Source organism: Pituophis catenifer, unplaced genomic scaffold (genome assembly GCF_029215685.1).
Source record: "Pituophis catenifer annectens isolate HBS135680 unplaced genomic scaffold, rPitCat1.0.hap2 SCAF_2, whole genome shotgun sequence".
Lineage (NCBI taxonomy): Eukaryota > Metazoa > Chordata > Lepidosauria > Squamata > Colubridae > Pituophis > Pituophis catenifer.
The window spans coordinates 29044604-29116692 of NW_027256882.1; the positions used below are offsets into that span (position 1 = coordinate 29044604).

A 72089-nucleotide genomic window follows, 5' to 3' on the forward strand; every position below is an offset into this window, starting at 1 on the left:
TCATGCTGAGAATGAACTAACACTTGCAACAAATGTCAAAAATAATTTTAAAGCATTTATAAAACAAGAAAAAAGTCAAAGAAACAATCAGTCCATTAATGGGAGACAATGGCAAGGAAGTGACGGGCAGTAGAGACACAGCAGAGCTACTTAATTCATTATCTGCATCTATCTTCAGGCAAAAAGAAAAAATAGCCAAACCTACCAAAAACAGAACTGTAAAAGGCAACTAGGAATACAAATTAAAACAGGCAAGAAAATGATAGGAAAACATCTGTCCATTCTGGACAAGTTCTAACCACCAGAACTACATTGATTACATCCCAAAGTTCTGAAGGAGCCAGCAGAAGTGATCTAAGAACCATTGAACCATAGATTCCAAAGATCTTCACACACCAAGGAACTACCGGTGGACTGGAAAAGAGCTGATGTAGTTAGGGGGGGAAAAGATGCATCTTATACTCCGAAAAATATGGTAGTTCCCATCTTCAAAAAAGGATCATAAAACTACAGGCCAATTAGCCTGACATCACTACCTGGGAAGATCCTGGAAAAGATAATGAAACAAGAGATCTGCAAACACCTAGAAGCAAGCAAATACTGTATATAACCAGAAGTCAACATGGGTTTGTCAAAAAGAGATCATTCCAAACAAATGTTATTTCATTCTTACACAAAGTGACTAAATTAGTGGACCAATGCAATACGTAGTATGATTAGATTTCAGTAATGCAGTTGACAAAGTAGACTATAACTTACTTCTTGGTAAATTAGAAAAATGTGGGATAGGTACATCCATCCACACAGATGGATTCTTAACTGGCTGACAAACCACCCTCAAAGTGTATTCCTTAATGGAACTATATCTATATGGAGGGAAGTAAGCAGTGGGTACCCCAAGATCCTGTTTTAGTACTCTTTAATATCTTTGTAAATGCCTTAGATGAGGGAATCGAACGGGAACGCATCAAATTTGCAAATGACACCAAGATACCAGGAATAGCCAATACCTCAGAAGATAGGCTCAAGATAGAGAATCGCGATAGATTTGAACACTGGGCCCTACCTAACAAAATGAAATTCGATGGATGAAAAAAAATAAGGTTTTACACTTATGCAGGAAAAACCAAATGTACTGTTACAGAACAGGTAGAACCTGACTCAAGCAGGAACAGAACAGAACAGAACAGAACAGAACAGAATAGAATAGAATAGAATAGAGTAGAATTTTTTATTGGCCAAGTGTGATTGGACACACAAGGAATTTGTCTAGGTGCATATGCTCTCAGTGTATATAAAAGAAAAGATACGTTCATCAAGAATCAGAGGGACCTTTAAGTCATACTGGGCAATCATTTAGATATGAGCCAGCAATGTATTGCAGCAGCAAAAAAAAGCTAATTCAATACTAGGCTGCATTAACAGAGAGAGAGAAACATGGTCATGTGAAGTACTAGTGCCACTTTATAAAGAGTAAGACCACACTTAGAAAATTGCATACAGGTTTGGTACCGTATCATAAAAAAGATGTTGAAACTCTGGAAAGAATGCAGAAAAGAGCAACAAAGATGATTAGGGGGCTGGAGCGCAAGCATAGGAAGAAAAGTTGCAGGAATTGGGAATGTCTAGTTTAGTGAAAGGAAGGACTAGGGGAGACATGATAGTCTTCCAATACTTGAGGACTTGCCACAAAGAAGAAGGGGTCAATCTATTCTCCAAAGCCCCTGAAGGCAGGACTAGAAACTGGATGGAAACTAAGCAAGGAGAGAAGCAACCTAGAACTAAGGAGAAACTTCTGACGCTGAGAACAGTTAACCAGGGGAAGGATTTGCCTTCAGAAGTTGTGGGAGACCCATCACTGGAGGCTTTTAAACAGAGACAGGACAGCCATTTGTCTGAAATGATATTGGGTCTCCTGCTTGATCAGGAGATTGGACTAGAAGACCTGCAAGGTCCCTTCCAGCCCTGTTACAAACCCTCCAGTGACGGAGCAGCCACAACCTCTGGAGGGAAGCCATTCCCAAAGAACCAACCTCCACTTGAAAGAGGCTTTTTCAAGCTTCCCACCCGCAGAAATTGCAGCCCCCAGTTTCCCAGCCTGCAGCACCAGTGGGCTTCCATTTGGGGAGGGAAGGAACCTGCAGCAGCCGCAGCTGAGAGGCTTCAGCCCAGTTGCTTCTCCGCTTCCAGCCCAAGTTGCTCCCGGACTCTCCTCCCACCTGCTGCCCTCCACTCACCTGCCAGCTGCTGCTTCGACCATGGAAACAGCACAAAAGCCGCTCTGCACACACCAACTTCCTCCCATCAGTCATCCGGAAGAGGAAGTTCGACTGTCCCAAAGGTGCTTTTTCAAAAGGAAACTCGACTGCCTTCTACTCTTCCCTCGCCTTCCAACCTTTCTAGCAATAAAGTACTCTATGGTTTTAACTCCTTTAAGCTCTAGGCACAGGTGTTGCCTGTTTGACCACCATCTCCTACCAGGAGGCAGAAAAACATGCTTCTCCAGCCTCTGTCTAAGGCCTTTGCAACATGTTTCCACTGATTAAATGCTATCAAGTCGTTTTTGTCTTCTGAGCCTAGTGAAATGTGATGCTGCTTATCTTACAAAGATTAGCTATGTGTTCAGCGGTAAAAGTTCATGAAGGTTTTATAAAATTACACAATCAGCTTTCTTAGGGGTGACGCTCAGTGGAGATCAAAACCTCTCTAATACCCCAAAATCTGATTTCCTGTGGCTCCCAGGATTTTGGACACTGCAGGGGAGCCAGCTTCACTCCTGCTGGCCAGGGCTGCGTCCAAGAGCATCAACCACCAAGCTTCATTTCTGAAGGAGGAAATGTTATATCTCCTAAATGCCATGTATAAATTCTGTAAATTTGCTTGCACTGAAGTCTCCATTAGGTCACAGAAAAAATATGCAGCAGGGCCTAGAAAATGGAGCCTAAGTTAGAGGGCCTGATTGCCTATATATGGTAGAAGAAATGTTTCCCCCCAAAAAACTTGTTTAAAAAAAGGACAAAAATAGAATAGCCCATCAAACCACATGGCTAAGTGATCACCAGGCTAATCTTTTTAGAAAGGTATGGTCAACTTTTTTAAAAAAAAGCATTTAAAGTATTTTTTCGGCTGAACAGGTTGTAGAAAAAATGCTTTTAAAAGTAAAAAAAAAAAGCCTCTGATATCGCGCAGCTCAGGTGGGCATGCGGGGTGTGCACGGATTTTTGCTACCGGTTCTTCAAACCACCCGCCGCCATCGCTACCGGATCAGGCGATCCAGTCCGAACCGGGAGCATTTCACCCCTGGTTTGGTGCCTTCAAGTCAGTCAAGCGGTTTCCCCCTTTCTTTCTTAGGCCTAGACCTGATAGGACTGCCCAAAGCTGCACAGATGGCTTCACACTTTAGGCGGACTGCAACTGAGTATTTCCCAGTCTCTAACCTGTAGTTTTCACCACTACACCAACCTGGATCATCTTCTTCCCCACAAATCTACCCATTGAGCTCTTCCTGCTGCTTCAACAGCAAATTGAAAGCTACACCTTTCAAAATTCAGTTTACTCTGTAACCGGCTCGTCCTTACTCTCCAGATAACAGATCTTTTTCATCTTTCGATCTGAGTTAGTTTCATACTTTTCTTCTGAGAAAACGGAGGGTTCCTCTGATTGGACAGTGGCTTCTGCCTGGCCCTGTGACTAGCTCCTCTGGTGTTTGTTTCGGGCTGCCTTTTAATTTGCTCAATTTTGTTAGATATATAGTGTTAGTAAGTTTGGGAGGGGTGCCTAATTTATCTTTTTATTGTAGAGGGTTGTTGTATTTTTTTTATATTCTGCTATTCCCCTCATGCTAGTTTTAATGTGTCTTAGAGAAACGCAACGTTCAGTTTCAGCCTTCTGCATCCTGAATGTCTTCCAGATTTTGAGGCCAGAATTTCTTAGCCAGCATATCCTTTGCACAAACTATCTGTGAATCATAAGCAGAGTTTCTGAGTGGTCCCAGTAAGCTGCTGAAGCTTCTAAAAAAATTACATGGTAAAAAAATATGCACAGGGGTTGTAGCTTGAGAAGTAAAAGCATTGTGGTTTTGAGTGCAGGGTTCTTAGGTTCATAAACTCCTCTTGCTATGATTTTGTAGTCTTGGAGGTGCCGGCTTGTTACCCCGGTGGTAGCAGCGCCAAGATGCTGACAAATTTGTTGCAACTGCCTTGGTGTTGGAGCTTTGAAAAAGAAATTATATGATGGAAAATGTTGCTTTTCTAAAAAAAAATGCATTAATTAGCTTTTAAGAATGAAAAAACAGATATTGTCTGCATTGCTGTGAAAGAGGTTTTTTTGGTTGGATATTCTGTAGTAAAAAAAAGCTACCAGTTGGTCTGAACTGGTATATCAGACGATCAGCTGTGCCACGTGATATATATTCGCTAGAAAGCAGGAAATCTTGCTTTCTAGCGAATCTGTACTGCGTGACACAGCTGTTACCCCCCTCCATGTTGTACTTACCGTCAAATGGCTTGTTTCTCTGTGCAAATGATGCATTTGATGTGCGTGTGCATTTTGCGTCTGTGGGCACACATCATGCATCTTGCAGACACCGTGCATGTGCAAGCAGGCGAACCGCTAGTGACCCATGGAGGATTTCACCCCTGTAATTGATCTTACCCTATTATCTATTGCCAATCATTGATTGTCGCCCAGTCGCCATCTATAACCCAGCAGGTTCCAGTGGGTCTGTTCCACAGGCCATCCAAACCGCATTACCAATAGACCAGTGGTATAGTGAAAATCGCTCTGTCCTTACACTTAGGGATGGCTTTGTTTGGAAGGGGTCAAAGCTGTATGTTCCCCCAGATGTGCAGTTAAAGGTACTACAGTGCTGTCATGACGATCGACCTGCTGGACACTTTGGGTATTTAAAGACATTGCACCTCATCAATCGCCAGTTCTGGTGGCCCTCTATGAAAAAAGATGTAGCGGAATATGTACGGAGCTGTGTGGTGTGCACTACCATGAAAACCCCACCAGGCAAACCATTAGGCTTATTGCAAACAATAGCAGACCCCACACATCCCTGGGAACAGATAGCCATGGACTTTATCGTGGAGCTACCAGAGAGTCAAGGAAATACAGTCATCTGGACTGTGATAGACATGTTCTCTAAACAAGCCCATTTTATACCCTGTCCTGGTCTCCCTTCTGCCAGGTGGTTAGCTAAGTTGTTTATAGTTCATGTCTATCACCTCCACAGGGTACCCCAGTAAATAATATCAGACAGAGGGGTGCTGTTTACCGCCAGATTTGGGCAGGAATTCCTGACAAGAATTGGTTCATCGCAGGGTTTCAGTTCAGCGTTCCATCCTGCTACCAATAGGGCAGCCGAAAGAGCCAATGCCATGGTGGAAAGTTACCTGAGATGCTATATCAAACATCAGCAAATGGACTGGGCAGACCTACTGCCATATGCTGAAGTAGCATATAATAATGCTGTACATAGCAGTACAGGGTTTACTCCATTCCATTTCAGTGTCGGGAAGAGAGTTCATGCCGATACCAGAGTGCCCTAGTATAGATCCAGCCAATATAGGAGTCAAAGAATGGTCAGACCGAATGAGGAACGTATGGGGAAGTGTCAAGAAAGCCCTAAACCACATGGCTACAGGTTACAAAAAGCCGGGGGACAAAAAGAGCCCCACCCACGTTCAGGGTGGGTCAACCAGTGTACCTTTCTACCAAGTATCCGAAACTACCCATATCCCTGCAAGAAACTAGGCCCTAGGTTTATAGGGTCCTTCCCAATAATACGAGTCATTAATCCGGTAAGCGTGCAACTCCGTCTTCCCCGATTACTAGGGAAAACCCATCCGGTATTCCATTGTAGCCTACTCTGACCAGTCGATATAACTCCCCTGAGGGGCCCCAGGATTGCCCCTTCACCTCCTACCATGGTAGGAAGGGAACAACACTATGAGGTAGAGGACATACTAGATACCTGCTGGCACAGAAAGAAACTCCAGTATTTGATAATGTTGAAAGGGTATCTGCTGTCAGAGGCATCCTGGGTCCCGATGGAGGACGTCAAGGCCCCGAGACTGACCACTAGATTCCACAGGAAGAATCCAGACAAACCCAGGGCCCCTGACCCGTGCTACCACTCACTGTAATCTTTATATTCCAGGCGTGGTCCTCATGGTAGGGGTCCACATGTGATCCCCGGCGCAGCTAGCGCTGCCACAGCCCACCGAGCTAACCTTGATCCTACTGTCTCCAGGAGGCCACCAGCCACTGCTACAGCCTACTCTCATTCCTCAAGGGAAGAATGACGTCATAAGGCAGCCTGCAGCCTTCTCCGCGGTTGAATTGCAAGCATCTCCGAGCGATGGGAGGCTCCCAGAGGGAAGGAGTAAGCCTATCAGCCCTGGACATGCTGGCCTAAACTGGGAGCTGAAACTGCTGGCAAGACTGAGGCTGAAAGAGCTGAAAGTGCTGGCAGAACTGGGGCTAATTAGGGCTGATTGTGGCTTACTGACATTCCCTGCAGTAGGAAGTAGGTAGGAATGAGGTGGGTATGACCAGTGTGTGGGTGGCTAGCCCTTGGATTAGGAGGGTGGGTAGAAGATTGGGGCTGCTTTAATGCCCTGCTTAGGCACAAGACTTTATAAGGTGGTGGGGAGCACAGAGCAATAACTCCAACAATATTTCCTTTCATTATTTATGGATGTCAGTCTGTACCGATAAAGCATCTTCTAACCATCATCATCAAGATTTGCAGTCTTTTATTTCGGAACCTGACACCCATTCAGTTATGAAATTTATTTGTTGACTTGGGTCAATCGTGAGTTCATAGAATTCCATATACATACTCGTTTCCCTGAAAATAAGACCTAATTTTATTTTCTTTTGGGGCTCAAAATGAGCACCACTTCTTAGTTTTGGAGGATTTCTTAGCCGCTTACTTTAGGACCATCGCAGCCAGGGCAAGCACACCCCGACACTTGTTGCACAGCCATCTGACGTCTTCTGCGGCCGTGAGTGGCCATATACTACATAGCTTGTTGTGCAGCCCATGCAAGCTGCCGTTTGGGGCAGGATGTAGTGTGGCGTGTTGCACCATTACCACAGTTCACAGCAGGGATGAATCCAGGGTCCACTGAAAATGGTGGCTACTTCCAGGACAAAATCATGAGGCCCAAGGATGCATGTCCTTCCCTCTGTCCCCACCATGAGGTTCAGAGATATTCAAAAGGTAAGAAGGAGGAGGGTGTGAGGTTGGGTGGGGTGGGAGTCAGGTGTAAGGGGACGCTGGGAGGGAGTGAAGGGCCCAGGGGACACAAGGATTAGGATACAGAGTACAAGGATGTCTTGGAGGGAGAGGGGGCCTAGAGATGCCTATGGCACGCAAGCCTGGCCATGCACTAGATCTCCAAGAGTTTTCCCCAGCTCTGAGTAGACAATGTTCAGCATAGCGACTCACATATTTGATTAATGGCTGCCTCAGGGAGAGCAGAGGGATTTGGGTAGTTAAGGAAAGCAATTTCACTTAACAGCCATTGCAACATGCACCCATAATTCAAGGTCCATAATAGTCATATCTTGAGGACTACTTTTATGCCGACTGCGGAATTCTGGGGCTCAGAATCTGGGTGGAAACCAAGGTAGAAGATTGAAACTACACATGTGGGAATTCCATAATCAAAATACAAAAGCTCCACCCAAAAATCCTTTTTGAGGAATTCAACTACTTCTGGAAAAGGAAATATCCAGAAGCTTCTGCTAATAACCAGAAACTAGTTAACCATTTCCCATTTTCCTTTTCTCTCCACCTACGAATTTAATCCTGAAAAATGTTTGAGCAAAATGAATCAGGCCAAAATTCAAACAATCAATTTCTCATCTAAACTTTCAATGGGAGATCACAAATGAAATTCCAGCATTCTCTAAACTCATCTACTATTCCTCATATAGATTACCTTGTGTGCAATAAGGGATGATTTATGCTTGAAGTAATGTCTACAGACTAGTCATTTCAAAGATTTCTTCATGGTGTGAGTCCTCTGGTGTCTCACAAGACTGGAATTATAACAAAAACGTTTCCTACAGATAGGACATACAAAGGCTTTATCTTCTGTGTGAGTCTTCTGGTGTGTCACCAGCGTGTAATTGCGACTGAAACATCTCCCACAATCAGGACATTCATAGGGTTTCTCTCCTGTGTGACTCCTCTGGTGTCTCAGAAGATTGTAATTATCACAATAGCTTTTCCCACAGAGAGGGCATTCAAAAGGTTTCTCTTCTGTGTGAGTCCACTGGTGTAATAGCATCTGGATATTCTGACTGTAACGTTTCCCACAGATAGGACATTCAAAGGGTTTCTCTCCTGTGTGAGTCCTCTGGTGTGTCACCAGATTGGAATTATTACTAAAGCTTTTCCCACAGATAGGACATTCAAAGGGTTTCTCTCCTGTGTGAGTTCTCTGGTGTGCTACCAGGTGGGAATTTTGACTGTAACGTTTCCCACAGTCAGGACATTCAAAGGGTTTCTCTCCTGTGTGAGTCCTCTGGTGTCTCAGAAGTTTGTAATTATCACAATAGCTTTTCCCACAGAGAGGGCATTCAAAAGGTTTCTCTTCTGTGTGAGTCCACTGGTGTAATAGCATCTGGATATTCTGACTGTAACGTTTCCCACAGATAGGACATTCAAAGGGTTTCTCTCCTGTGTGAGTCCTCTGGTGTGTCACCAGATTGGAATTATTACTAAAGCTTTTCCCACAGATAGGACATTCAAAGGGTTTCTCTCCTGTGTGAGTTCTCTGGTGTGCTACCAGGTGGGAATTTTGACTGTAACGTTTCCCACAGTCAGGACATTCAAAGGGTTTCTCTCCTGTGTGAGTCCTCTGGTGTGTCACCAGATTGGAATTATTACTAAAGCTTTTCCCACAGATAGGACATTCAAAGGGTTTCTCTCCTGTGTGAGTCCTCTGGTGTATTACCAGGTGAGATTTCTGACTGTAACGTTTCCCACAGTCAAGACATTCAAAGGGTTTCTCTCCTGTGTGAGTCCTCTGGTGTGTCACCAGACTGGAATTATCACTAAAGCTTTTCCCACAGTCTGGACATTCAAAGGGTTTCTCTCCTGTGTGAGTCCTCTGGTGAATCACCAGGTGAGAATTCTGACTGTAACGTTTCCCACAATCAGGACATTCAAAGGGTTTCTCTCCTGTGTGAGTCCTCTGGTGTGTCAGCAGATTGGAATTACTACTAAAGCTTTTCCCACAGTCAGGACATTCAAAGGGTTTCTCTTCTGTGTGCGTGATCCTGTGTCTCAGGAGGTTGGAATTTCTAATGAAACCTTTCCCACAATCTTGACACTCATAAGGTTTCTCCATGGAGTAAGGCAGGAATTATGACTGAAACTTCTCCCACAATCCGGCCATTGAACGGGTTTTTCTCCTTTATGATTCCTCTGGTCTATCACCAAGTTGGAATTATAACTGAAAGTTTCCCAACAATCAGAACATTCAAAGCATTTCTCTCCTATGTGAATCTTCTGGTTTAATCCTAGGCAGGAATTGTGAGTTTCCCATAATCAGGACATTTGCAATTTGTGCTTTTCCCACAATAGGCAAATCTATGGAGCTTTTCTACAGCCAGTATTCTTGAGGAGGTAAACAAATATGGACAATGCCTTGTTTAGTGGTGCTATCATTCAAGCCGTTTTCTTCTTCACAGGGAGAAGCCTGTATTCCTGTCTGTTCTACGTGACTTTACTATTGACAGTTTCCTCCTCACGGACTTCCAGATATTTCCCTCTTTTTCTGAATGATAAATAATCTCTCTTCACTTTTCATGTAATGTATCCTTCAATTCTGCATAATCTGCTTATTCTTTTTTGATTTTCTCTCTTTTGTCTAACAGCTGCTGGAGGAAGAGCATCATTGTATGATTTTCTGAAGGAAATGGAACATATTTTGATTTCTGGCTTGATTTTCTTCCCTTTTTAACTTTGCTTGTTATTTACAGTTGCCCAGAGTGCTCTTATTGCCATCCTCTTTGTCTGTAAGATTCAAGGAAAAGTGTAAATTTGTTTATAAAATGATTAGAGATGATGTGAGAAAAGAAAAAAGTATATATTACGATGAAAAAACAAACATGCCCCAATACTAGAATAATCACTTACATTATTGATGATTCATATGACACATGGAGTACTATTGAGATCCATGTTCAAATATCCATTCAATCAGATTCAGTTATTTAGTTGGGTCAATCATAAATTCTTAGCAATGCAAAGAGTTATCATCAAATATATCTTGAAGTGTTGGGGATAGGTTATATCATTGCAGATATATGCATAGAGAGAAATAAAGATACACCCACCTACACATGTATACAGGGAGAAAATCTATGTCTTTCAAGCCTGACAAAATGTCCCAATTTGGTTACAGTCATACCTTTGGAGCTAAATTTAGAGATGTGGGGGCTTTAGCTGATGAAATGATGCCGAAAGCCTCTGCAAGCTTTGAAGCACCACTTTTGCTCATGGAAGTCCTCAGCTGCAAATAAGAGCAGAAAATACTGTCTACAACCCCTCTGGTGAAATTCCAATTCAAGTAGTCTTCACTTAACCTACCACAATTGGAACTGAGCATCACTAATCATTAAGCATGATGTCACATGACAGTGCCAACTTACATCTGTTTCTCTGTAGTTGTTAAGCAAATTACTGTGGGTTGTTAAAGGCAATTTCATATGACCGTGACTTGCAAATTCCTGCCAGTATATCCACTGATTTTGCTGGTCAGAATCTATCTGGGAAGGCTACAAATTGGGATCGTGAGTGTGGGATGCTGCAGCCATCATGAATGTGAAACTATTGACAGAACCCGAATTGCTGTGATTTCTTTTCCTGCACCTTCAAAATCACAGTCACTGCTGACGTGCGGTCACTGAACAACTGCTAGGATTACCACAAATTTTGTGGACTAGGTGCACGTCTGCTTCTACTGTGCCATAGTAACTTGAAGTCTCAGGGAAGAAGTGGTAAGTGAGGACTACCTGTGCAACCAAATATGTCAAAAGATCCTCAATAGCTATTTCTTAGAAGTGCTGGATTAAGCACAATTGAACCTGGTTAATACATGGATGGTGGGACAGGAAATACCATACTTATTGGCAAGACATGGAAGTAAAAAAACCTTGTAAATTTTATTCATCTGTCATTTTCAATACACATGTAGATTACAAACTATATCAAGAGGGCAACATCAAGTTCTAACGGGAGACTTTTACTGTCCTGATATAAACTGGGAGACAAACTCTACAGCAAGTAGGTGACTGAACAGATTCCTAACCAATTTAGGGGACAACTTTGCCATCCAAAAGGTAGAGGAGGGAACTAGAGAAAAAACTATACTCGACTTAATTCTTACTAATAGAGAAGTGATAGAAGGAGTTGAAGTTGTCGGAACCTTGGGTGAGTGACCACGTCTTAATGGAATTCAGTTTAATGCAAATACAAGCAATAGAATATAATCCAACAAGTGTCTTAAACTTCAGAAGAGCTAATTTTAACAAATTCGGAGCCTAAACAAAATTTCTTGCATAAAAATCCTGAAGGAGAAAACAACGCAAGGAGCATGGGAAACACTGGAAAATATGATCATATAAGCCCAATCCAACACAATATCACTAAAAAGGAAACACAAGAAATCCAAGAAGAAGCCGGCATGGTTGCAGAAAGATCTCTCTGATAAACTGAAAGACAAAAAGGATAAGTATAAAAAATTGAAAGAGAGACATAAACTAAGGCAGAATACCAGCATATAGCCCGAATCTGCGATGATGAAATGAAGCTCATGCTGAGAATGAACTAACACTTGCAACAAATTTCAAAAATAATTTTAAAGCATGTATAAAACAAGAAAAAAGGCAAGGAAACAATCAGTCCATTAATGGGATCGATGGCAAGGAAGTGACGGGCAGTAGAGACACAGCAGAGCTACTTAATTCATTATCTGCATCTATCTTCAGGCAAAAAGAAAAAATAGCCAAACCTACCAAAAACAGAACTGTAAAAGGCAGACTAGGAATACAAATTAAAACAGGCAAGAAAATGATAGGAAAACATCTGTCCATTCTGGACAAGTTCTAACCACCAGGACTACATTGATTACATCCCAAAGTTCTGAAGGAGCCAGCAGAGGTGATCTAAGAACCATTGAACCATAGATTCCAAAGATCTTCACACACCAAGGAACTACCGGTGGACTGGAAAAGAGCTGATGTAGTTAGGGGGGGAAAAGGTGCATCTTATACTCTGAAAAATATGGTAGTTCCCATCTTCAAAAAAGGATCATAAAACTACAGGCCAATTAGCCTGTCATCACTACCTGGGAAGATCCTGGAAAAGATAATGAAACAATAATGAAGCAAACACCTAGATGCAAGCAAATACTGTATATAACCAGAAGTCAACATGGGTTTGTCAAAAACAGATCATTCCAAACAAATGTTATTTCATTCTTACACAAAGTGACTAAATTAGTGGACCAATGAAATACATAGTATAATTGGATTTCAGTAATGCAGTTGACAGAGTAGACTATAACTTACTTCTTGGTAAATTAGAAAAATGTGGGATAGGTACATCCATCCACACAGAGGGATTCGTAACTGGCTGACAAACCACCCTCAAAGTGTATTCCTTAATGGGACTATATCTATATGGAGGGAAGTAAGCAGTGGGTACCCCAAGGCCCTGTTTTAGTACTCTTTAATATCTTTGTAAATGCCTTAGATGAGGGAATCGAACGGGAATGCATCAAATTTGCAAATGACACCAAGTTGGCAGGAATAGCCAGTACCTCAGAAGATAGGCTCAAGATAGAGAATCTCGATAGATTTGAACACTGGGCCCTACCTAACAAAATGAAATTCGATGGATGAAAAAAAATAAGGTTTTACACTTATGCAGGAAAAACCAAATGTACTGCTACAGAACAGGTAGAACCTGACTCAAGCAGGAACAGAACAGAACAGAATAGAACAGAGTAGAATTTTTTATTGGCCAAGTGTGATTGGACACACAAGGAATTTGTCTAGGTGCATATGCTCTCAGTGTATATAAAAGAAAAGATACGTTCATCAAGAATCAGAGGGACTTTTAAGTCATACTGGGCAATCATTTAGATATGAGCCAGCAATGTATTGCAGCAGCAAAAAAAAGCTAATTCAATACTAGGCTGCATTAACAGGGAGATAGAATCAATCTTTATAAAGAGTAAGACCACACTTAGAAAATTGCATACAGGTTTGGTACCGTATCATAAAAAAGATGTTGAAACTCTGGAAAGAATGCAGAAAAGAGCAACAAAGATGATTAGGGGGCTGGAGCGCAAGCATAGGAAGAAAAGTTGCAGGAATTGGGAATGTCTAGTCTAGTGAAAGGAAGGACTAGGGGAGACATGATAGTCTTCCAATACTTGAGGAGTTGCCACAAAGCGGGAGGGGTCAATCTATTCTCCAAAGCCCCTGAAGGCAGGACTAGAAACTGGATGGAAACTAAGCAAGGAGAGAAGCAACCTAGAACTAAGGAGAAACTTCTGACGCTGAGAACAGTTAACCAGGGGAAGGATTTGCCTTCAGAAGTTGTGGGAGACCCATCACTGGTGGCTTTTAAACAGAGACAGGACAGCCATTTGTCTGAAATGATATTGGGTCTCCTGCTTGATCAGGAGGTTGGAATAGAAGACCTGCAAGGTCCCTTCCAGCCCTGTTACAAACCCTCCAGTGACGGAGCAGCCACAACCTCTGGAGGGAAGCCAGCCCCAAAGAACCAACCTCCACTTGAAAGAGGCTTTTTCAAGCTTCCCACCAGCAGAAATTGCAGCCCCCAGTTTCCCAGCCTGCAGCACCAGTGGGCTTCCATTTGGGGAGGGAAGGAACCTGCAGCAGCCGCAGCTGAGAGGCTTCAGCCCAGTTGCTTCTCCGCTTCCAGCCCAAGTTGCTCCCGGACTCTCCTCCCACCTGCAGCCCTCAACTCACCTGCCAGCTGCTGCTTCCACCATGGAAACAGCAGGAAAGCCACTCTGCACACCAACTTCCTCCCATCAGTCATCCGGAAGAGGAAGTTCGGCTGTCCCAAAGGTGCTTTTTCAAAAGGAAACTCGACTGCCTTCTACTCTTCCCTCACCTTCCAACCTTTCTAGCAATGAAGTACTCTATGGTTTTAACTCCTTTAAGGTCAACCACAGATGATATCCGCTTTCTAGGCACAGGTGTTGCCTGTTTGACCACCATCTCCTACCAGGAGGCAGAAAAACATGCTTCTCCAGCCTCTGTCTAAGGCCTTTGCAACATGTTTCCACTAATTAAATGCTATCAAGTCGTTTTTGACTTCTGAGCCTAGTGAAATGTGATGCTGCTTATCTTACAAAGATTAGCTATGTGTTCAGCGGTAAAAGTTCATGAAGGTTTTATAGAATTACACAATCAGCTTTCTTAGGGGTGACTCTCAGTGGAGATCAAAACCTCTCTAATACCCCAAAATCTGATTTCCTGTGGCTCCCAGGATTTTGGACATGGCAGCGCCATCAGGCCAGACACTGCAGGGGAGCCAGCTTCACTCCTGCTGGCCAGGGCTGCGTCCAAGATCATCAACCACCAAGCTTCATTTCTGAAGGAGGAAATTTTATATCTCCTAAATGCCGTGTATAGATTCTGTAAATTTGCTTGCACTGAAGTCTCCATTAGGTCACAGAAAAAATATGCAGCAGTGCCTAGAAAATGGAGCCTAAGAAAGAGGGCGCGATTGCCTATATATGGTAGAAGAAATGTTTCCCCCCCAAAAAATTGTTTAAAAAAAGGACAAAAATAGAATAGCCCATCAAACCACATGGCTAAGTGATCACCAGGCTAATCTTTTTAGAAAGGTATGGTCAACTTTTTTTAAAAAAAGCATTTAAAGTATTTTTTCGGCTGAACAGGTTGTAGAAAAAATGCTTTTAAAAGTAAAAAGAAAAAGCCTCTGATATCGCGCAGCTCAGGTGGGCATGCGGGGTGTGCACGGATTTTTGCTACCGGTTCTTCAAACCACCCGCCGCCATCGCTACCGGATCAGGCGATCCAGTCCGAACCGGGAGCATTTCACCCCTGGTTTGGTGCCTTCAAGTCAGTCAAGCGGTTTCCCCCTTTCTTTCTTAGGCCTAGATCTGATAGGACTGCCCAAAGCTGCACAGATGGCTTCACACTTTAGGCGGACTGCAACTGAGTATTTCCCAGTCTCTAACCTGTAGCTTTCACCACTACACCAACCTGGATCATCTTCTTCCCCACAAATCTACCCATTGAGCTCTTCCTGCTGCTTCAACAGCAAATTGAAAGCTACAACTTTCAAAATTCAGTTTACTCTGTAACCGGCTCGTCCTTACTCTCCAGATAACAGATCTTTTTCATCTTTCGATCTGAGTTAGTTTCATACTTTTCTTCTGAGAAAACGGAGGGTTCCTCTGATTGGACAGTGGCTTCTGCCTGGCCCTGTGACTAGCTCCTCTGGTGTTTGTTTCGGGCTGCCTTTTAATTTGCTCAATTTTGTTAGATATATAGTGTTAGTAAGTTTGGGAGGGGTGCCTAATTTATCTTTTTATTGTAGAGGGTTGTTGTATTTTTTTTATATTCTGCTATTCCCCTCATGCTAGTTTTAATGTGTCTTAGAGAAACGCAACGTTCAGTTTCAGCCTTCTGCATCCTGAATGTCTTCCAGATTTTGAGGCCAGAATTTCTTAGCCAGCATATCCTTTGCACAAACTATCTGTGAATCATAAGCAGAGTTTCTGAGTGGTCCCAGTAAGCTGCTGAAGCTTCTAAAAAAATTACATGGTAAAAAAATATGCACAGGGGTTGTAGCTTGAGAAGTAAAAGCATTGTGGTTTTGAGTGCAGGGTTCTTAGGTTCATAAACTCCTCTTGCTATGATTTTGTAGTCTTGGATGTGCCGGCTTGTTACCCCGGTGGTAGCAGCGCCAAGATGCTGACAAATTTGTTGCAACTGCCTTGGTGTTGGAGCTTTGAAAAAGAAATTATATGATGGAAAATGTTGCTTTTCTAAAAAAAAATGCATTAAATAGCTTTTAAGAATGAAAAAACAGATATTGTCTGCATTGCTGTGAAAGAGGTTTTTTTGGTTGGATATTCTGTAGTAAAAAAAAGCTACCAGTTGGTCTGAACTGGTATATCAGACGATCAGCTGTGCCGCGTGATATATATTCGCTAGAAAGCAGGAAATCTTGCTTTCTAGCGAATCTGTACTGCGTGACACACCTGTTACCCCCCTCCATGTTGTACTTACCGTCAAATGGCTTGTTTCTCTGTGCAAATGATGCATTTGATGTGCGTGTGCATTTTGCGTCTGTGGGCACACATCATGCATCTTGCAAACACTGTGCATGTGCAAGCAGGCGAACCGCTAGTGACCCATGGAGGATTTCACCCCTGTAATTGATCTTACCCTATTATCTATTGCCAATCATTGATTGTCGCCCAGTCGCCATCTATAACCCAGCAGGTTCCAGTGGGGCTGTTCCACAGGCCATCCAAACCGCATTACCAAGAGACCAGTGGTATAGTGAAAATCGCTCTGTCCTTACACTTAGGGATGGCTTTGTTTGGAAGGGGTCAAAGCTGTATGTTCCCCCAGATGTGCAGTTAAAGGTACTACAGTGCTGTCATGAAGATCGACCTGCTGGACACTTTGGGTATTTAAAGACATTGCACCTCATCAATCGCCAGTTCTGGTGGCCCTCTATGAAAAAAGATGTAGCTGAATATGTACGGAGCTGTGTGGTGTGCACTACCATGAAAACCCCACCAGGCAAACCATTAGGCTTATTGCAAACAATAGCAGACCCCACACATCCCTGGGAACAGATAGCCATGGACTTTATCGTGGAGCTACCAGAGAGTCAAGGAAATACAGTCATCTGGACTGTGATAGACATGTTCTCTAAACAAGCCCATTTTATACCCTGTCCTGGTCTCCCTTCTGCCAGGTGGTTAGCTAAGTTGTTTATAGTTCATGTCTATCACCTCCACGGGGTACCCCAGTAAATAATATCAGAGGGGTGCTGTTTACCGCCAGATTTGGGCAGGAATTCCTGACAAGAATTGGTTCATCGCAGGGTTTCAGTTCAGCGTTCCATCCTGCTACCAATAGGGCAGCTGAAAGAGCCAATGCCATGGTGGAAAGTTACCTGAGATGCTATATCAAACATCAGCAAATGGACTGGGCAGACCTACTGCCATATGCTGAAGTAGCATATAATAATGCTGTACATAGCAGTACAGGGTTTACTCCATTCCATTTCAGTGTCGGGAAGAGAGTTCATGCCGATACCAGAGTGCCCTAGTATAGATCCAGCCAATATAGGAGTCAAAGAATGGTCAGACCGAATGAGGAACGTATGGGGAAGTGTCAAGAAAGCCCTAAACCACATGGCTACAGGTTACAAAAAGCCGGGGGACAAAAAGAGCCCCACCCACGTTCAGGGTGGGTCAACCAGTGTACCTTTCTACCAAGTATCCGAAACTACCCATATCCCTGCAAGAAACTAGGCCCTAGGTTTATAGGGTCCTTCCCAATAATACGAGTCATTAATCCGGTAAGCGTGCAACTCCGTCTTCCCCGATTACTAGGGAAAACCCATCTGGTATTCCATTGTAGCCTACTCTGACCAGTCCATATAACTCCCCTGAGGGGCCCCAGGATTGCCCCTTCACCTCCTACCATGGTAGGAAGGGAACAACACTATGAGGTAGAGGACATACTAGATACCTGCTGGCACAGAAAGAAACTCCAGTATTTGATAATGTTGAAAGGGTATCTGCTGTCAGAGGCATCCTGGGTCCCGATGGAGGACGTCAAGGCCCCGAGACTGACCACTAGATTCCACAGGAAGAATCCAGACAAACCCAGGGCCCCTGACCCGTGCTACCACTCACTGTAATCTTTATATTCCAGGCGTGGTCCTCATGGTAGGGGTCCACATGTGATCCCCGGCGCAGCTAGCGCTGCCACAGCCCACCGAGCTAACCTTGATCCTACTGTCTCCAGGAGGCCACCAGCCACTGCTACAGCCTACTCTCATTCCTCAAGGGAAGAATGACGTCATAAGGCAGCCTGCAGCCTTCTCCGCGGTTGAATTGCAAGCATCTCCGAGCGATGGGAGGCTCCCAGAGGGAAGGAGTAAGCCTATCAGCCCTGGACATGCTGGCCTAAACTGGGAGCTGAAACTGCTGGCAAGACTGAGGCTGAAAGAGCTGAAAGTGCTGGCAGAACTGGGGCTAATTAGGGCTGATTGTGGCTTACTGACATTCCCTGCAGTAGGAAGTAGGTAGGAATGAGGTGGGTATGACCAGTGTGTGGGTGGCTAGCCCTTGGATTAGGAGGGTGGGTAGAAGATTGGGGCTGCTTTAATGCCCTGCTTAGGCACAAGACTTTATAAGGTGGTGGGGAGCACAGAGCAATAACTCCAACAATATTTCCTTTCATTATTTATGGATGTCAGTCTGTACCGATAAAGCATCTTCTAACCATCATCATCAAGATTTGCAGTCTTTTATTTCGGAAACTGACACCCATTCAGTTATGAAATTTATTTGTTGACTTGGGTCAATCGTGAGTTCATAGAATTCCATATACATACTCGTTTCCCTGAAAATAAGACCTAATTTTATTTTCTTTTGGGGCTCAAAATGAGCACCACTTCTTAGTTTTGGAGGATTTCTTAGCCGCTTACTTTAGGACCATCGCAGCCAGGGCAAGCACACCCCGACACTTGTTGCACAGCCATCTGACGTCTTCTGCGGCCGTGAGTGGCCATATACTACATAGCTTGTTGTGCAGCCCATGCAAGCTGCCGTTTGGGGCAGGATGTAGTGTGGCGTGTTGCACCATTACCACAGTTCACAGCAGGGATGAATCCAGGGTCCACTGAAAATGGTGGCTACTTCCAGGACAAAATCATGAGGCCCAAGGATGCATGTCCTTCCCTCTGTCCCCACCATGAGGTTCAGAGATATTCAAAAGGTAAGAAGGAGGAGGGTGTGAGGTTGGGTGGGGTGGGAGTCAGGTGTAAGGGGACGCTGGGAGGGAGTGAAGGGCCCAGGGGACACAAGGGTTAGGATACAGAGTACAAGGATGTCTTGGAGGGAGAGGGGGCCTAGAGATGCCTATGGCACGCAAGCCTGGCCATGCACTAGATCTCCAAGAGTTTTCCCCAGCTCTGAGTAGACAATGTTCAGCATAGCGACTCACATATTTGATTAATGGCTGCCTCAGGGAGAGCAGAGGGATTTGGGTAGTTAAGGAAAGCAATTTCACTTAACAGCCATTGCAACATGCACCCATAATTCAAGGTCCATAATAGTCATATCTTGAGGACTACTTTTATGCCGACTGCGGAATTCTGGGGCTCAGAATCTGGGTGGAAACCAAGGTAGAAGATTGAAACTACACATGTGGGAATTCCATAATCAAAATACAAAAGCTCCACCCAAAAATCCTTTTTGAGGAATTCAACTACTTCTGGAAAAGGAAATATCCAGAAGCTTCTGCTAATAACCAGAAACTAGTTAACCATTTCCCATTTTCCTCTTCTCTCCACCTACGAATTTAATCCTGAAAAATGTTTGAGCAAAATGAATCAGGCCAAAATTCAAACAATCAATTTCTCATCTAAACTTTCAATGGGAGATCACAAATGAAATTCCAGCATTCTCTAAACTCATCTACTATTCCTCATATAGATTACCTTGTGTGCAATAAGGGATGATTTATGCTTGAAGTAATGTCTACAGACTAGTCATTTCAAAGATTTCTTCATGGTGTGAGTCCTCTGGTGTCTCACAAGACTGGAATTATAACAAAAACGTTTCCTACAGATAGGACATACAAAGGCTTTATGTTCTGTGTGAGTCTTCTGGTGTGTCACCAGCGTGTAATTGCGACTGAAACATCTCCCACAATCAGGACATTCATAGGGTTTCTCTCCTGTGTGACTCCTCTGGTGTCTCAGAAGATTGTAATTATCACAATAGCTTTTCCCACAGAGAGGGCATTCAAAAGGTTTCTCTTCTGTGTGAGTCCACTGGTGTAATAGCATCTGGATATTCTGACTGTAACGTTTCCCACAGATAGGACATTCAAAGGGTTTCTCTCCTGTGTGAGTCCTCTGGTGTGTCACCAGATTGGAATTATTACTAAAGCTTTTCCCACAGATAGGACATTCAAAGGGTTTCTCTCCTGTGTGAGTTCTCTGGTGTGCTACCAGGTGGGAATTTTGACTGTAACATTTCCCACAGTCAGGACATTCAAAGGGTTTCTCTCCTGTGTGAGTCCTCTGGTGTCTCAGAAGTTTGTAATTATCACAATAGCTTTTCCCACAGAGAGGGCATTCAAAAGGTTTCTCTTCTGTGTGAGTCCACTGGTGTAATAGCATCTGGATATTCTGACTGTAACGTTTCCCACAGATAGGACATTCAAAGGGTTTCTCTCCTGTGTGAGTCCTCTGGTGTGTCACCAGATTGGAATTATTACTAAAGCTTTTCCCACAGATAGGACATTCAAAGGGTTTCTCTCCTGTGTGAGTTCTCTGGTGTGCTACCAGGTGGGAATTTTGACTGTAACGTTTCCCACAGTCAGGACATTCAAAGGGTTTCTCTCCTGTGTGAGTCCTCTGGTGTGTCACCAGATTGGAATTATTACTAAAGCTTTTCCCACAGATAGGACATTCAAAGGGTTTCTCTCCTGTGTGAGTCCTCTGGTGTATTACCAGGTGAGATTTCTGACTGTAACGTTTCCCACAGTCAAGACATTCAAAGGGTTTCTCTCCTGTGTGAGTCCTCTGGTGTGTCACCAGACTGGAATTATCACTAAAGCTTTTCCCACAGTCTGGACATTCAAAGGGTTTCTCTCCTGTGTGAGTCCTCTGGTGAATCACCAGGTGAGAATTCTGACTGTAACGTTTCCCACAATCAGGACATTCAAAGGGTTTCTCTCCTGTGTGAGTCCTCTGGTGTGTCAGCAGATTGGAATTACTACTAAAGCTTTTCCCACAGTCAGGACATTCAAAGGGTTTCTCTTCTGTGTGCGTGATCCTGTGTCTCAGGAGGTTGGAATTTCTAATGAAACCTTTCCCACAATCTTGACACTCATAAGGTTTCTCCATGGAGTAAGGCAGGAATTATGACTGAAACTTCTCCCACAATCCGGCCATTGAACGGGTTTTTCTCCTTTATGATTCCTCTGGTCTATCACCAAATTGGAATTATAACTGAAAGTTTCCCAACAATCAGAACATTCAAAGCATTTCTCTCCTATGTGAATCTTCTGGTTTAATCCTAGGCAGGAATTGTGAGTTTCCCATAATCAGGACATTTGCAATTTGTGCTTTTCCCACAATAGGCAAATCTATGGAGCTTTTCTACAGCCAGTATTCTTGAGGAGGTAAACAAATATGGACAATGCCTTGTTTAGTGGTGCTATCATTCAAGCCGTTTTCTTCTTCACAGGGAGAAGCCTGTATTCCTGTCTGTTCTACGTGACTTTACTATTGACAGTTTCCTCCTCACGGACTTCCAGATATTTCCCTCTTTTTCTGAATGATAAATAATCTCTCTTCACTTTTCATGTAATGTATCCTTCAGTTCTGCATAATCTGCTTATTCTTTTTTGATTTTCTCTCTTTTGTCTAACAGCTGCTGGAGGAAGAGCATCATTGTATGATTTTCTGAAGGAAATGGAACATATTTTGATTTCTGGCTTGATTTTCTTCCCTTTTTAACTTTGCTTGTTATTTACAGTTGTCCAGAGTGCTCTTATTGCCATCCTCTTTGTCTGTAAGATTCAAAAAAAAGTTTAACTTTGTTTATAAAATGATTAGAGATGATGTGAGAAAAGAAAAAAGTATATATTACAATGAAAAAACAAACATGCCCCAATACTAGAATAATCACTTACATTATTGATGATTCATATGACACATGGAGTACTATTGAGATCCATGTTCAAATATCCATTCAATCAGATTCAGTTATTTAGTTGGGTCAATCATAAATTCTTAGCAATGCAAAGTATTATCATCAAATATATCTTGAAGTGTTGGGGATAGGTTATATCATTGCAGATATATGCATAGAGAGAAATAAAGATACACCCACCTACACATGTATACAGGGAGAAAATCTATGTCTTTCAAGCCTGACAAAATGTCCCAATTTGGTTACAGTCATACCTTTGGAGCTAAATTTAGAGATGTGGGGGCTTTAGCTGATGAAATGATGCCGAAAGCCTCTGCAAGCTTTGAAGCACCACTTTTGCTCATGGAAGTCCTCAGCTGCAAATAAGAGCAGAAAATACTGTCTACAACCCCTCTGGTGAAATTCGAATTCAAGTAGTCTTCACTTAACCTACCACAATTGGAACTGAGCATCACTAATCATTAAGCATGATGTCACATGACAGTGCCAACTTACATCTGTTTCTCTGTAGTTGTTAAGCAAATTACTGTGGGTTGTTAAAGGCAGTTTCATATGACTGTGACTTGCAAATTCCTGCCAGTATATCCACTGATTTTGCTGGTCAGAACCTATCTGGGAAGGCTCCAAATTGGAATCGTGAGTGTGGGATGCTGCAGCCATCATGAATGTGAAACTATTGACAGAACCCGAATTGCTGTGATTTCTTTTCCTGCACCTTCAAAATCACAGTCACGGCTGACGTGCGGTCACTGAACAACTGCTAGGATTACCACAAATTTTGTGGACTAGGTGCACGTCTGCTTCTACTGTGCCATAGTAACTTGAAGTCTCAGGGAAGAAGTGGTAAGTGAGGACTACCTGTGCAACCAAATATGTCAAAAGATCCTCAATAGCTATTTCTTAGAAGTGCTGGATTAAGCACAATTGAACCTGGTTAATACATGGATGGTGGGACAGGAAATACCATACTTATTGGCAAGACATGGAAGTAAAAAAAACTTGTAAATTTTATTCATCTGTCATTTTCAATACACATGTAGATTACAAACTATATCAAGAGGGCAACATCAAGTTCTAACAGGAGACTTTTACTGTCGTGATATAAACTGGGAGACAAACTCTACAGCAAGTAGGTGACTGAACAGATTCCTAACCAACTTAGGTAACAACTTTGCCATCCAAAAGGTAGAGGAGGGAACTAGAGAAAAAACTATACTCGACTTAATTCTTACTAATAGAGAAGTGATAGAAGGAGTTGAAGTTGTCGGAACCTTGGGTGAGTGACCACGTCTTAATGGAATTCAGTATAATGCAAATACAAGTAATAGAATATAATCCAACAAGTGTCTTAAACTTCAGAAGAGCTAATTTTAACAAATTCGGAGCCTAAGCAAAATTTCTTGCATAAAAATCCTGAAGGAGAAAACAACGCAAGGAGCATGGGAAACACTGGAAAATATGATCATAAAAGCCCAGTCCAACACAATATCACTAAAAAGGAAACACAAGAAATCCAAGAAGAAGCCGGCATGGTTGCAGAAAGATCTCTCTGATAAACTGAAAGACAAAAAGGATAAGTATAAAAAATTGAAAGAGAGACATAAACTAAGGCAGAATACCAGCATATAGCCCGAATCTGCAATGCTGAAATGAAGCTCATGCTGAGAATGAACTAACACTTGCAACAAATGTCAAAAATAATTTTAAAGCATGTATAAAACAAGAAAAAAGGCAAGGAAACAATCAGTCCATTAATGGGAGACAATGGCAAGGAAGTGACGGGCAGTAGAGACACAGCAGAGCTACTTAATTCATTATCTGCATCTATCTTCAGGCAAAAAGAAAAAATAGCCAAACCTACCAAAAACAGAACTGTAAAAGGCAGACTAGGAATACAAATTAAAACAGGCAAGAAAATGATAGGAAAACATCTGTCCATTCTGGACAAGTTCTAACCACCAGGACTACATTGATTACATCCCAAAGTTCTGAAGGAGCCAGCAGAGGTGATCTAAGAACCATTGAACCATAGATTTCAAAGATCTTCACACACCAAGGAACTACCGGTGGACTGGAAAAGAGCTGATGTAGTTAGGGGGGGAAAAGGTGCATCTTATACTCCGAAAAATATGGTAGTTCCCCTCTTCAAAAAAGGATCATAAAACTACAGGCCAATTAGCCTGTCATCACTACCTGGGAAGATCCTGGAAAAGATAATGAAACAATAATGAAGCAAACACCTAGAAGCAAGCAAATACTGTATATAACCAGAAGTCAACATGGGTTTGTCAAAAACAGATCATTCCAAACAAATGTTATTTCATTCTTACACAAAGTGACTAAATTAGTGGACCAATGAAATACGTAGTATAATTGGATTTCAGCAATGCAGTTGACAAAGTAGATCATAGCCGCCTTCTTGGTATGTTAGAAAAATGTGGGATAGGTACATCCATCCACACAGATGGATTCGTAACTGGCTGACAAACCATCCTCAAAGTGTATTCCTTAATGGGACTATATCTGTATGGAGGGAAGTAAGCAGTCGGTACCCCAAGATCCTGTTTTAGTACTCTTTAATATCTTTGTAAATGCCTTAGATGAGGGAATCGAACGGGAACGCATCAAATTTGCAAATGACACCAAGATAGCAGGAATAGCCAATACCTCAGAAGATAGGCTCAAGATAGAGAATCTCGATAGATTTGAACACTGGGCCCTACCTAACAAAATGAAATTCGATGGATGAAAAAAAATAAGGTTTTACACTTATGCAGGAAAAACCAAATGTACTGTTACAGAACAGGTAGAACCTGACTCAAGCAGGAACAGAACAGAACAGAATAGAACAGAGTAGAATTTTTTATTGGCCAAGTGTGATTGGACACACAAGGAATTTGTCTAGGTGCATATGCTCTCAGTGTATATAAAAGAAAAGATACGTTCATCAAGAATCAGAGGGACCTTTAAGTCATACTGGGCAATCATTTAGATATGAGCCAGCAATGTATTGCAGCAGCAAAAAAAAGCTAATTCAATACTAGGCTGCATTAACAGAGAGAGAGAAACATGGTCATGTGAAGTACTAGTGCCACTTTATAAAGAGTAAGACCACACTTAGAAAATTGCATACAGGTTTGGTACCGTATCATAAAAAAGATGTTGAAACTCTGGAAAGAATGCAGAAAAGAGCAACAAAGATGATTAGGGGGCTGGAGCGCAAGCATAGGAAGAAAAGTTGCAGGAATTGGGAATGTCTAGTCTAGTGAAAGGAAGGACTAGGGGAGACATGATAGTCTTCCAATACTTGAGGAGTTGCCACAAAGCGGGAGGGGTCAATCTATTCTCCAAAGCCCCTGAAGGCAGGACTAGAAACTGGATGGAAACTAAGCAAGGAGAGAAGCAACCTAGAACTAAGGAGAAACTTCTGACGCTGAGAACAGTTAACCAGGGGAAGGATTTGCCTTCAGAAGTTGTGGGAGACCCATCACTGGTGGCTTTTAAACAGAGACAGGACAGCCATTTGTCTGAAATGATACTGGGTCTCCTGCTTGATCAGGAGGTTGGAATAGAAGACCTGCAAGGTCCCTTCCAGCCCTGTTACAAACCCTCCAGGGACGGAGCAGCCACAACCTCTGGAGGGAAGCCATTCCCAAAGAACCAACCTCCACTTGAAAGAGGCTTTTTCAATCTTCCCACCCGCAGAAATTGCAGCCCCCAGTTTCCCAGCCTGCAGCACCAGTGGGCTTCCATTTGGGGAGGGAGGGAACCTGCAGCAGCAGCAGCTGAGAGGCTTCAGCCCAGTTGCTTCTTCGCTTCCAGGCCGTGGAGGGAACCGAACAGCCCGACTTGCTCCCGGACTCTCCTCCCACCTGCAGCCCTCAACTCACCTGCCAGCTGCTGCTCCGACCATGGAAACAGCACAAAAGCCGCTCTGCACACCAACTTCCTCCCATCAATCATCCGGAAGAGGAAGTTCGGCTGTCCCAAAGATGCTTTTTCAAAAGGAAACTCGACTGCCTTCTACTCTTCCCTCGCCTTCCAACCTTTCTAGCAATAAAGTACTCTATGGTTTTAACTCCTTTAAGCTCTAGGCACAGGTGTTGCCTGTTTGACCACCATCTCCTACCAGGAGGCAGAAAAACATGCTTCTCCAGCCTCTGTCTAAGGCCTTTGCAACATGTTTCCACTAATTAAATGCTATCAAGTCGTTTTTGTCTTCTGAGCCTAGTGAAATGTGATGCTGCTTATCTTACAAAGATTAGCTATGTGTTCAGCGGTAAAAGTTCATGAAGGTTTTATAAAATTACACAATCAGCTTTCTTAGGGGTGACTCTCAGTGGAGATCAAAACCTCTCTAATACCCCAAAATCTGATTTCCTGTGGCTCCCAGGATTTTGGACACTGCACGGGAGCCAGCTTCACTCCTGCTGGCCAGGGCTGCGTCCAAGAGCATCAACCACCAAGCTTCATTTCTGAAGGAGGAAATGTTATATCTCCTAAATGCCATGTATAAATTCTGTAAATTTGCTTGCACTGAAGTCTCCATTAGGTCACAGAAAAAATATGCAGCAGGGCCTAGAAAATGGAGCCTAAGTTAGAGGGCCTGATTGCCTATATATGGTAGAAGAAATGTTTCCCCCCAAAAAACTTGTTTAAAAAAAAGGACAAAAATAGAATAGCCCATCAAACCACATGGCTAAGTGATCACCAGGCTAATCTTTTTAGAAAGGTATGGTCAACTTTTTTTTAAAAAAGCATTTAAAGTATTTTTTCGGCTGAACAGGTTGTAGAAAAAATGCTTTTAAAAGTAAAAAGAAAAAGCCTCTGATATCGCGCAGCTCAGGTGGGCATGCGGGGTGTGCACGGATTTTTGCTACCGGTTCTTCAAACCACCCGCCGCCATCGCTACCGGATCAGGCGATCCAGTCCGAACCGGGAGCATTTCACCCCTGGTTTGGTGCCTTCAAGTCAGTCAAGCGGTTTCCCCCTTTCTTTCTTAGGCCTAGACCTGATAGGACTGCCCAAAGCTGCACAGATGGCTTCACACTTTAGGCGGACTGCAACTGAGTATTTCCCAGTCTCTAACCTGTAGCTTTCACCACTACACCAACCTGGATCATCTTCTTCCCCACAAATCTACCCATTGAGCTCTTCCTGCGGCTTCAACAGCAAATTCAACGCTACAACTTTCAAAATTCAGTTTACTCTGTAACCGGCTCGTCCTTACTCTCCAGATAACAGATCTTTTTCATCTTTCAATCTGAGTTAGTTTCATACTTTTCTTCTGAGAAAACGGAGGGTTCCTCTGATTGGACAGTGGCTTCTGCCTGGCCCTGTGACTAGCTCCTCTGGTGTTTGTTTCGGGCTGCCTTTTAATTTGCCCAATTTTGTTAGATATATAGTGTTAGTAAGTTTGGGAGGGGTGCCTAATTTATCTTTTTATTGTAGAGGGTTGTTGTATTTTTTTTATATTCTGCTATTCCCCTCATGCTAGTTTTAATGTGTCTTAGAGAAACGCAACGTTCAGTTTCAGCCTTCTGCATCCTGAATGTCTTCCAGATTTTGAGGCCAGAATTTCTTAGCCAGCATATCCTTTGCACAAACTATCTGTGAATCATAAGCAGAGTTTCTGAGTGGTCCCAGTAAGCTGCTGAAGCTTCTAAAAAAATTACATGGTAAAAAAATATGCACAGGGGTTGTAGCTTGAGAAGTAAAAGCATTGTGGTTTTGAGTGCAGGGTTCTTAGGTTCATAAACTCCTCTTGCTATGATTTTGTAGTCTTGGAGGTGCCGGCTTGTTACCCCGGTGGTAGCAGCGCCAAGATGCTGACAAATTTGTTGCAACTGCCTTGGTGTTGGAGCTTTGAAAAAGAAATTATATGATGGAAAATGTTGCTTTTCTAAAAAAAAATGCATTAATTAGCTTTTAAGAATGAAAAAACAGATATTGTCTGCATTGCTGTGAAAGAGGTTTTTTTGGTTGGATATTCTGTAGTAAAAAAAAGCTACCAGTTGGTCTGAACTGGTATATCAGACGATCAGCTGTGCCGCGTGATATATATTCGCTAGAAAGCAGGAAATCTTGCTTTCTAGCGAATCTGTACTGCGTGACACACCTGTTACCCCCCTCCATGTTGTACTTACCGTCAAATGGCTTGTTTCTCTGTGCAAATGATGCATTTGATGTGCGTGTGCATTTTGCGTCTGTGGGCACACATCATGCATCTTGCAGACACCGTGCATGTGCAAGCAGGCGAACCGCTAGTGACCCATGGAGGATTTCACCCCTGTAATTGATCTTACCCTATTATCTATTGCCAATCATTGATTGTCGCCCAGTCGCCATCTATAACCCAGCAGGTTCCAGTGGGGCTGTTCCACAGGCCATCCAAACCGCATTACCAAGAGACCAGTGGTATAGTGAAAATCGCTCTGTCCTTACACTTAGGGATGGCTTTGTTTGGAAGGGGTCAAAGCTGTATGTTCCCCCAGATGTGCAGTTAAAGGTACTACAGTGCTGTCATGACGATCGACCTGCTGGACACTTTGGGTATTTAAAGACATTGCACCTCATCAATCGCCAGTTCTGGTGGCCCTCTATGAAAAAAGATGTAGCGGAATATGTACGGAGCTGTGTGGTGTGCACTACCATGAAAACCCCACCAGGCAAACCATTAGGCTTATTGCAAACAATAGCAGACCCCACACATCCCTGGGAACAGATAGCCATGGACTTTATCGTGGAGCTACCAGAGAGTCAAGGAAATACAGTCATCTGGACTGTGATAGACATGTTCTCTAAACAAGCCCATTTTATACCCTGTCCTGGTCTCCCTTCTGCCAGGTGGTTAGCTAAGTTGTTTATAGTTCATGTCTATCACCTCCACGGGGTACCCCAGTAAATAATATCAGACAGAGGGGTGCTGTTTACCGCCAGATTTGGGCAGGAATTCCTGACAAGAATTGGTTCATCGCAGGGTTTCAGTTCAGCGTTCCATCCTGCTACCAATAGGGCAGCCGAAAGAGCCAATGCCATGGTGGAACGTTACCTGAGATGCTATATCAAACATCAGCAAATGGACTGGGCAGACCTACTGCCATATGCTGAAGTAGCATATAATAATGCTGTACATAGCAGTACAGGGTTTACTCCATTCCATTTCAGTGTCGGGAAGAGAGTTCATGCCGATACCAGAGTGCCCTAGTATAGATCCAGCCAATATAGGAGTCAAAGAATGGTCAGACCGAATGAGGAACGTATGGGGAAGTGTCAAGAAAGCCCTAAACCACATGGCTACAGGTTACAAAAAGCCGGGGGACAAAAAGAGCCCCACCCACGTTCAGGGTGGGTCAACCAGTGTACCTTTCTACCAAGTATCCGAAACTACCCATATCCCTGCAAGAAACTAGGCCCTAGGTTTATAGGGTCCTTCCCAATAATACGAGTCATTAATCCGGTAAGCGTGCAACTCCGTCTTCCCCGATTACTAGGGAAAACCCATCCGGTATTCCATTGTAGCCTACTCTGACCAGTCAATATAACTCCCCTGAGGGGCCTCAGGATTGCCCCTTCACCTCCTACCATGGTAGGAAGGGAACAACACTATGAGGTAGAGGACATACTAGATACCTGCTGGCACAGAAAGAAACTCCAGTATTTGATAATGTTGAAAGGGTTTCTGCTGTCAGAGGCATCCTGGGTCCCGATGGAGGACGTCAAGGCCCCAAGACTGACCACTAGATTCCACAGGAAGAATCCAGACAAACCCAGGGCCCCTGACCCGTGCTACCACTCACTGTAATCTTTATATTCCAGGCGTGGTCCTCATGGTAGGGGTCCACATGTGATCCCCGGCGCAGCTAGCGCTGCCACAGCCCACCGAGCTAACCTTGATCCTACTGTCTCCAGGAGGCCGCCAGCCACTGCTACAGCCTACTCTCATTCCTCAAGGGAAGAATGACGTCATAAGGCAGCCTGCAGCCTTCTCCGCGGTTGAATTGCAAGCATCTCCGAGCGATGGGAGGCTCCCAGAGGGAAGGAGTAAGCCTAGCAGCCCTGGACATGCTGGCCTAAACTGGGAGCTGAAACTGCTGGCAAGACTGAGGCTGAAAGAGCTGAAAGTGCTGGCAGAACTGGGGCTAATTAGGGCTGATTGTGGCTTACTGACATTCCCTGCAGTAGGAAGTAGGTAGGAATGAGGTGGGTATGACCAGTGTGTGGGTGGCTAGCCCTTGGATTAGGAGGGTGGGTAGAAGATTGGGGCTGCTTTAATGCCCTGCTTAGGCACAAGACTTTATAAGGTGGTGGGGAGTACAGAGCAATAGCTCCAACAATATTTCCTTTCATTATTTATGGATGTCAGTCTGTACCGATAAAGCATCTTCTAACCATCATCATCAAGATTTGCAGTCTTTTATTTCGGAACCTGACACCCATTCAGTTATGAAATTTATTTGTTGACTTGGGTCAATCGTGAGTTCATAGAATTGCATATACATACCCGTTTCCCTGAAAATGAGACCTAGTTTTATTTTCTTTTGGGGCTCAAAATGAGCACCACTTCTTAGTTTTGGAATTCCATAATCAAAATACAAAAGCTCCACCCAAAATTCCTTTTTGAGGAATTCAACTACTTCTGGAAAAGGAAATATCCAGAAGCTTCTGCTAATAACCAGAAACGAGTTAAGTTAACCATTTTCCATTTTCCTTTTCTCTCCACCTACGAATTTAATCCTGAGAAATGTTTGAGTAAAATGAATCAGGCCAAAATTCAAACAATCAATTTCTCACCTAAACTTTCAATGGGAGATCACAAATGAAATTCCAGCATTCTCTAAACTCATCTACTATTCCTCATATAGATTACCTTGTGTGCAATAAGGGATGATTTATGCTTGAAGTAATGTCTACAGACTGGTCATTTCAAAGATTTCTTCATGGTGTGAGTCCTCTGGTGTCTCACAAGACTGGAATTATAACAAAAACGTTTCCTACAGATAGGACATACAAAGGGTTTCTCTTCTGCGTGAGTCCACTGGTGTAATAGCATCTGGATATTCTGACTGTAACGTTTCCCACAGACAGTACATTCAAAGGGTTTCTCTCCTGTGTGAGTCCTCTGGTGTGTCACCAGATTGGAATTACTACTAAAGCTTTTCCCACAGATAGGACATTCAAAGGGTTTCTCTCCTGTGTGAGTTCTCTGGTGTGCTACCAGGTGGGAATTTTGACTGTAATGTTTCCCACAGTCAGGACATTCAAAGGGTTTCTCTCCTGTGTGAGTCCTCTGGTGTCTCAGTAGATTGTAATTATCACAATAGCTTTTCCCACAGAGAGGGCATTCAAAAGGTTTCTCTTCTGTGTGAGTCCACTGGTGTAATAGCATCTGGATATTCTGACTGTAACGTTTCCCACAGATAGGACATTCAAAGGGTTTCTCTCCTGTGTGAGTCCTCTGGTGTATCACCAGATTGGAATTATTACTAAAGCTTTTCCCACAGATAGGACATTCAAAGGGTTTCTCTCCTGTGTGAGTTCTCTGGTGTGCTACCAGGTGGGAATTTTGACTGTAACGTTTCCCACAGTCAGGACATTCAAAGGGTTTCTCTCCTGTGTGAGTCCTCTGGTGTGTCACCAGATTGGAATTATTACTAAAGCTTTTCCCACAGATAGGACATTCAAAGGGTTTCTCTCCTGTGTGAGTCCTCTGGTGTATTACCAGGTGAGATTTCTGACTGTAACGTTTCCCACAGTCAAGACATTCAAAGGGTTTCTCTCCTGTGTGAGTCCTCTGGTGTGTCACCAGATTGGAATTATTACTAAAGCTTTTCCCACACTCAGGACATTCAAAGGGTTTCTCTTCTGTGTGAGTCCTCTGGTGTATTACCAGGTGAGATTTCTGACTGTAACGTTTCCCACAGTCAAGACATTCAAAGGGTTTCTCTCCTGTGTGAGTCCTCAGGTGTGTCAGCAGATTGGAATTATTACTAAAGCTTTTCCCACAGTCAGGACATTCAAAGTGTTTCTCTTCTGTGTGCGTGATCCTGTGTCTCAGGAGGTTGGAATTTCTAATGAAACCTTTCCCACAATCTTGACACTCATAAGGTTTCTCCATGGAGTAAGGCAGGAATTATGACTGAAACTTCTCCCACAATCCGGCCATTGAACGGGTTTTTCTCCTTTATGATTCCTCTGGTCTATCACCAAGTTGGAATTATAACTGAAAAGTTTTCCAACAATCAGAACATTCAAAGCATTTCTCTCCTATGTGAATCTTCTGGTTTAATCCTAGGCAGGAATTGTGACTTTCCCATAATCAGGTCATTTGCAATTTGTGCTTTTCCCACAATAGGCAAATCTATGGAGCTTTTCTACAGCCAGTATTCTTGAGGAGGTAAACAAATATGGGCAATGCCTTGTTTAGTGGTGCTATCATTCAAGCTGTTTTCTTCTTCACAGGGAGAAGCCTGTATTCCTGTCTGTTCTACGTGACTTTACTATTGACAGTTTCCTCCTCACGGACTTCCAGATATTTCCCTCTTTTTCTGAATGATAAATAATCTCTCTTCACTTTTCATGTAATGTATCCTTCAGTTCTGCATAATCTGCTTATTCTTTTTTGATTGTCTCTCTTTTGTCTAACAGCAGCTGGAGGAAGAGCATCATTGTATGATCTTCTGAAGGAAACGGAACATATTTTGATTTCTGGCTTGATTTTCTTCCCTTTTCAACTTTGCTTGTTATTTACAGTTGCCCAGAGTGCTCTTATTGCCATCCTCTTTGTCTGTAAGATTCAAAAAAAAGTGTAACTTTGTTTATAAAATGATTAGAGATGATGTGAGAAAAGAAAAAAGTATATATTACAATGAAAAAACAAACATGCCCCAATACTAGAATAATCACTTACATTATTGATGATTCATATAACACATGGAGTACTACTGAGATCCATGTTCAAATATCTATTCAATCAGATTCAGTTATTTAGTTGGGTCAATCATAAATTCTTATCAATGCAAAGAGTTATCATCAAATATATCTTGAAGTGCTGGGGATAGGTTATATCATTGCAGCTATATGCATAGAGAGAAATAAAGATACACCCACCTACACATGTATACAGGGAGAAAATCTATGTCTTTCAAGCCTGACAAAATGTCCCAATTTGGTTACAGTCATACCTTTGGAGCTAAATTTAGAGATGTGGGGGCTTTAGCTGATGAAATGATGCCGAAAGCCTCTGCAAGCTTTGAAACACCACTTTTGCTCATGGAAGTCCTCAGCTGCAAATAAGAGCAGAAAATACTGTCTACAACCCCTCTGGTGAAATTCCAATTCAAGTAGTCTTCACTTAACCTACCACAATTGGAACTGAGCGTCACTAATCATTAAGCATGATGTCACATGACAGTGCCAACTTACATCTGTTTCTCTGTAGTTGTTAAGCAAATTACTGTGGGTTGTTAAAGGCAATTTCATATGACCGTGACTTGCAAATTCCTGCCAGTATATCCACTGATTTTGCTGGTCAGAATCTATCTGGGAAGGCTACAAATTGGGATTGTGAGTGTGGGATGCTGCAGCCATCATGAATGTGAAACTATTGAAAGAACCCGAATTGCTGTGATTTCTTTTCCTAAACCTTCAAAATCACAGTCACTGCTGACGTGCGGTCACTGAACAACTGCTAGGATTACCACAAATTTTGTGGACTAGGTGCACGTCTGCTTCTACTGTGCCATAGTAACTTGAAGTCTCAGGGAAGAAGGGGTAAGTGAGGACTACCTGTGCAACCAAATATGTCAAAAGATCCTCAATAGCTATTTCTCAGAAGTGCTGGATTAAGCACAATTGAACCTGGTTAATACATGGATGGTGGGACAGGAAATACCATACTTATTGGCAAGACATGGAAGTAAAAAAAACTTGTAAATTTTATTCATCTGTCAATTTCAATACACATGTAGATTACAAACTATATCAAGAGGGCAACATCACGTTCTAACAGGAGACTTTTACTGTCGTGATATAAACTGGGAGACAAACTCTACAGCAAGTAGGTGACTGAACAGATTCCTAAACAACTTAGGTGACAACTTTGTCATCCAAAAGGTAGAGGAGGGAACTAGAGAAAAAACTATACTCGACTTAATTCTTACTAATAGAGAAGTGATAGAAGGAGTTAAGTTGTCGGAACCTTGGGTGAGTGACCATGTCTTTATGGAATTCAGTATAATGCAAACACAACCAAAAGAATATAATCCAACAAGTGTCTTAAACTTCAGAAGAGCTAATTTTAACAAATTCAGAGCCTAAGCAAAATTTCTTGCATAAAAATCCTGAAGGAGAAAACAATGCAAGGAGCATGGGAAACACTGGAAAATATGATCATATAAGCCCAGTCCAACACAATATCACTAAAAAGGAAACACAAGAAATCCAAGAAGAAGCCGGCATGGTTGCAGAAAGATCTCTCTGATAAACTGAAAGACAAAAAGGATAAGTATAAAAAATGGAAAGAGAGACATAAACTAAGGCAGAATACCAGCATATAGCCCGAATCTGCAAAGATGAAATGAAGCTCATGCTGAGAATGAACTAACACTTGCAACAAATTTCAAAAATAATTTTAAAGCATGTATAAAACAAGAAAAAAGGCAAGGAAACAATCAGTCCATTAATGGGAGACAATGGCAAGGAAGTGACGGGCAGTAGAGACACAGCAGAGCTACTTAATTCATTATCTGCATCTATCTTCAGGCAAAAAGAAAAAATAGCCAAACCTACCAAAAACAGAACTGTAAAAGGCAGACTAGGAATACAAATTAAAACAGGCAAGAAAATGATAGGAAAACATCTGTCCATTCTGGACAAGTTCTAACCACCAGGACTACATTGATTACATCCCAAAGTTCTGAAGGAGCCAGCAGAGGTGATCTAAGAACCATTGAACCATAGATTTCAAAGATCTTCACACACCAAGGAACTACCGGTGGACTGGAAAAGAGCTGATGTAGTTAGGGGGGGAAAAGGTGCATCTTATACTCCGAAAAATATGGTAGTTCCCATCTTCAAAAAAGGATCATAAAACTACAGGCCAATTAGCCTGACATCACTACCTGGGAAGATCCTGGAAAAGATAATGAAGCAAGAGATCTGCAAACACCTAGAAGCAAGCAAATACTGTATATAACCAGAAGTCAATATGGGTTTGTCAAAAAGAGATCATTCCAAACAAATGTTATTTCATTCTTACACAAAGTGACTAAATTAGTGGACCAATGCAATACGTAGTATAATTGGATTTCAGTAATGCAGTTGACAAAGTAGACTATAACTTACTTCTTGGTAAATTAGAAAAATGTGGGATAGGTACATCCATCCACACAGATGGATTCTTAACTGGCTGACAAACCACCCTCAAAGTGTATTCCTTAATGGGACTATATCTATATGGAGGGAAGTAAGCAGTGGGTACCCCAAGGTCCTGTTTTAGTACTCTTTAATATCTTCATAAATGCCTTAGATGAGGGAATCGAACGGGAACGCATCAAATTTGCAAATGACACCAAGTTGGCAGGAATAGCCAGTACCTCAGAAGATAGGCTCAAGATAGAGAATCTCGATAGATTTGAACACTGGGCCCTACCTAACAAAATGAAATTCGATGGATAAAAAAAATAAGGTTTTACACTTATGCAGGAAAAACCAAATGTACTGCTACAGAACAGGTAGAACCTGACTCAAGCAGGAACAGAACAGAACAGAATAGAATAGAGTAGAATTTTTTATTGGCCAAGTGTGATTGGACACACAAGGAATTTGTCTAGGTGCATATGCTCTCAGTGTATATAAAAGAAAAGATACGTTCATCAAGAATCAGAGGGACTTTTAAGTCATACTGGGCAATCATTTAGATATGAGCCAGCAATGTATTGCAGCAGCAAAAAAAAAGCTAATTCAATACTAGGCTGCATTAACAGAGAGAGAGAAACATGGTCATGTGAAGTACTAGTGCCACTTTATAAAGAGTAAGACCACACTTAGAAAATTGCATACAGGTTTGGTACCGTATCATAAAAAAGATGTTGAAACTCTGGAAAGAATGCAGAAAAGAGCAACAAAGATGATTAGGGGGCTGGAGCGCAAGCATAGGAAGAAAAGTTGCAGGAATTGGGAATGTCTAGTCTAGTGAAAGGAAGGACTAGGGGAGACATGATAGTCTTCCAATACTTGAGGACTTGCCACAAAGAAGAAGGGGTCAATCTATTCTCCAAAGCCCCTGAAGGCAGGACTAGAAACTGGATGGAAACTAAGCAAGGAGAGAAGCAACCTAGAACTAAGGAGAAACTTCTGACGCTGAGAACAGTTAACCAGGGGAAGGATTTGCCTTCAGAAGTTGTGGGAGACCCATCACTGGAGGCTTTTAAACAGAGACAGGACAGCCATTTGTCTGAAATGATACTGGGTCTCCTGCTTGATCAGGAGGTTGGAATAGAAGACCTGCAAGGTCCCTTCCAGCCCTGTTACAAACCCTCCAGTGACGGAGCAGCCACAACCTCTGGAGGGAAGCCATTCCCAAAGAACCAACCTCCACTTGAAAGAGGCTTTTTCAAGCTTCCCACCCGCAGAAATTGCAGCCACCAGTTTCCCAGCCTGCAGCACCAGTGGGCTTCCATTTGGGGAGGGAAGGAACCTGCAGCAGCAGCAGCTGAGAGGCTCCAGCCCAGTTGCTTCTCCGCTTCCAGCCCAAGTTGCTCCCGGACTCTCCTCCCACCTGCAGCCCTCAACTCACCTGGCAGCTGCTGCTTCCACCATGGAAACAGCACAAAAGCCGCTCTGCACACCAACTTCCTCCCATCAGCCATCCGGAAGAGGAAGTTCGGCTGTCCCAAAGATGCTTTTTCAAAAGGAAACTCGACTGCCTTCTACTCTTCCCTCGCCTTCCAACCTTTCTAGCAATAAAGTACTCTATGGTTTTAACTCCTTTAAGCTCAACCACAGATGATATCCGCTTTCTAGGCACAGGTGTTGCCTGTTTGACCACCATCTCCTACCAGGAGGCAGAAAAACATGCTTCTCCAGCCTCTGTCTAAGGCCTTTGCAACATGTTTCCACTAATTAAATGCTATCAAGTCGTTTTTGTCTTCTGAGCCTAGTGAAATGTGATGCTGCTTATCTTACAAAGATTAGCTATGTGTTCAGCGGTAAAAGTTCATGAAGGTTTTATAGAATTACACAGCTTTCTTAGGGGTGACTCTCAGTGGAGATCAAAACCTCTCTAATACCCCAAAATCTGATTTCCTGTGGCTCCCAGGATTTTGGACATGGCAGCACCATCAGGCCAGACACTGCAGGGGAGCCAGCTTCACTCCTGCTGGCCAGGGCTGCGTCCAAGAGCATCAACCACCAAGCTTCATTCCTGATAGAGGAAATTTTATATCTCCTAAATGCCGTGTATAAATTCTGTAAATTTGCTTGCACTGAAGTCTCCATTAGGTCACAGAAAAAATATGCAGCAGGGCCTAGAAAATGGAGCCTAAGTTAGAGGGCCTGATTGCCTATATATGGTAGAAGAAATGTTTCCCCCCCAAAAAATTGTTTAAAAAAAGGACAAAAATAGAATAGCCCATCAAACCACATGGCTAAGTGATCACCAGGCTAATCTTTTTAGAAAGGTATGGCCAACTTTTTTTTTAAAGCATTTAAAGTATTTTTTCGGCTGAACAGGTTGTAGAAAAAATGCTTTTAAAAGTAAAAAAAAAAAAGCCTCTGATATCGTGCAGCTCAGGTGGGCATGGGGGGTGTGCACGGATTTTTGCTACCGGTTCTCCGAACCACCCGCCGCCATCGCTACTGGATCAGGCGATCCGGTCCGAACCGGGAGCATTTCACCCCTGGTTTGGTGCCTTCAAGTCAGTCAAATGGTTTCCCCCTTTCTTTCTTAGGCCTAGACCTGATAGGACTGCCCAAAGCTGCACAGATGGCTTCATACTTTAGGCGGACTGCAACTGAGTATTTCCCAGTCTCTAACCTGTAGCTTTCACCACTACACCAACCTGGATCATCTTCTTCCCCACAAATCTACCCATTGAGCTCTTCCTGCTGCTTCAACAGCAAATTCAACGCTACAACTTTCAAAATTCAGTTTACTCTGTAACCGGCTCGTCCTTACTCTCCAGATAACAGATCTTTTTCATCTTTCGATCTGAGTTAGTTTCATACTTTTCTTCTGAGAAAACGGAGGGTTCCTCTGATTGGTTAGTGGCTTCTGCCTGGCCCTGTGACTAGCTCCTCTGGTGTTTGTTTCGGGCTGCCTTTTAACTTGCTCAATTTTGTTAGATATATAGTGTTAGTAAGTTTGGGAGGGGTGCCTAATTTATCTTCTTATTGTAGAGGGTTGTTGTATTTTTTTTGATATTCTGTTATTCCCCTCATGCTAGTTTTAATGTGTCTTAGTGAAACGCAACGTTCAGTTTCAGCCTTCTGCATCCTGAATGTCTTCCAGATTTTGAGGCCAGAATTTCTTAGCCAGCATATCCTTTGCACAAACTATCTGTGAATCATAAGCAGAGTTTCTGAGTGGTCCCAGTAAGCTGCTGAAGCTTCTAAAAAAATTACATGGTAAAAAAATATGCACAGGGGTTGTAGCTTGAGAAGTAAAAGCATTGTGGTTTTGAGTGCAGGGTTCTTAGGTTCATAAACTCCTCTTGCTATGATTTTGTAGTCTTGGAGGTGCCGGCTTGTTACCCCGGTGGTAGCAGCGCCAAGATGCTGACAAATTTGTTGCAACTGCCTTGGTGTTGGAGCTTTGAAAAAGAAATTATATGATGGAAAATATTGCTTTTCTAAAAAAAAATGCATTAATTAGCTTTTAAGAATGAAAAAACAGATATTGTCTGCATTGCTGTGAAAGAGGTTTTTTTGGTTGGATATTCTGTTATTATCGGGACACGGTGGCTCAGTGGCTAACATGCTGAGCTTGTTGATCGAAAGATCGGCAGTTCAGCAGTTCAAATCCCTAGTACCGTGTAATGGGGTGAGCTCCCGTTACTTGTCCCAACTTCTGCCAACCTAGCAGTTTGAAAGCACGTATAAAATGCAAATAGAAAAAATAGGGACCACCTTTGGTGGGAAGGTAACAGCGTTCCATGCACCTTTGGCGTTTAGCCCTGTAGGCCACATGAGCACGGAGACGTCTTTGGACAGCGCTGGCTCTTCAGCTTTGAAACTGAGATGAGCACCTCCCCCTAGAGTTGGCACATATGTGCGAGGGGAACTTTTACCTTATTCTGCTCCTTAGCTCGTATTAGTTTTAATGTGTATTCTTTGTCTATTGAAATTCAATTAATATTTATTTCTAATCTGCACTTAATCCTTAATCATGACATAAAACTATTATTATTTTTATATTCGGAATCATACCCATTGCCCCCCTCTTTCTTGCCTTCTGGGGCTTTGGTTCTATGCATCAGACATCTCCAAGAGGAAAAAAGAAGTCACATTCTTTGCAATGAACTCTTGCGTTAGCCAGCAAAGCCATAAACTCTTCCAAGTTCTTCTGTTCCCTGTCTTACTGTCCAACTTTATTCCCCCAAATAATCAGAAATCCATGGCTGATAAATATAATTAGTTCCCACTGGGGTAGATTTTTTTAAATATAATTTTTAAATAAGTTTTTTTAAAAAATATCTGTAAGTGCTTAGTGAACAGTCTGGGTCAATGTACTTTATACACAATACTAATAACAATACTGTTTAGGTATACATAATAATACCTTTCAACTTCTAACATTTATGTATACATAGTAATTATAATGTATTCTATTATGTATGAATACTATTTTCCCAATTTCTATTTTCTACCTGTTTTCTAACCCTTAATGAAGCAATTGCCATCTTAAGTATTCTATATCTATCCATCATCTCTTGCCCTTTTTAGTATTTCAACTCTTACTGACTTTTTGACAAATCTCCCATGCTCCTCCCTTGGGATCTTGTATCTCCTTACATCACTCATATTTAATCTATTTCATCTGCCTCAACATCTACCTCTTGCTGTTGAATCCATCATCCATCAGTAATTCTTTCATCACTTCTGGGAGAACCCACTGAGGTAGATTCTGAACAGGGGTTCAGAATGCATGATTATGCATGACAGTCCAAGATTCAGAGGCTTTGGCCATTTTAAAGGTTTTTAGCTCTTAATCATAATGAGACATAATGACAGCTATGCAAAAAAAACGACATCAAAAATGAGTGAAGGGAAACATTAAATATGTTAATGTTTTAAAATTTAGAAACTTTCAAACATGTTTAAATTTGAAGCTACCTGGAGCTGGAGGCTCAGGCCAAAGGAGGTTCTTGGTTCCTCCTCACCCCTGACCTGGCCCTGGTTGTGGGCATCCTTTTGCAGAGGGATCATTTGCAAAATGATAGAATGTACAGTCAGGTCCATAAATATTGGGACATCGACACAATTCTAACATCTTTGGCTCTATACACCACCACAATGGAGTTGGAATGAAACAAACACAATGTGCGTTAACTGCAGACTGTCAGCTTTAATTTGAGGGTATGTACATCCAACTCAGGTGAACGGTGTACGACTTACAACAGTTTGCATATGTGCCTCCCACCTGTTAAGGGACCAAAAGTAATGGTCCCTTAAGAATAATAATCATAAATCAAACTTTCCCTTCTTAATACTTGGTTGCAAATCCTTTGCAGTCAATCACAGCCTGAAGTCTGGAACACATAGACATCACCAGACGCTGGGTTTCATCCCTGGTGATGCTCTGCCAGGCCTCTACTGCAACTGTCTTCAGTTCCTGCTTGTTCTTGGGGCATTTTCCCTTCAATTTTGTCTTCAGCAAGTGAAATGCATGCTCAATGGGATTCAGATCAGGTGATTGACTTGGCCATTGCATAACATTCCACTTCTGTCCCTTCAAAAACTCTTTGGTTGCTTTTGCAGTATGCTTTGGGACATTGTCCATCTTCACTGTGAAGCGCCATCCAATGAGTTCTGCAGCATTTGGCTGAATGTGAGCAGATAATATTGCCCGAAACACTTCAGAATTCATCCTGCTGCTTTTATCAGCAGTCACATCATCAATAAATACAAGAGAACCAGTTCCATTGGCAGCCATACATGCCCACGCCGTGACACTACCACCACCATGCTTCACTGATGAGATGGTATGCTTAGAATCATGAGCAGTTCCTTTCCTTCTCCATACTCTTCTCTTCCCATCACTCTGGTACAAGTTGATCTTGGTCTCATCTGTCCATAGGATCTTGTTCCAGAACTGTGAAGGCTTTGTTAGATGTTGTTTGGCAAACTCTAATCTGGCCTTCCTGTTTTTGAGGCTCACCAATGGTTTACATCTTGTGGTGAACCCTCTGTATTCACTCTGGTGAAGTCTTCTCTTGACTGTTGACTTTGACACACGTACACCTACCTCCTGGAGAGTGTTCTTGATCTGGCCAACTGTTGTGAAGGGTGTTTTCTTCACCAGGGAAAGAATTATTCGGTCATCCACCACACTTGTTTTCCATGGTCTCCCAGGTCTTTTGGTGTTGCTGAGCTCACCGGTGCATTCCTTCTTTTTGAGAATGTTTCAAACAGTTGTTTTGGCCATGCCTAATGTTCTTGCTATCTCTCTGATGGGTTTGTTTTGTTTCTTCAGCCTAATGGTGGCTTGCTTCACTGATAGTGACAGCTCTTTGGATCTCATCTTGAGAGTTGACAGCAACAGATTCCAAATGCAAATAGCACACTTGAAATGAACTCTGAGCCTTTTATCTGCACATTGTAATTGGGGTAATGAGGGAATATCACACACCTGGCCATGGAACAGCTGAGAAGCCAATTGTCCCATTACTTTTGGTCCCTTAACAAGTGGGAGACACATATACAAACTGCTGTAAGTCCTACACCGTTCACCTGAGTTGGATGTACAAACCCTCAAATTAAAGCTGACAGTCTGCAGTTAACGCACATTGTGTTTGTTTCATTCCAACTCCATTGTGGTGGTGTATAGAGCCAAAGATGTTAGAATTGTGTCGATGTCCCAATATTTATGGACCTGACTGTATATATATATATTACCAGTCCTCTGAATTGTGTTAGTAAAATGAACAAACCTGCAATTCTTTGGTGTCTTCTAAATTTAGCAATCAGGATGATTCATTTGCAGAGCTAAAATTCCAGTTCTCTGCTCCAATTATTGTTCCTCTCTTTACTTGTAGGGATTATTTGGAAATTTTTAAGAAGAAGCCCTGAGAGAGGAATGAAAGAAATGGAAACAACTCCTGTGTGTTGGGAAGACAGCTTTACCCCCACATTCACAGCAATGCTGACAATACCCATTTCTTTCATTCTCAAAAGCTATTTAAAGAGCAGCACAATGCTTTTTTTAGAAATGAAACATTTTCCATCGTAGAGTTTCTTTCTCAGAGCTTAAACACTAAGGCTGTTGCAACAAATTTGTCAGCATCTTGGCGCTGCTACCACCGGGGTAACAAGCAGGTACATCCAAGAAGAAAAGATCAGAGCAGGATGTTGGAAGAAATATCCATCTGGTTCAGTTCCAAGCTGGGAGAGAGGCTCTGGAAATAAAATGGAGGCTAGCTGCTTAGGAAAGAAGGTACGTTTATTGATGAGCAGAACCACAGCATGCAGTTCTGGGACAGCTGACAAAGTAGCTTGATGAGTGCAAGGATTTTTATACAGTTTACAGTATTTTGTAATTTTGAGCTTTGCTTTGTTTGCTTTTATTATTTGATTAGTTTTACTTGTTTTGCAAAGGCTCATGATGGGTCTTAATTATGACTTCCTTGCAGTGGTGAAATCCTTCTGGGGGCGTGGTTATGGCCGTGGTGGTGTGAGGACATTTTCTCCACTTCGCAGGGCATTTTACGGAAGATAAATGTGGATTAAAGTGTTTGAAATGCATCGATAAGGACCAAAATTTTATAAATTGTATCAGAAGAGCTACTGGCCCAGCAGACTGACTTTGGAACTGGTAGGTCACCCTGAACCAGTCGAATTTTGAAGCTTTTCATAGCGTGGGAAAGTGGAAGGAGTGAGGGGTGACCAGATAGGCAGTCGCGATTGTGTATTTGGAGCAAATAGCTGCCTTTGTTCTCATTATTACCGCGATCTGTGTTTGTTTTTGCTGTGGGGTAAAGGCACGGAACATCAAAAGACCGGTGGAAAGGGTTTTTTTTTCTTGGAAGAATATGTGAATTCTAAGTTGATCTTTTGTTTGTGAAAGTGCCTGAGTCGAAGCGGCAAAACGCATTTCTGGGCAGTGCCTTCCAACGGATGTTAGCTTTTTCTTTTTTTTTTTAAGGGAAATTACGCAAGCTGAATTGAGAACTATAAACTTTTATTGTTGATCCTTTTGAGTGCAATAATAAGCTGTCTCAGCTTCAATTGTGGATTGCTGTCCCTTAATCTTCATTACAGACCCTCTTGGCAAAAGTGGACAATTAAAACTTATTAAAAAATGGCGACCCAACAATCTTTAGAAATGCAACAGGTTGCTGTGGCCTTAACTAAAATTGGTGAAAAGATATCAGGACTGTCAGATAGTATGGATGATATGATATTGGAAATTAAAAGAATGAAGCAAGAAATGAATGAAAATTTTGCAAAGCAAACAGTAGAAATGACAATAATTAAAGATGAAATTGAGCAGATTCATACACATATGCAAAGATAAATCGGCAAATTGGAGAAATCTTTTTTAAAAATGAACAATAAGATAAAAAAAATTGTCTTTTGGAAGAAGAAGCGAGGAAATATAATCTGGTTATTCAAGGAATTCAAGAAGAAAAAGTGGACAATTTGAAACAACGAGTTTTAAAATGGCTCAATGACCTGGATACACAAATCACATTTACAGCAACAAATCTGGCAAGCGTTTTTAGAATTGGGTATAAAAGACAAAACGGCTTAAATGGAAATGTACTTGTCAGATTTGCAAATCTTAGTGACTGTTGCAATATTTTCTGGATCAGACTCAATAATAATAATAAGAATTAAAGGTTTAAATATACTTCCTTTTAATTATAACAGGCATTCTATATTCACTGAATATTCACAGATAGAAGCAAAGAAAATGGTGAAGGTGGCTCCTTATATATACAAAGGGAGGAGCCAAGAGTGGGAGTGGTCAATTATGAATACATTAAGAATCAAAGAATAAGTTAACCCCTGATATCCCATTTATACACTATTTACACATTAGGGAATAAGGCATTTACATCTGACAAATCCCCCTCTAAATGCCGATTCGCTATACAACACCAATTACATTCTGATTCAGGACAATACAATACATACAATTTAGAGGTTAAATATTTGTGCTGTTTAGAAGGTAAAGGCTTCGTCAATATGTCAGCTAATTGTTCCGAAGTGTCACAATGCACTGCTTTGATAAATCCATCTTGAGACAATTGTCTCACATGTTTAAATTTTATATCTATATGCCTGGACCTTTGTCCAATGGCATCGGATCTAGATATTTCAATGGCTGCTTTATTGTCTTCATGCATAACAAAAGGCAAAGCAGGTTTTTTCCAAACATCTGAAATTAAATCATTAAACCATACAAGGTTATTTGCAGCTTTGGATAAACAAACATATTCCGCTTCTGTGGTTGAGGTGGCTACTAGTTCTTGTTTACCAGTGTACCAGTAAACTGGACAGTCATTTAAGAGAAAAATATAACCAGAAGTACTTTTTCTGCATGATATGTCTCCAGCCCAATCCGCATCTGCGTAACATGTAAGCTTTGGTTCTTTATTATCACTAGGTTCTAATACTAAGCAAAAATCTAATGTACTTTTTAGATATCTTAAAATTCTTTTGACAGCTTCCCAGTGATACATTGTTGGTTTGCTGACGTGCCTTGACAATAAATTGAGTGGTAATGCGATATCTGGCCGAGTCCAATTAGATATATAAAGAAGTGAACCTATGATTGATCTATAAAATGTGTTATCCTTGAATTCAGGAGAAGATTCATCAGTATTTCTAAGGAAATCAATTTGCATAGGAGTGTCACAGGGTTTGGCATTGTTTAAATTGCATTTGTTTAGAAGTTCAATAATCTTATCTCTCTGAGTAAGTTTGAATCCCCTTCTAGTTTTGTTAATTTGTACACCAAGGTATTTGTTTACTTTACCTAGAGATTTCAACGAGAAATGTTCATTTAGCTTATTTACAAAAGTTTCTCTTCTCTCTTTGTGTTTTCCTATATATAAAATATCATCTACATAAATCAATACAAATTCAATGTAATCATCACCCTTTTTGACAAAGAAACAGTTATCTGCAGTGGTAGCGTTGAAATCCATGGTCTTAAGTACTTTTACCAAGCAATCGTACCATCTTTTACCAGATTGCTTTAATCCGTATAAACTCTTGTTCAATAGCCAAATTTCATTTTTATTAGTGTATTGACTGTGAGGTGCTCTTACATATATTTCCTTATCTAGTTTTGCGTGTAGATACGCAGTCTGTATGTCATATTGAAATACATCAAGATTGAGTGCAGATGCTACTACTAGAGCTGTTTTGACACTCTCTGTTCTTACTGTGGGGGAGTACGTGTCAGTATAGTCCTCCGGATATTTTTGTGCATAACCTTGTGCAACCAATCTAGCTTTGTATAGAGTATTGCCTCCTTCTAGGTTCTTAATTTTATAAATCCACCTGGTACCAATAATTGTTTTATCTTTAGGTGCAATTGCAGGTGTAAATACATTTAATCCTTGCAAACTTTCCATCTCATTTTTCTTTTTCTTCACGAGGGAGTTTTAATACTTCCTCATATGTATTAGGTGTTATTTGTTCACCATCCATATGCATTATGTAATCTCTGTATTTATTTGGTATTTGATTTCTGTTGTTCCTAATGGCTCTTTCAGGTTTGCTATGGTTGTCATGCAAATATCTTGCTTCCTTTTTTGTTAGTGTGTCTGTCTTTATTTTGTGTTGACTATTTGTCCAAGTTTTGGTTTTGCTTTTATATTTGTTGGTATTTTGATTTTCTATGGTCCCTTCCTCACGAGATTTTGTATCTTTGCATTTATTTGGAAATATTTCATTAAGATGTAATTTAGACCAGTTGGCCTGTTCATGGAACACAGCTGTTCTGGAAACTATAAATTTGTTATTATTATCAATGAATCTGTACCCTTTGGTGCCAGTTTCATATCCCATAAATCTTAGTCTTCTGGATACGTTTTCTCCCTTTCTTCTCAACTGTTTAGGTATGTGTACGTCTGCAGTGACTCCAAATATGTGCATGTGTGCTAATTTTGGTTTCCTATTATACATCACTTCATATGGTGTCTTATTCACAATACTGGACCAGGTTCTATTTTGAGTGTAATTTGAATAATGTAAGGCTTCTGACCAAAATTGTTTGCTTAAGCCAGCATCCTCTAATGTGCACCTAATCATGGTTTGTAATGTGGAATTTTTTCTCTCTGCAATTCCGTTCTGGAACGCAGAAAATGGACTGGACGTGTAATGTAGCATTCCTCTATCCTTTAACCATTGGGAGAATTCTTTAGACATGAATTCACATCCCCTATCTGTCATAATTTGTTTTATTCTGATATTATGTTGTGTTTCTATGCGTTTGTAAAATTCTTTAAATTTTTGAAAGGTTTCATCCTTGTGTTTCAATGTGTAAACAAAACCATAGCGACTGTAATCGTCTACTATTGTCAGGAAGTAACGTTTTCTATAGGTGATTGATGGAGTTAATGGGCCAACTAGGTCCATGTGTACTAAGTCAAAAATTTTGTTAGTTGATCTGGTGGATTTTTTTGGCCTAGGACTAGTTTTTAATTTTGTAGATTTACATACTGAGCATTCCAAATAGTTTTCACAATTTTTTATTTTGACTCCTTCTGCGTGTTCAGTCATTTTTTGTACTACAGGAAAACTTGCATGTCCTAACTTCCTATGTAAGATGTGAGCACACTCATCATGAATTGGTTTTGTCAGATGTAAATGCCTTATTCCCTAATGTGTAAATAATGTATATATGGGACATCGGGGGTTAACTTATTCTTTGGTTCCTAATGTATTCATAATTCACCACTCCCATTCTTGGCTCCACCCTTTGTATATATAAGGAGCCACCTTCCCCATTTTCCTTGCTTCTATCTGTGAATATTCAGTGAATATAGAATGCCTGTTATAATTAAAGAGAAATATATTTAAACCTCTAACTCTTATTATCATTATTGAGTCTGATCCTGAAAATATTGCAACAAGCTGGTAGCAGAGGATGGTTAATTGACTCAATAAATACTTAAAAATGTCTAAGAAAGATAGGCCCAACACCAGGGCCTACAGCAAAGAAATAGAAACTGAACAAGAAATAATCAACGAATCCACAAACGCGATTTCGAGAGAATCCGAAGAATACACCACTGAAGAAGAAGAACTAATAAATGAAAATAATGACCAGGAGGAAATCGAAATAGAAAATAACGAACTCAGGTCAGAGATATTGAAGCTATTAAAAAGCCAGAAGAATGATGAAAGCCTCATCGCGAATCTCCAAGAAATGCTGAAGAACAGCGGAGCAGCGAGAGAGAAAAACATCGCTAAAGAGAAACCCAAAGACCAAAAAACTGTGAGTGATATGACTACAGAGAAAGTCGTTATGAAAAAGAAAAGATGTGATCCCGCGCGAAATTTTGAATGGCAGCCATCTTGGTTTCAACAAGCCTCCAAAGTGAGCGAAGCAGAGCCAATCAAAATGCTCAGTTCAAAATTTCTGGCGCGAAAAACGTTATCAGACAACGAAAGTGAAAAGGAAGATTCAAACTCTTCAGAAGAACCAGAATCAGAAAGTGAAGACGACTTAACGAAATCCCAAGTAAAGTCAGCAATGAAGACGCTTTTTGCTGCATTTGGGCCAAAATTAAAAATTTCCAAAGCGCCAACGAAGAAGCAAGAGAACAAGCCGATACCTCAAGACCTGCACGCTCCCATCCTGACTTCGAGAGCGACAACGCCCGAGCCCAGAGAGCCATGTCGATTCCGCCCTACACCGCAGACCGGATCAAGTACCAACGCACACAAAAGAAAGAGAAGAGCAGTCGCCGCCATCAGAACTCCTAAAACCGAGCCAGAGACCGACTCGTCTGAAGAGGAGCGGAGCGAGCGAGCTGCAATGGAGAGAACCTTCCACGACGACGCCAAAGAAGAAATGAGTAACGCGCATGTGCGAAACTACGTAGACGGTCCGGAAAGACTTGAACTGGCCAGAGAACCACGCAGACTCGTTGCGAGCATCCCCATGCCGTTTTGCAATTTCCTACACTTGCGAGATCATGGACTACCTCAGGTTGTAAGTAATGGACAAAATAATGTGGGAAACTTACCCAGTGACTTCCCAAAACTTAGAGTTGATGGCATTAATTTGCAAGAATGGTATCAACAGCTCCAGGTTGTCTTTATGAAAGAAAATTTACTATTCTTTATCACTAGTCCTCCAAGAAGACCTTGGACTTTAAAAATAGATTGTTTACATCATAGAGCATTTTTCTTAATAATATCTAGCGTGTCTCCTGCAATGTATCATAGCATCAAACCAAACCTAACTGTTTCAGAAATAATTCAATGCATGTTTAATCTGTTTCACAGCGATAGTGTAGCTACCACTACAAGAATGTCTAAGGATTTCTTTTCTTCCAGAGTAAAACCAGGGGTTTCCATAAGTGAGCATTTGATATCTCTAAACAAAATAAGAGCTGAGCTGCATTTGAGGGGGGAAGTGATTTCAGATCAAACAATGAAAAGTGTTATTATCAATTCACTTGATTCATCATGGGATAGTTTTATGTCACACTTAGACACCATCAATCTAGGATATTTATCCATAGAAAGTCTATCTAACAAATTGATAGCAGAAGACAATTCAAGAAAAAATCGTTCCAGCAATCACACAGAACACAAATCTTTTAGGAAGGTAGCTTTCCAAGAAAAATATAATGAAGCTTTTAAATGCCATAATTGTGGGTCCAGGGAACACAATAGAAGAGACTGTCCCAAAATCTCAAAGGAGAGACATAGGTCAAAATATAGGAGCAAATACAATTATAGACAGTCTTCCACAGATAGACATAAATATAGAAGCCCACCAAATTACAGAGAAAGTAGAGGGGGTAGAGAAAATTCAAAAGAGAGAAAATCTGGTTCACTGAATGGACTAAATAAACAAGACAGCACTAAAACACAACAAAATGAGAACAATAATTGGCTTATTGATTCTGGGGCAACCAATCACACCACTAATAACAAAAATATATTGTCTTCATTTACAGAAGATAAGTTTGTAATAAAGGTAGCTAATCAAGAAAAGGTTCAAGTATTAGGCAGAGGAAATGTGACCTTGCCTGGTCTAGGAAAAATAGAGGGGGTATTGTTAATTCCAGAAATACCTCATAACATACTAAGTGCCATAAAACTAAGCAGAGATTCTGACATCAATATAGTTTTCTCAAAGGGGAAAGCAACTTTAGAGAAGGACAAAACAAATGTAGGCACTGTGATGATTAAAGGAGGCCTACCCTATCTGATAACAAAAGAAAGATGGTTACATAACATTGATTCAAATATGGAAGATTGTATTGAGGCAGATGATGAAAATGTTAGTAACAGTGACAATGATGAATGTAAAATATCTCATGATCACGCAAATACACACAATGAGAAGAAACCAAGAATAGGTAAACCAATTCATGATGAGTGTGCTCACATCTTACATAGGAAGTTAGGACATGCAAGTTTTCCTGTAGTACAAAAAATGACTGAACACGCAGAAGGTGTCAAAATAAAAAATTGTGAAAATTATTTGGAATGCTCAGTATGTAAATCCACTAAACTAAAAACTAGTCCCAGGCCAAAAAAATCCAACAGATCAACTAACAAAATTTTTGACTTAGTACATATGGACTTAGTTGGTCCATTAACTCCATCAATCACTTATAGAAAACGTTACTTCCTAACAATAGTAGACGATTACAGTCGCTATGGTTTTGTTTACACATTAAAACACAAGGATGAAACCTTTCAGAAATTTAAGGAATTCTACAAACGCATAGAAACACAACATAATATCAGAATAAAACAAATTATGACAGATAGGGGATGTGAATTCATGTCTAAAGAATTCTCCCAATGGTTAAAGGATAGAGGAATGCTACATTTCACGTCTAGTCCATTTTCTGCGTTCCAAAACGGGATTGCAGAGAGAAAGAATTCCACACTACAAACCATGATTAGGTGCACATTAGAGGATGCTGGTTTAGGCAAACAATTTTGGTCAGAAGCCTTACATTATTCAAATTACACTCAAAATAGAACCTGGTCCAGTATTGTGAATAAAACACCATATGAGGTGATGTATAATAGGAAACCCAAATTAGCACACATGCACATATTTGGAGTCACTGCAGACGTACACATACCTAAGCAGTTGAGAAGAAAGGGAGAAAACGTATCCAGAAGATTAAGATTTATGGGATATGAAACTGGCACCAAAGGGTACAGATTCATTGATAATAATAACAAATTTATAGTCTCCAGAACAGCTGTGTTCCATGAACAGGCCAATTGGTCTAAATTACATCTTAATGAAATATTTCCAAATAAATGCAAAGATACAAAATCTTGTGAGGAAGGGACAATAGAAAATCAAAATATCAACAAAAATAAAAACAAAACCAAAACTTGGACAAATAGTCAGCACAAAATAAAGACAGACACATTAACAAAAAAGGAAGCAAGATATTTGCATGACAACCATAGCAAACCTGAAAGAGCTATTAGAAACAATAGAAATCAAATACCAAATAAATACAGAGATTACATAATGCATATGGATGGTGAACAAATAACACCTAATACATATGAGGAAGTATTAAAACTCCCTCGTGAAGAAAAGGAAAAATGGGAACTAGCTATGAAAAAAGAAATGGAAAGTTTGCAAGGATTAAATGTATTCACACCTGCGACTGCACCTAAAGATAAAACAATTATAGGTACCAGGTGGATTTATAAAATTAAGAATCTAGAAGGAGGCAATACTCTATACAAAGCTAGATTGGTTGCACAAGGTTATGCACAAAAATATCCGGAGGACTATACTGACACATACTCCCCCACAGTGAGAACAGAGAGTGTTAAAACAGCTCTAGTAGTGGCATCTGCACTCAATCTTGATGTATTTCAATATGACATACAGACTGCGTATTTACACGCAAAACTAGATAAGGAAATATATGTAAGAGCACCACACAGTCAATACACTAATAAGAATGAAATTTGGCTATTGAACAAGAGTCTATACGGATTAAAGCAATCTGGCAAAAGATGGTACGATTGCTTGGTAAAAGTACTTAAGACCATGGATTTCAACGCTACCACTGCTGATAACTGTTTCTTTGTTAAAAAGAGTGATGATCACATTGAATTTGTATTAATTTATGTAGATGATATTTTATATATAGGAAAACACAAGGAGAGAAGAGAAACCTTTGTAAATAAGCTAAACGAACATTTCTCGTTGAAATCTCTAGGTAAAGTAAACAAATACCTTGGTGTACAAATTAACAAAACTAGAAGGGGATTCAAACTTACTCAGAAAGATAAGATCATTGAACTTCTAAACAAATGCAATTTAAACAATGCCAAACCCTGTGACACTCCTATGCAAACTGATTTCCTTAGAAACACTGATGAATCTTCCCCTGAATTCAAGGATAATACATTTTATAGATCAGTCATAGGTTCACTTCTTTATATATCTAATTGGACCAGGCCAGATATTGCATTACCACTCAATTTATTGTCAAGACATGTTAGCAAACCAACAATGTATCATTGGGAAGCTGTCAAAAGAATTCTAAGATATCTGAAAAGTACATTAGACTTTTGCTTAGTATTAGAACCTAGTAATGATAAAGAACCAAAGCTTACATGTTACGCAGATGCGGATTGGGCTGGAGATATATCATGCAGAAAGAGCACTTCTGGTTATATTTTTCTATTAAATGACTGTCCAGTTTACTGGTACACTGGTAAACAAGAACTGGTAGCCACTTCAACCACAGAAGCGGAATATGTTTGTTTGTCCAAAGCTGCAAATAACCTTGTATGGTTTAATGATTTGATTTCAGATGTCTGGAAAAAACCTGCTTTGCCTTTTGTTATGCATGAAGATAATAAAGCAGCCATTGAAATATCCAGATCCGATGCCATTGGACAAAGGTCCAGGCATATAGATATAAAATTTAAGCATGTGAGACAATTGTCTCAAGATGGATTTATCAAAGCAGTGCATTGTGATACCTCTGAACAATTAGCTGACATATTGACGAAGCCTTTACCTTCTAAACAGCACAAATATTTAACCTCTAAATTGTATGTATTGTATTGTCCTGAATCAGAATGTAATTGGTGTTGTATAGCGAATCGGCATTTAGAGGGGGATTTGTCAGATGTAAATGCCTTATTCCCTAATGTGTAAATAATGTATATATGGGACATCGGGGGTTAACTTATTCTTTGGTTCCTAATGTATTCATAATTCACCACTCCCATTCTTGGCTCCACCCTTTGTATATATAAGGAGCCACCTTCCCCATTTTCCTTGCTTCTATCTGTGAATATTCAGTGAATATAGAATGCCTGTTATAATTAAAGAGAAATATATTTAAACCTCTAACTCTTATTATCATTATTGAGTCTGATCCTGAAAATATTGCAACAGGTTTACCTATTTTTGGTTTCTTTTCATTGTGTGTATCTGCGTGATCATGAGATATTTTACATTCATCATTGTCACTGTTACTAATATTTTCATCATCTGCCTCAATACAATCTCCCATATTTGAATCAATGTTATGTAACCATCTTTCTTTTGTTATCAGATAGGGTAGGCCTCCTTTAATCATCACAGTGCCTACATTTGTTTTATTCTTCTCTAAAGTTGCTTTTCCCTTTGAGAAAACTATATTAATGTCAGAATCTCTACTTAATTTTATGGCACTTAGTATGTTATGAGGTATTTCTGGTATTAACAATACCCCCTCTATTTTTCCTAGACCAGGCAAGGTCACATTCCCTCTGCCTAATACTTGAACCTTTTCTTGATTAGCTACCTTTATTACAAATTTATCTTCTGTAAATGAAGACAATATATTTTTGTTATTAGTGGTGTGATTAGTTGCCCCAGAATCAATAAGCCAATTATTGTTCTCATTTTGTTGTGTTTTAGTGCTGTCTTGTTTATTTAGTCCATTCAGTGAACCAGATTTTCTCTCTTTTGAATTTTCTCTGCCCCCTCTATTTTCTCTGTAATTTGGTGGGCTTCTATATCTATGTCTATCTATGGAAGACTGTCTATAATTGTATTTATTCCTATATTCTGACCTATGTCTTTCCTTTGAAATTTTGGGACAATCTCTTCTATTGTGTTCCCTGGACCCACAATTGTGGCATTTAAAAGTTTCATTATATTTTTCTTGGAAAGCTACTTTCCTAAAAGATTTGTGCTCTGTGTGATTGCTAGAACGATTTTTTCTTGAATTGTCTTCTGCTATCAATTTGTTAGATAGACTTTCTATGGATAAATATCCTAGATTGATGGTGTTTAAATGTGACATAAAACTATCCCATGGTGAATCAAGTGAATTGATAATAACACTTTTCATTGTTTGATCTGAAATCACTTCCCCCCTCAAATGCAGCTCAGCTCTTATTTTGTTTAAAGATATTAAATGCTCACTTATGGAAACCCCTGGTTTTACTCTAGAAGAAAAGAAATCCTTAGACATTCTTGTGGTGGTAGCTACACTGTCGCTGTGAAACAAATTAAACATGCATTGAATTATTTCTGAGACAGTTAGATTTGGTTTGATGCTATGATACATTGCAGGAGACACACTAGATATTATTAGGAAAAATGCTCTATGGTGTAAACAATCTATTTTTAAAGTCCAAGGTCTTCTTGGGGGACTAGTGATAAAAAATAGTAAATTTTCTTTCATAAAGACAACCTGGAGCTGTTGATACCATTCTTGCAAATTAATGCCATCAACCCTAAGTTTTGGGAAGTCACTGGGTAAGTTTCCCACATTATTTTGTCCATTACTTACAACCTGAGGTAGTCCGTGATCTCGCAAGTGTAGGAAATTGCAAAACGGCATGGGGATGCTCGCAACGAGTCTGCGTGGTTCTCTGGCCAGTTCATGTCTTTCCGGACCATCTACGTAGTTTCGCACATGCGCGTTGTTCATTTCTTCCTTGGCGTCGTCGCGGAAGGTTCTCTCCATTGCGGCTCGCTCGCTCTGCTCTTCTTCAGACGAGTTGGTCTCTGGCTCGGTCCTAGGAGCTCTGATGGTGGCGACTGCTCTTCTTTTTCTTTTGGGTGCGTTGGCACTTGCTTCGGTCTGTGGTGTAGGGCGGAATCGACATGGCTCTCTGGGTTCGGGCGTCGTCGCTCTCGAAGTCAGGATGGGAGCGCGCAGGTCTTGAGTTATCGGCTTGTTCGCTTGCTTCTTCGTTGGCGCTTTGGAAATTTTTAATTTTGGCCCAAATGCAGCAAAAAGCGTCTTCATTGCTGACTTTACTTGAGATTTCGTTGAGTCATCTTCACTTTCTGATTCTGGCTCTTCTGAAGAGTTTGAATCCTCCTTTTCATTTTCGTTGTCTGATAACGTTTTTCGCGCCAGAAATTTTGAACTGAGCATTTTGATTGGCTCTGCTTCGCTCACTTTAGAGGCTTGTTGGAACCAAGATGGCTGCCATTCAAAATTTCGCGCGGGATCACATTTTTTCTTTTTCATAATGACTTTCTCTGTAGTCATATCACTCACAATTTTTTGATCTTTAGGTTTCTCTTTAACGATGTTTTTCTCTCTCGCTGCTCCGCTGTTCTTCAGCATTTCTTGGAGGTTCGCGATGAGGCTTTCATCATTCTTCTGGCTTTTTAATAGTTTTAATATCTCTGACCTGAGTTCGTTATTTTCTATTTCGATTTCCTCTTGGTCATCATTTTCATTTATTAATTCTTCTTCTTCAGTGGTGTATTCTTCGGATTCTCTCGAAATCGCGTTTGTGGATTCGTTGATTATTTCTTGTTCAGTTTCTATTTCTTTGCTGTAGGCCCTGGTGTTGGGCCTATCTTTCTTAGACATTTTTAAGTATTTATTGAGTCAATTAACCATCCTCTGCTACCAGCTTGTTGCAATATTTTCTGGATCAGACTCAATAATAATAATAAGAATTAAAGGTTTAAATATACTTCCTTTTAATTATAACAGGCATTCTATATTCACTGAATATTCACAGATAGAAGCAAAGAAAATGGTGAAGGTGGCTCCTTATATATACAAAGGGAGGAGCCAAGAGTGGGAGTGGTGAATTATGAATACATTAAGAATCAAAGAATAAGTTAACCCCTGATATCCCATTTATACACTATTTACACATTAGGGAATAAGGCATTTACATCTGACAGTGACAAACTGGAAGTGATGGTGAAAGTGAGAGAGATGGGTGAAGCTTTGAAATTTGAGGAGAATATTATTCAAGTCTTTCTGGATATATCAAGAGAAGAAAGAGCATGGAGATTTTTTTTGAAGCCAATTACAAAGGTTCTGAGAGACAATGGAATTAAATATAACTGGAGGCCGCCACAGCAACTAAAATTTTTTTTATAAAGGAAGAATGCAAATAATTACTTTGGAAACAGATGCAGTGTTATACTTACATGAACTTGGATTGATTGTAAAGTATGAGGACATAACAGAGATAAAAGATCAAATGCTCAAGATGGGTGGAACATATGCAAAAACATCAACACCAGAATAAAAAGGGGCTGCTGGAGGACAAGACCCTAAAGGATTAAAGTGGAAGGAAATCTGTGATGGTTGAACAAAAGAAAAGTCGTGATGATACAATGGGAGATGGAGCGGATAAGAAATTGAAGGATCTTGAAAAAGAATTGCAGGAAGCTGAGTGTGGGGAGAAGTTACCACCCTTTTCTCTGAGAGATGAATTTAAGTAGACTACCCGAAAGAAGTGACCCGACCATTAGCATGTCCCCTCTCCCCCACTCTCTTTATAGAGGCAGAAACCAATTGAGGATGTGGGGGACGAAGACTGATTGTTATTTAATGTTTGATGTGTCTTTTGTCCCTTTTTATTTTATTTTTTTTATGTTGAATGTTGTTTGGAATGTGGGAGATTGGTGCTGGGATCTGGGCACAGAAAGGAAGAGGAGGGGAAAGGATTAAAAAAATTACAGTTTAAATGGGTTTAATAAAAATAATGACATGGAATGTGAAGGGTACAGGGAATCAGATCAAGAGAAGACGAAATTTGAAGCTACTGCAGAGTTAAAATTCCAGTTCTCTGCTCCAATTATTGTTCCTCTCGTTACTTGTCGAGATTATTTGGAAATTTTTAAGAAGCCCTGAGAGAGGAATGAAAGAAATGGAAACATCTCCCGTGTGTTGGGAAGACAGCTTTACCCCCACATTCACAGCAATGCTGACAATACCCATTTCTTTCATTCTCAAAAGCTATTTAAAGAGCAGCACAATGCTTTTTTTAGAAATGAAACATTTTCCATCGTAGAGTTTCTTTCTCAGAGCTTAGACACTAAGGCTGTTGCAACAAATTTGTCAGCATCTTGCCGCTGCTACCACCGGGGTAACAAGCAGGTATCGCCAAGAAGAAAAGATCAGAGCAGGATGTTGGAAGAAATATCCATCTGGTTCAGTTCTAAGCGGGGAGAGAGGCTCTGGAAATAAAATGGAGGCTAGCTGCTTAGGAAAGAAGGTACGTTTATTGATGAGCAGAACCACAGCATGCAGTTCTGGGACAGCTCACAAAGTAGCTTGATGAGTGCAAGGATTTTTATAGTTTACAGTATTTTGTAATTTTGAGCTTTGCTTTGTTTGCTTTTATTATTTGATTAGTTTTACTTGTTTCGCAAAGGCTCATGATGGGTCTTAATTATGACTTCCTTGTAGTGGTGAAATCCTACCGGTTCAGACTGGTTCGGGTGAACCGGTAGTGATAAAATCTACTGGTTCCGCAAACCGGTAGTAAAAAAAAGCTACCAGTTGATCTGAACTGGAATATCAGACGATCAACTGTGCCGCGTGATATATATTCACTAGAAAGCAGGAAATCTTGCTTTCTAGCGAATTTGTACTGAGTGACACAGCTGTTACCCCCCTCCATGTTGTACTTACCGTCAAATGGTTTGTTTCTCTGTGCAAATGATGCATTTGATGTGCGTGTGCATTTTGCGTCTGTGGGCACACATCATGCATCTTGCAGGCACCGTGCATGTGCAAGCAGGCGAAGCGCTAGTGACCCATGGAGGATTTCAACCCTGTAATTGATTTTACCCTATTATCTATTGCCTCCAGTGTTCCTTCCTTCATGGACCAGTATTGTTTCCACTTTTTCCAATGCATAGGTTAAGGTCATGTCCTGTCCTTAATCCCATCACCTGGAGGTGAAGGTATTTTGTTTGTGAATAGGCTGGCCCAGGATTTCTTAATGAGCATCTGCTGTAAGCTATTAAGAAAGACTGGGGGCTGCTTTCTGCCTCTAAGAACATGTTTCTCCATTTCTTCTTTGGAGAAATATAATATTCTAACACAGTCAGGGAAACCCGGAGACCTGGGTTATCCAGAGGTCTAGGCCGATCTAAAAGACGCCTTTAGTGAAAACAAGTGCTGCGCCTGTCCTGTTTCAAGAGAAAAAGGATGGTGGGTTGAGATTATGTGTGGATTTCCGAGGAATTAAGTGTGCATAAAACAGCTGTATCCACTGCCGTTAATGAAGGACATGTTGGCCCGGTTGGCCGAGGGAAGCGTGTTTACTAAACTGGATCTCCGGGAGGCATATTATGGAGGACACTTCTAAGGTGAGACAGGTGATAGACTGGCAGGTGCCTAAGACCCGAAAGCAGTTACAAAGCTTTCTGGGGTTCTCCAACTTCTAACACCAGCTTATCCCAATAATGCCCCTGATGTGACTGTGGCTGCAGTTCTTCTACAGAGGAATGAGGAGGGAGCACTGCAGCCATGTGCATACACGTCATGAAAGTTAACAGAGACTGAGCATAATTGGCCAATCTGGGAAAAGGAGACCTTTGCTGTTAACTGGGTGTTGGTGACCTGGCGACACCTCCTGGAAGATGGTGGAGCAGGGGTGAAATGCTCCTGGTTCGGACCGGATCACCTGATCCAGTAGCAATGGCGGCAGGTGGTTCAGAGAACAGATAGCAAAAATTCCTGCGCCGCCCCCCCCCCATGCCCAGCTGAGTTGCGTGATCATCAGAGGCTGGGTTTTTTTACTTTTAAAAGCATTTTTTCTACAACCACTTCGGCTGAAAAAAATGCTTTTAAAAGTTAAAAAAAAGCCTCCGATGATCGCACGGCTCAGCTGGGATCACCAGAGGCTTTTCAAAGCATTTTTTTCTGCAACCCCATCAGCCGAAGAGGGTGTAGGAAAAAAATGCCTATAAAAGCTTCTGGCGATCCCAGCTGAGTTGCCTGATCGTCAGAAGCTTTAAAAGCATTTTTTGTGCAACCTCTTAAGGTTGCACAAGCCACACCCACAGAACCGGTAATAACAAATTTTAGATTTCACCCCTATGGTGGAGTACCATTTGAAGTGTGGACGGACCACAAGAACTTGGGGGCTTTGCAACAACCCAGGAGGCTGTCACCAAAATAAGTGAGGTGGGCTCTGTATTTCAGATGATTCAATTTCACTTTGAAATACATACCCACCGGGAGAAATTTCCTGGCTGATGCTCTGTCCTGGAAGCCACCATATGAGAGCACCAGGGAGGAGGTAGTGCAAGCCATCATACCATCATACCGAAACCACCGAACCACTGATTGTCGCCCAGTCGGCATCTATAACCCAGCAGGTTCCAGTGGGGCTGTTCCGCAGGCCATCCAAACCGCATTACCAAGAGACCAGTGGTATAGTGAAAATCGCTCTGTCCTTACACTTAGGGATGGCTTTGTTTGGAAGGGGTCAAAGCTGTATGTTCCCCCGGATGTGCGGTTAAGGGTACTCCAGTGCTGTCATGACGATCGACCTGCTGGACACTTTGGGTATTTAAAGACATTGCACCTCATCAATCGCCAGTTCTGGTGGCCCTCTATGAAAAAAGATGTAGCGGAATATGTACGGAGCTGTGTGGTGTGCACTACCATGAAAACCCCACCAGGCAAACCATTAGGCTTATTGTAAACAATAGCAGACCCCACACATCCTGGGAACAGATAGCCATGGACTTTATCGTGGAGCTACCAGAGAGTCAAGGAAATACAGTCATCTGAACTGTGATAGACATGTTCTCTAAACAAGCCCATTTTATACCCTGTCCTGGTCTCCCTTCTGCCAGGTGGTTAGCTAAGTTGTTTATAGTTCATGTCTATCACCTCCACGGGGTACCCCAGAAAATAATATCAGACAGGGGGTGCTATTTACCACCAGATTTGGGCGGGAATTCCTGACAAGAATTGGTTCATCGCAGGGTTTCAGTTCAGCGTTCCATCCTGCTACCAATGAGGCAGCCGAAAGAGCCAATGCCATGGTGGAACGTTACCTGAGATGCTATATCAAACATCAGCAAATGGACTGGGCAGACCTACTGCCATATGCTGAAGTAGCATATAATAATGCTGTACATAGCAGTACAGGGTTTACTCCATTCCATTTCAGTGTCGGGAAGAGAGTTCATGCCGATACCAGAGTGCCCTAGTATAGATCCAGCCAATATAGGAGTCAAAGAATGGTCAGACCGAATGAGGATGCCCTAAACCACACGGCTACAGGTTACAAAAAGCCGGGGGACAAAAAGAGCCCCACCCACGTTCAGGGTGGGTCAACCAGTGTACCTTTCTACCAAGTATCCAAAACTACCCATATCCCTGCAAGAAACTAGGCCCTAAGTTTATAGGGTCCTTCCCGATAATACGAGTCATTAATCCGGTAAGCGTGCAACTCCGTCTTCCCCGATTACTAGGGAAAACCCATCTGGTATTCCATTGTAGCCTACTCTGACCAGTCCATATAACTCCCCTGAGGGGCCTCAGTATTGCCCCTTCACCTCCTACCATGGTAGGAAGGGAACAACACTATGAGGTAGAGGACATACTAGATACCTGCTGGCACAGAAAGAAACTCCAGTATTTGATAATGTGGAAAGGGTATCTGCTGTCAGAGGCATCCTGGGTCCCGATGGAGGACGTCAAGGCCCCGAGACTGACCACTAGATTCCACAGGAAGAATCCAGACAAACCCAGGGCCCCTGACCTGTGCTACCACTCTCTGTAATCTTTATATTCCAGGCGTGGTCCTCATGGTAGGGGTCCACATGTCATCCCCGGTGCAGCTAGCGCTGCCTCAGCCCACCGAGCTAACCTTGATCCTAGTCTCCAGGAGGCCGCCAGCCACCGCTACAGCCTACTCTCATTCCTCAAGGGAAGAATGACGTTATAAGGTAGCCAGCAGCCTTCTCCGCGGTTGAATTGCAAGCATCTCCGAGTGATGGGAGGCTCCCAGAGGGAAGGAGTAAGCCTAGCAGCCCTGGACATGCTGGCCTAAACTGGGAGCTGAAACTGCTGGCAAGACTGGGCTGAAAGAGCTGAAAGTGCTGGCAGGACTGGGGTTGGTTAGGGCTGATTGTGTCTTACTGACATTCCCTGCAGTAGGAAGTAGGTAGGAATGAGGTGGGTATGACCAGTGTGTGGATGGCTAGCCCTTGGATTAGGAGGGTGGGTAGAAGATTGGGGCTGCTTTAATGCCCTGCTTAGGCACAAGACTTTATAAGGTGGTGGGGAGCACAGAGCAATAACTCCAACAATATTTCCTTTCATTATTTATGGATGTCAGTCTGTACCGATAGAGCATCTTCTAACCATCATCATCAAGATTTGCAGTCTTTTATTTCGGAACCTGACAGCCATTCAGTTATGAAATTTATTTGTTGACTTGGGTCAATCGTGAGTTCATAGAATTCCATATACATACCCGTTTCCCTGAAAATAAGACCTAGTTTTATTTTCTAGTTTTGGGGCTCAAAATGAGCCCCACTTCTTAGTTTTGGAGGATTTCTTAGCCGCTTACTTTAGGACCATCGCAGCCAGGGCAAGCACACCCCGACACTTGTTGCACAGCCATCTGACGTCTTCTGCGGCCGCGAGTGGCCATGCAAGCTGCCGTTTGCGGCAGGATGTAGTGTGGCGTGTTCATTACCACAGTTCACAGCAGGGATGAATCCAGGGTCCACTGAAAATGGTGGCTACTTCCAGGACAAAATCATGAGGCCCAAGGATGCATGTCCTTCCCTCTGTCCCCACCATGAGGTTCAGAGATATTCAAAAGGTAAGAAGGAGGAGGGTGTGAGGTTGGGTGGGGTGGGAGTCAGGTGTAAGGGGACGCTGGGAGGGAGTGAAGGGCCCAGGGGACACAAGGGTTAGGATACAGAGTACAAGGATGTCTTGGAGGGAGAGGGGGCCTAGAGATGCCTATGGCACGCAAGCCTGGCCATGCACTAGATCTCCAAGAGTTTTCCCCAGCTCTGAGTAGACAGTGTTCGGCATAGCCTTGATGGTACAGTGGTCTAAGCACCCTGTTATTAACACAGCTGCCTGCAATTACTGCTGGTTCGAATCTCTCCAAGGCTCAAGGTTGACTCAGCCTTCCATCCTTTCCAAGGTAGGTGAAATGAGGACCCAGTTTGTGGGGGCAATAAGCTGACTTTGTGTAAAAATATACAAAAGTATGAAGGCTATTGCTTAACGCATTGTAAGCCGCCCTGAGTCTCCAGAGAAGGGCGGCATATAAATCAAATTAAAAAAAAAAGCGATTTAGATATTTGATTAATGGCTGCCTCAGGGAGAGCAGAGGGATTTGGGTAGTTAAGGAAAGCAATTTCGCTTAACAGCCGTTACAACATGCACCCATAATTCAAGGTCCATAATAGTCATATCTTGAGGACTACTTTTATGCCGACTGCGGAATTCTGGGGCTCAGAATCTGGGTGGAAACCAAGGTAGAAGATTGAAACTACACATGTGGGAATTCCATAATCAAAATACAAAAGCTCCACCCAAAAATCCTTTTTGAGGAATTCAACTACTTCTGGAAAAGGAAATATCCAGAAGCTTCTGCTAATAACCAGAAACTAGTTAACCATTTCCCATTTTCCTTTTCTCTCCATCTACGAATTTAATCCTGAAAAATGTTTGAGCAAAATGAATCAGGCCAAAATTCAAACAATCAATTTCTCATCTAAACTTTCAATGGGAGATCACAAATGAAATTCCAGCATTCTCTAAACTCATCTACTATTCCTCATATAGATTACCTTGTGTGCAATAAGGGATGATTTATGCTTGAACTAATGTCTACAGACTAGTCATTTCAAAGATTTCTTCATGGTGTGAGTCCTCTGGTGTCTCACAAGACTGGAATTATAACAAAAACGTTTCCTACAGATAGGACATACAAAGGCTTTATCTTCTGTGTGAGTCTTCTGGTGTATCACCAGCGTGTAATTGCGACTGAAACATCTCCCACAATCAGGACATTCATAGGGTTTCTCTCCTGTGTGACTCCTCTGGTGTCTCAGAAGATTGTAATTATCACAATAGCTTTTCCCACAGAGAGGGCATTCAAAAGGTTTCTCTTCTGTGTGAGTCCACTGGTGTAATAGCATCTGGATATTCTGACTGTAACGTTTCCCACAGATAGGACATTCAAAGGGTTTCTCTCCTGTGTGAGTCCTCTGGTGTGTCACCAGATTGGAATTATTACTAAAGCTTTTCCCACAGATAGGACATTCAAAGGGTTTTTCTCCTGTGTGAGTTCTCTGGTGGGCTACCAGGTGGGAATTTTGACTGTAACGTTTCCCACAGTCAGGACATTCAAAGGGTTTCTCTCCTGTGTGAGTCCTCTGGTGTGTCACCAGATTGGAATTATTACTAAAGCTTTTCCCACAGATAGGACATTCAAAGGGTTTCTCTCCTGTGTGAGTCCTCTGGTGTATTACCAGGTGAGATTTCTGACTGTAACGTTTCCCACAGTCAAGACATTCAAAGGGTTTCTCTCCTGTGTGAGTCCTCTGGTGTGTCAGCAGATTGGAATTATTACTAAAGCTTTTCCCACAGTCAGGACATTCAAAGTGTTTCTCTTCTGTGTGCATGATCCTGTGTCTCAGGAGGTTGGAATTTCTAATGAAACCTTTCCCACAATCTTGACACTCATAAGGTTTCTCCATGGAGTAAGGCAGGAATTATGACTGAAACTTCTCCCACAATCCGGCCATTGAACGGGTTTTTCTCCTTTATGATTCCTCTGGTCTATCACCAAGTTGGAATTATAACTGAAAAGTTTTCCAACAATCAGAACATTCAAAGCATTTCTCTCCTATGTGAATCTTCTGGTTTAATCCTAGGCAGGAATTGTGACTTTCCCATAATCAGGACATTTGCAATCTGTGCTTTTCCCACAATAGGCAAATCTATGGAGCTTTTCTACAGCCAGTATTCTTGAGGAGGTAAACAAATATGGACAATGCCTTGTTTAGTGGTGCTATCATTCAAGCCGTTTTCTTCTTCACAGGGAGAAGCCTGTATTCCTGTCTGTTCTACGTGACTTTACTATTGACAGTTTCCTCCTCACGGACTTCCAGATATTTCCCTCTTTTTCTGAATGATAAATAATCTCTCTTCACTTTTCATGTAATGTATCCTTCAGTTCTGCATAATCTGCTTATTCTTTTTTGATTTTCTCTCTTTTGTCTAACAGCTGCTGGAGGAAGAGCATCATTGTATGATTTTCTGAAGGAAAAGGAACATATTTTGATTTCTGGCTTGATTTTCTTCCCTTTTCAACTTTGCTTGTTATTTACAGTTGCCCAGAGTGCTCTTATTGCCATCCTCTTTGTCTGTAAGATTCAAAAAAAAGTTTAACTTTGTTTATAAAATGATTAGAGATGATGTGAGAAAAGAAAAAAGTATATATTACAATGAAAAAACAAACATGCCCCAATACTAGAATAATCACTTACATTATTGATGATTCATATGACACATGGAGTACTATTGAGATCCATGTTCAAATATCCATTCAATCAGATTCAGTTATTTAGTTGGGTCAATCATAAATTCTTAGCAATGCAAAGAGTTATCATCAAATATATCTTGAAGTGTTGGGGATAGGTTATATCATTGCAGCTATATGCATAGAGAGAAATAAAGATACACCCACCTACACATGTATACAGGGAGAAAATCTATGTCTTTCAAGCCTGACAAAATGTCCCAATTTGGTTACAGTCATACCTTTGGAGCTAAATTTAGAGATGTGGGGGCTTTAGCTGATGAGATGATGCCGAAAGCCTCTGCAAGCTTTGAAGCACCACTTTTGCTCATGGAAGTCCTCAGCTGCAAATAAGAGCAGAAAATACTGTCTACAACCCCTCTGGTGAAATTCCAATTCAAGTAGTCTTCACTTAACCTACCACAATTGGAACTGAGCGTCACTAATCATTAAGCATGATGTCACATGACAGTGCCAACTTACATCTGTTTCTCTGTAGTTGTTAAGCAAATTACTGTGGGTTGTTAAAGGCAATTTCATATGACCGTGACTTGCAAATTCCTGCCAGTATATCCACTGATTTTGCTGGTCAGAAGCTATCTGGGAAGGCTACAAATTGGGATTGTGAGTGTGGGATGCTGCAGCCATCATAAATGGCAGAACCCGAATTGCTGTGATTTCTTTTCCTAAACCTTCAAAACTAGAGTCACTGTTGACGTGCGGTCACTGAACAAGTGCTAGGATTACCACAAATTCTGTGGACCAGGTGCACGTCTGCTTCTGCTGTGCCATAGTAACTTGAAGTCTCAGGGAAGAAGGGGTAAGTGAGGACTACCTGTGCAACCAAATATGTCAAAAGATCCTCAATAGCTATTTCTTAGAAGTGCTAGATTAAGCACAATTGAACCTGGTTAATACATGGATGGTGGGACAGGAAATACCATACTTATTGGCAAGACATGGAAGTAAAAAAAACTTGTAAATTTTATTCATCTGTCATTTTCAATACACATGTAGATTACAAACTATATCAAGAGGGCAACATCTGTGGGAATGCGGTGGCCATAGTTCATGTATAGACCAGTTTAATTGGTTGGATACGTGTATGGAGCTTAGCACCGAAATAATCTGACTATGAAAAGCGGGTTCATATGGATACTCTCTGAAGGGCCCTATTCGTTCTCTCTTTGTTAATAACATAGGCTGTGCCTGCATAAGCAGAGACATCTCCTTGTAGAACGGGGCCTCTCTGTTGGCAGGTGATGGGATGCTGGGAACAAAGCCAAATATGATAACACAGCCAGAGTTAAGTTTTGTTTTGCACCTTAAGTATTGCTTTCCTAGAATTCATGTGATTTACTGTAATATGGTAGGATGTGAAAGTTATGTCCAGATATGGAGAAAATCCTTTGTATCACAGATGTAATATGAGAATGTATAGCTGTAATCATGCCTTCTGATACGCCCTATACCTTTGCATAATAAAAGAGGGTGACAGAGTCAGCTCTGGGCTCTCTCATCACAAGAAACACCTGTCCTTGTGCTTTCTCTAATCTGGACTACTCATGAGAAGCCCACCAGGATGAATGCAACACACATCAAGTTCTAACGGGAGACTTTTACTGTCCTGATATAAACTGGGAGACAAACTCTACAGCAAGTAGGTGACTGAACAGATTCCTAACCAACTTAGGTGACAACTTTGTCATCCAAAAGGTAGAGGAGGGAACTAGAGAAAAAAACTATACTCGACTTAATTCTTACTAATAGAGAAGTGATAGAAGGAGTTGAAGTTGTCGGAACCTTGGGTGAGTGACCACGTCTTAATGGAATTCAGTATAATGCAAATACAAGCAATAGAATATAATCCAACAAGTGTCTTAAACTTCAGAAGAGCTAATTTTAACAAATTCGGAGCCTAAGCAAAATTTCTTGCATAAAAATCCTGAAGGAGAAAACAATGCAAGGAGCATGGGAAACACTGGAAAATATGATCATATAAGCCCAGTCCAACACAATATCACTAAAAAAGGAAAACAAGAAATCCAAGAACCAGCATGGTTGCAGAAAGATCTCTCTGATAAACTGAAAGACAAAAAGGATAAGTATAAAAAATTGAAAGAGAGACACTGTCGAGCCTAGCAACCTGCTCGACACCGCTAACGTGTGTTGAAAGCATCGAGGGACATATACATACTTGGTGGTGGTGGCACTGGGTGCAGGCAGCTGTATGCGGGGCGAGGGGAGGTGGTATCGGGTGTGACGGGCTTAGGACGTCTCCAGATGACGCTGCAACCAGCACCTTCGAGAACCAGCTGAGGACACTTACACGCTAACAAGGGTGTGGTGATAAACAGGGCCGCGGTTGAAAAGGGTTAATAAGAAGGGAGGGCTATATAAACGCCCATTTCTAGTACACTGTAGCGCCTATTTCATTCGTCTTTACGAGTCACAGCGTGTAGCTGTCCATGGACGCGAATAAACCAGCGTGCCAAAAAGAGCTGAAAGGGATGCTGCTGTGTTTTGATTGTGTCTCTCACGGTCAACCTGAGAGGAAATCGGCGCTGCTCTTAATACTTGCTTCAGCGGGATGGCGGAGGGGGTGGACCCGACCGCCGTTGCAACACCGCCCCCAGAGGAAGCGGACTCGCCGGCATCAGGAGAAAGCCCAGCTGAGGATCCACCTTCGGTTCATCCGAAAGAGCGCTGCCGGTCGCAGCCAAGGAGAGGAGGAGAAGAATGCTGTCACAGCAAAGAGTAGGCCCCCCTCCCCGACGGAGTTGGGGGAGTGGTGGCAGAGTCCTGCCTTGACAGCCCCGACAGGAGCCCCGAAGGGCCAAGCATCGCTCCCTTACAGCGAACATTTCCACCGCTGGAGAGAGCGTCGTTGGGTGGATGATGACGACGGCGAGTGGAGTTATTCAACAGGTTTGGGCCACTCAACTATAGAAGTCCTTCAAGAGCATTTTGGGGAAGCTAGCTTCTGGGATGCGCAGTCCTGGCAACCATGGATGGAGGGGGCGGAGCCCAGCCCAGGCTGGCCAGCGTCTTCCGCAGGGACAGAGACTAGGTTTCGATTGGCTAGCCCCAAGCTACGGTTGGGTCCCTCTCAAAGCGATACCCAACCCCCGGCTACCCATTCTGCTACAACATAGTCATTTGGGCCATTGGGAGTCATGGCTACAGGGACAGCGTCTGGATCAATGCGGGGCCCTTCAGGCCCGGGTACGGCTCCGACTGCTGGACCGATGGCTTATCCAGCTGTGCCGGTTGGGCAGGCTGGGGTGTGGGGCCCCCAACCGGTCTGGGGACTGCCCCCCTTGCAGACCATGTTCGATGGCAACCCAGACTGTGTGGCCCTTTTCCTGAGCCAGGTACTTAGCTACCTTGACCTATATGGGCGTCTGTATCCAACCCAGTGGTCCATGGTAGTCGCCATAACAACAACCTTAACAGGGGAAGCTGCTGACTGGGTAGCGGACCTTCACAATGATCACGCTCGAGAGCTCACTGATGTTGGTTTGTTCCTGGAAGGACTCAGGGTACAGTTTGAGGATGATACACAAACCCAGGTGGCTGAGGGGGTGCTCGTAGCCCTGAAACAACGGGGACGTCCAGCAAAGGAATATGTAAAGGAGTTCCGTCGGCTCGCAGGGAGGGTGAGGGGTTGGCCCGAACGCATGCTTGTTCATCAATTCCATCTTGGCTTGGATCGTGAACTAAGACAGGCCTGCGTATATCGGGGCATGCCACCCCGCCTGTCCGAGTGGTGTAAAGCAGCTATTGACCTAGACGTGGGATTGAGAGAGTTTCTGGTGAAGGGTGCTGTGAGCGCGATCCCCCTCCGACGCCAGCCAGACTGACCGGGTCCCGTCAGAGCAGTAGGGAGAGGGGAGTTCAATCCCCGTGTGGCTGACTCCACACGCCAAACATTACGCTGTTTCCGATGCAACCAGCCCGGCCATAGGGCTCTGGAGTGCCCGTTGCCACCGGTTCAACCACCTGGGCCAAACGTTCCGACAATCAGTGGGAAGCTCCGTGGGCGACCAACTCCAGAGAAAACCAGGGCCCTGTCGCAGCAAGGACAGAGTCCCACTGGAACCAACACAGGGGGACCGGGTCCTGCTATACTCCCTGGTGTAGTCCCCGTGGTAGTGGCTGATAGCGATGAGGAAGAGGATACCAGCAACCCGATGGTAAGTGAGCCCATTCGTCCCTTCCTCATACCCATCACACTAATCCCGTTAAAGGGGGCAGGATGGGTACAACACGAGGCCCTTATCGATTCTGGATGAACACGATGCTTGATGAGACGTACTGTAGCCACCCGTTTGGGTATCCGGTTACGATCACTAAAATCCCCGATAACGTTCGAGCAAATGGATGGATCCACGTTAGGGGGGGCCCCGGTAACCCAGGTCATGGAGTTGGTAAGGATGGAAATAGGGGCCCATTGGGAGTATATACGGTTTGTGGTGGTGGATACAATGATCGAGCCTGTGATTCTGGGTCTGGCCTGGCTAGACAAATGGAAACCCATGATCTGGTGGGAGGGGGAATTCAGGAAACTCCATTTGCCGCTAGGTCCAGATCCAGATATCCAGAAGATCCCAAAAGAGCAAGGGGTGGCTTTGGGGATAGATAGCAATACATGTCCTGTTGGTGTACCTGCCATTTATGGGGACTTAGCAGCAGTGTTTGACGAGAAAGAGTGTGACTCGCTACCCCCACACCGGCCCACTGATTGTGCTATTGAGCTAATACCCGGGGTGAAGCTCCCAAAGCCACGCATGTACGCCATGATTCCACAGGAGGTGGAAGAGTTACAGAAATACATCGATAAAAACTTAGCTCGGGGATTCATACAGCCCAGTCGGTCACGTATGGCTGCTCCAGTTCTGTTCAGGGAGAAGAAGGATGGGGGCCTTCGTTTATGTGTAGACTACCGGGGTTTAAATGCAGTGAGTGTAGAACCAGTGTATCCATTACCTTTAATGAAAGATCTACTCGCTGCTTTGGCGACCGGCAAATATTTTACGAAATTGGACTTGCGGGAGGCCTACTATAGGGTACGAGTGAAACAAGGCAATGAGTGGAAGACCACGTTTAACTGTCCATTGGGTAGTTATAAGTTTTGTGTTATGCCTTTTGGGTTACAAGGCGCTCCTGCACTCTTTATGCAACTAATCAATGAGGTGTTACACGATTATTTATACCAAGGGGTATTGGTGTATTTAGACGATATTTTGATATACACCAAGTCTATGGAGGAACATATCGTGTTCATCCGTCAGGTGTTGGAACGGTTGTTACAAGCTCAACTGTACGTTAAGGTATCCAAGTGCGAATTTCATTGCACAGAACTAGACTATTTGGGATATAGAATATCTAAGGATGGCATAGCTATGGATCCTGCAAAAGTAAAAACAGTATTAGACTGGGTGGCCCCAACGACTAGAAAGCAATTACAAAGCTTCCTTGGCTTCGTCAACTTTTATCATCAGTTCATCCCAACATTCACGCAAATCGCTATGCCCTTAACAAACTTACTACGGACAAAGGGGGAGGGGCCTCAGTGACCAGGCCATCGTTTGGATTGGACAATGGAGTGCCAAACAGTGTTCGGAACCTTGAAGCGCCAGTTCGCAGAGGCACCCATTTTGCAGCATCCTGACCAAGCGAAACAATTCATAGTACAAGTAGACGCCAGCGACTTTGCGGTAGGTGCCGTGTTATTGCAGACTGATGTCCAAAGTCAGTTACACCCTTGTGCATACACCTCCAAAAAGTTCAGTTCCACGGAGAGGGGCTGGGCTATCTGGGAAAAGGAGGCATTTGCTGTCCGTTGGGCTCTCCTCACCTGGAGACATCTATTGGAGGGAGCGCAGGTGCCGTTTGAGGTGTGGACGGATCACCGCAACCTTATAGCATTGCAAACACCCAGAAGGCTGTCCCCCAAACAGGTCCGTTGGGCTCATCACTTTCAGCGGTTCCGGTTCACATTAAAACACGTGCCCAGAGGCAAGAATTTCTTGGCCGATGTTCTGTCTCGGATGCCCCAGTTCCAAAGCAAAAGGGACGAGGTAGTGCAAGCTATGATACCTGGCAAGGATAGGGGGACTGTAGCAGCTGTAACAACAGAGTCTTCGACAAAGTGGAAAGAGTTGATGCAAAGAGAGTTAAATACTGATAAGTGGTTTGGAGAAAACAAACATCTGCTCACGCACAGAGACGGGGTCTCATGGAAAGGGGACAAGATATATGTGCCTGAAGGGGTTCGGGGCTAAGTATTACACCAATGCCATGACAATAAAATGGCTGGCCATTATGGTTTCCTTAAAACACTACACTTAACAAGGCGGCAGTTTTGGTGGCCCCATATGAGGAAAGATATAGAAACATATACACAGAACTGTTCTGTGTGCACCAAAGCCAAGTCACGCCCTGGAAAACCATTAGGGTTGTTACAGACTGTAGCCACCCCTACCCAACCGTGGGAGGAAATAGGGATGGATTTTATAGTTGACCTACCAGACAGCAATGGGAACATGGTTATCTGGACTGTTATTGATTTGTTCTCTAAACAAGCTCATTTCATTCCTTGCCGGGGGTTGCCGTCAGCTCGTAGGTTATCTAAATTGTTTGTACAGCACATATACCGGCTACATGGGGTGCTCCGCCATATCATATCTGATAGAGGGGTGCAGTTTACGGCTCGCTTTTGGAGAAACTTCCTCTCAGCTATCGGGTCAACACAAAGACTTAGTTTGGCGTTCCACCCCAGTACCAACGGAGCTGCAGAAAGAGTAAATGCGATGATAGAGTGATACCTCCGTTGCTATGTTTCATATCAACAGACTGAGTGGTCGTCACTCTTGCCCTTTGCAGAGGTTGCCTATAACAACACGGTTCATAGCAGTACGGGTCTTACCCCTTTCCGGGTGGTGATGGGACGGGACTTTGTAGCGATACCTGAATTGAGTCATTCATCAACAGCTACCACAATGCCCCAAGAGTGGTCCGACAGAATAAGAACAGTATGGCCCCAGGTCAGGGAAGCATTGGATAAATCTGTTATCGCGTATATAAAACCCAGGCGGATAAAAAACGTGCACCATTCCAACCTTTTAAGGTGGGGGACATGGTATATCTCTCCACCAAGTACATCAAACTACGACTGCCTAGTAGGAAACTGGGACCAAAATATTTAGGCCCGTTCCCAGTGGTGAGGACAATAAATCCTGTGACTGTGGTTTTAAAGTTACCTCCATTACTGGGGAAGATTCACCCCGTGTTTCATAGTAGACTTCTCAAACCCACCACCCATACCCAAACATTTGAACGTCCTGGTCCGATTACAGAGGGTCATTATGAGGTTGATGACATCCTAGACTCTAGATGGAAACGGGGGGTTCTCCATTACCTGGTTAAATGGAAGGGCTATCCAATAGAGGAGGCTTCCTGGATACCGCAGAGCAATATGAAAGCGAGTCGTATAATTCGACGATTTCATAAACTATATCCTCACAAACCACAACAATCTGATAATATGTGTAATCTGTCCCTTACAGAAGGACACTTGGTGAACGGGGAGCCGCCTGTCGAGCCTAGCAACCTGTTCAACACCTCTAATGCGTGTTGAAAGCATCGAGGGACATATACATACTTGGTGGTGCTGGCACTGGGTGCAGGCAGCCGTATGCGGGGCGAGGGGAGGTGGTATCGGGTGCGACGGGCTTAGGACGTCTCCAGATGATGCTGCAACCAGCACCTTTGAGAACCAGCTTAGGACACTTACGCGCTAACAAGGGTGTGGTGATAAACAGGGCCATGGTTTAAAAGGGTTAATAAGAAGGGAGGGCTATATAAACG

The 72089-nt window shown here is 42.2% G+C and overlaps 3 protein-coding genes and 1 pseudogene across 5 annotated transcripts in view; all 4 read right to left on the reverse strand.

The window, feature by feature from the left end:
• Positions 1-2301, reverse strand: part of LOC139311987 (zinc finger protein 436-like) — a 4999-nt gene extending 2698 nt beyond the window's left edge. Inside the window, exon 1 of one of the 2 annotated variants that reach the window (XM_070936505.1) lies at positions 2238-2301. The gene's annotated coding sequence lies outside the window, so the exon portion shown is untranslated. Of the gene's footprint in view, positions 1-536; positions 583-2237 lie in introns of those variants that run through there. The other variant, XM_070936507.1, reaches the window with a different exon arrangement.
• Positions 2302-6786: 4485 nt separating this feature from the next.
• On the reverse strand, positions 6787-21285 carry LOC139311988 (zinc finger protein 850-like; annotated as a pseudogene).
• A 9135-nt stretch (positions 21286-30420) lies between these two features.
• Positions 30421-33500, reverse strand: LOC139311986 (zinc finger and SCAN domain-containing protein 2-like). Of its 2 annotated transcripts, none has more exons than XM_070936503.1 (2): positions 33444-33500; positions 30421-32805 (listed from the first exon to the last, which is right to left on the reverse strand). In XM_070936503.1, exon 2 carries the CDS (start codon positions 32134-32136, stop codon positions 30940-30942), a length of 1197 nt encoding a protein of 398 aa, XP_070792604.1. In that variant the 5' UTR covers positions 32137-32805; positions 33444-33500; the 3' UTR covers positions 30421-30939. The 2 variants fall into 2 exon arrangements, with proteins under 2 accessions (XP_070792604.1, XP_070792605.1); XM_070936504.1 differs by lacking the exon at positions 33444-33500 and adding an exon at positions 33203-33262.
• Positions 33501-62393: 28893 nt separating this feature from the next.
• LOC139309309 (zinc finger and SCAN domain-containing protein 2-like) lies at positions 62394-64002 on the reverse strand. Its single transcript, XM_070933359.1, has one exon. The coding sequence runs from the start codon at positions 63391-63393 to the stop codon at positions 62533-62535; it is 861 nt and encodes a 286-aa protein (XP_070789460.1). The 5' UTR covers positions 63394-64002; the 3' UTR covers positions 62394-62532.
• Between the last annotated feature and the right edge of the window lie 8087 nt (positions 64003-72089).

Excerpts from the sequence above, each read along its gene's own strand:
- LOC139311986 (XM_070936503.1), bottom strand. The coding sequence starts at position 32,136 with ATGGAGAAACCTTATGAGTGTCAAGATTGTGGGAAAGGTTTCATTAGA.
- LOC139309309 (XM_070933359.1), bottom strand. The coding sequence starts at position 63,393 with ATGGAGAAACCTTATGAGTGTCAAGATTGTGGGAAAGGTTTCATTAGA.